Source organism: Silene latifolia, chromosome 11 (genome assembly GCF_048544455.1).
Source record: "Silene latifolia isolate original U9 population chromosome 11, ASM4854445v1, whole genome shotgun sequence".
Lineage (NCBI taxonomy): Eukaryota > Viridiplantae > Streptophyta > Magnoliopsida > Caryophyllales > Caryophyllaceae > Silene > Silene latifolia.
Genome location: NC_133536.1, coordinates 188,451,661 through 188,523,749, shown reverse-complemented (window position 1 = coordinate 188,523,749; position 72,089 = coordinate 188,451,661). Strand labels below are relative to the sequence as shown.

Sequence of the window (72,089 nt, the reverse complement as noted above, 5' to 3'; positions counted from 1 at the left end):
TAATTTTCAACTAATAATGTCACTATTTATGCCATTTTTCTTCAAAAATTCACAAATCATGCTAAAAGACTTCTTTATAGCCAATTATTTTACACACATCTTGTAAAATTGCATGTGACAACATATTAATTTTCTATGACCAGATTCGAAATTTAACTCATATTAACCTATTTTTCTCTTAAATCCGAATTTAATAAAGAAAAATTCATTTTTCGAGCATAACAAGTCCAAAAATTATGAAAATTTACAGGTTATCTCAAAATAATATATGTGACAACATATCCAAAAACCAAGTGAAAATTCGAAGTATAGCTAATTTTCGACCAAAAATGACATTTTTACTCATAAAATCACATTTAAATGCCATTATTGTAAATTATGAACAATAAAAATCCGAAAAATTAACCAAAAATCCTAAAACACTTTAGGACCAGAAATATTAACATGCATGTAATTATTTCGTGATATATCATAATAACACAAATTTTTACAAGTTTTATTTGTTATTCATATAACTCGGAAAAACTTTTAACCAATTTGCATGCAAACAACCGTGGCTCTAGATACCGATTGAAGGAAATGTAGATTCATATACATATTTTAACATACTCATATATGTCTAATTAATTTGTCATAAAATTAAAACGGATTTTATGCATGCAAACATTAATAAAAGAGGAGAGAAATAATGTCCTTACATTGTAGTATTTCGGCTATTAGGGCACAAGAGAGATCACCTTTCTCTTCTTGTTCTTGAGCTTTTCCAATGGAAGAATAAAGATCTAAGTGTAAGATCTCTCCCTATGTATTATACCCAAGGCTCCTCTTAATTAAATCAATATTACAAATACTAGTTATAATATCAATTCTTAGTAGAAAATTGAACCAAAATAATCTTGAACACTTGAATTATTTCGGTTTATGTAAGAGAGAAAGAGAGGATATTTCTTCTTACTAGAACTTGTATTTTGGATGAGTGAATGGAAAATGAGAAAATAATACACTAGCTTTAGTATATTATTTGGTAAAATTATAGGAAAAACAATGACAAATTGCCTTCCCCAAAACCGTGTAAGAGGGGCTTTATGGGTGAGCCAATGCATGGAGAAATTGTTCTTCACAAGGAACAATAGGTATGCAAGGCTAGGGTTGCCTTTAATCATTGTGTTTTCCCACTAATTATAAACAACATATAATTAGCTTAAGACCCTTCTAATTTTCGGCCTATTCAATAATATGGATTCCATATTATTTTGTCAATTTGTCTATATGTTACATGTTACATGTCACATATATTTGTTATGTATTTTTAACATATTAAAAATCAACGTATTAATAAAAATACGTCACATACAAAAATCGACTTAGTAATTTCATAATTACTTGTGCCAAAATATTTTACCATTTATAAATTTCAACTGATCGAATTTATAATAATTCATTCATTTTAATTGTTACATTAAACAATTTATTTCATCCGAGTAATTATACAATTTAATTACTCAGACCGTATCTCATTTAATCACATTTCAATATGATACGTAAATTTTACTTCCAAAATCGTCCGTCAATTTTCAAGTAATTTAATTAACTCGTAACATTATACGATTAATTAAATAATCAATTAAGAGTGTCGCCCTTTAGGTATGACCTAGGGGTCAATCGATCACCACCGTCACACGACGGTAATGTCAAACTCTAGTCAGCCAATCATTACCGATATATGTTGACCAGTTGACAGTAACAAAATTACTTCCCAATTGTATTCTTTAAAATGAGATTTAATAATGATATTTAAATCATGTGATCGCACTATTGTTGAGGACACATTTCCCAACAAAAGCATTCGAGGACTCCGTGGGGATTGTGGTGAAAAAAGGCTTCAACATTACGGAATATGGAGCTTGGTAATAATGGGTTTGCTTAACAGATAAAAATCTGGAGCAAGAATTTTGTGGTGTTTAGGCCGAAGGGTAACGGCTTGAAATGTGGTGCGGAATGAGGTCTCCGGCTTGATGTGGCCTGAGCACGAAATGGTTGGTAAATAACATGGGATCAGATTTCCATGTCTGGACCTTAAAGGTTAAGGTGTGATATTACGAGCTTGAGGGGGAATCCTCAGAAGCCTAGGTAGGTCTCCCTACAACAGTCTCTAGAAGGAATTAAGGGTTAAGCGATGGTGGTTATGATCTTGAGGGAAATCCCCAGGATCCTAGATAGGTCTCCCTGTAACAGTTTGTAGAAGGACTTAGGGGTGAAGGAGTTTTGGTTGAGGTTTTAGTGTTTGGTCTTTCGGACTTGTCGGTCCGGGGCTTTGGACTTGTTGGTCCTGGAATTGGTATTTTGGGCTCAATTGTCAAGGATTTTGTGTGTTGGATGCTTTCTTTGGATTTTGGCCTTTTTGGGGAAAGGGTTTCAATTTTGTTTTGTTTTGATTTTGGCTTGGGTCTTGGCCTTGATGTTGGGTGAGTAGCCCTTGGCTTTGGTTTTTTTTTTGCTTTGAGCGAATTGATTTCGGCTTTGGTTTTTGCTTTCGCCTTGAACCTTGGCTTTGGGTGAATGGGTATTGTTCTGGGCCTTTGACTTTGGCCTTTCGCTTTGACTTTGGGTGGATGGCCATTGGCTTGGGCTTTTGGGCTTGGGCCTTTTATTTTGGCCTTGAGCTTTGGCTTTGGGGAATGGCTATTGGCTTGGGCCTTTGATTTTGGCCTTTCGCTTTGGCTTCAGATGAATGGCTATTGGCTTGGGCCTTTGATTTTGGCCTTTCGCTTTGGCTTTGGGTGAATGGTTATTGGCCTGGGCCTTTGATTTTGGCCTTGGCTTTGGTTTTGCTTTGGATATTGGTTTTAGGCTCGGGCCTTTGACTTTGGCCTTGAGCTTTGGCTTTGGGTATTGGTCTATTGGTTCTTTGCCGTCATTCGTTCGAGGCAGGTAAAGGTGCGGATGGGGATTTACCCGTTGGAGAGAGGTTGATTCTTGGTGATGGAATGTTTTTGTGGGGAATGGGCTTGCCTTCCTCCATTGACCATGAACAAGGAGATGTTCTTGTTTGTTATCTAGGTTCGTCGTAGAATCCCTTTGATAGAAGCTCGTTCTAAATAGGGTGCTAATGAAAGGTTTCTATTGCCAGACATGGAATAGGTAAAGAAAATGGACACGGAGTTTCGAGTCCTCTGCTTACTCGGTACGGAACGTCACTCGAGTGCACTCACATTGAATTGGAACATGTTGTTTGTTTTAAATCAATTCTCAAATCAATTCTCGTTGTCAATGGGAAATGGTAAAGGGGAGAATATATGATAGTAGGAAATTGTGCTTTTATTTAGATAAATAAGAGGTTAGCACAGACTCGATGAATACATGTGACTCATGGGGACAGCCCCAAGTTGTCACTTAGGAATAAAAGGACAGACGCTAGGATAGATATGAGAAAGCCTAAGACTCGGACTCGGACTCGGACTCAATCGTAAATACGGACTCCTAATCATCATGTTCCTTCTCGAAGGTCTCTCTTGCAGCATCCAGCGGCTTGAATGTCTGGTCTTGAGCATTGACCCACTTAAGCACTTCACTCTCGTTGTTGGGAATGATATGAGGACAAAAGTCGATGAGGCTTTTATCTCCTTGTAGAAAGAGATGTCCATTAGGGTTGTTTTCATCACTTGGTTGGCATAGTGATGAAGTTATCAGTTCATGATTGTCGATCATATCTTGAATAACATGTTTTAGTTTTAAGCATGTTTCAGTGTCGTGACCATTCCCTCGATGATATTCGCAATAGGCACTGCCGTCCCAGAAACGGGTTTTCCTGCTTTCAGATGGGTCCGGAGTGGGCCCGATAGGTTGTAGCTTCCCTTCAGTCATTTGCTTTTGAAGAGCTGTGGCATAGGTTGTGTTGAGCCTACTGAATGTCCTTTGAGAACGTTCAACCTTGCTGTTTGACTTGAGACATTCAGGAGGATTGTCCTGACTGAGAGGTGCAATTATAATTTTGCCAGCTTCAATCATATCTTGAATGGCATGCTTGAGTTTGAAGCAGGTTTCGGTGTCATGGCCCTTGCCTTGATGGTATTGGCAATAGGCATTAGGGTTCCAGAAACGGGATTTCTTAGCCTCAGATGGATCCGGAGTTGGTCCAATCGGTTGCAGTAATCCTTCTGAAGTAAGTATCCCCAGAGCAGTGCCATATGTTATTCCCAGATCTGTGAATACCCATTGATGTTTTCCCACGGTTCCCACATTGGTGTTTTTGGGGATGTTTTTGTGAGTTTTGTTTTTGTTTTTGTTTTTGTCAATCCTGGGCGGAATCAAGATTGGGTTGTTGTCAGTGGGAAGTTTTTGGGATGTTGCTTGGCATTTTGAAGGGTATTTTAGTGGGGTGATTTCATGTTCTTTGTTTGTGGGTTCATGGATGTGGGAACCATTGGATGACTCCTCATTTTCAACAGATGTTGGTTGGTGAAGGGAGGGTTGGTTTTCTCCATGGTGGTCAGGTTCATTTTCTGTACTACCAAACCTCTTCTCCAAATTAGCTACACGAGTGTTCAAATCATCGATAGCCACTTGCAGCTTTGAAAATATGTTGTTGATGGAGACAGAGAGCATCATTATACCGCTTTGTATGCCATCCTCATCAATTGCATGAATTTCCTCATCGTCAGGAGAGATGAGGGGAGAGCAGTCCAGGGAAGATTCCTCACTGTGTCCAATAGGGTTTTCTAGAGGGTTGATTTTGTTGTTTGTTGAGGGCGGTTGTGGTAATTCGCCATTTTCAATCATATCAAGGATGGCGCCTTTTAGGGGGAGACACATTTCAATGTCATGTCCGCGGCCTTGGTGATATTGACAGAACAGTTTTCCGTCCCATCTTCGTCCTCGCTTGTTTGGAAGAGGGTCTGGAGTTGGACCAATTAGTTTAAGCTTTCCTTGGGAGATTAGCCTTTCCAAGGCCGTGGCATAAGGGATACCCAAATAAGGGAAGAACCTATGAGGTCGTCTGGTTTTAGTTTTGTCGTTGCCAAGTAGTCGGCTTTCAAGAAGCTTAACCCTTTGCTCAATATCAGAAGAGGTAAAATTCCCGGTTATCATTTTGTCCTCAACTTGGGAGAGACGAGTGCTCAAGTTTTCCACGGTAGCTAGGAGTCGAAGGAACATGTTGTTGGTTTCGGCAGAAGTCATGGCGGATGAAGGTTGATCAGCTTCTGGAGCTTCTGGTTGGCGATTGATGGCACCCAAGGGATCCCTAATTGACATAACGATGGGCGTTATAACTTGTCTTGGCAGAAGATTGCACACACGAAGGCAAGTGCGACACATATGTAAGAAAGGCAGTTATGTCGTGAAGACGCGACGGTGTGACTGGGTTATGAGTTCATAAAGATCGTGAATGACCTCTTGTGTTTGAACTCTTGGTGCATGACATTGAACTTAGACTCGAGTGTCGACTTTGGAATAGTGATGCCTAGACGGACGACTTCTGACTCAGTTTGGATGTGCGTTACTGGCGTGACACCGTTGGACAAGATATATACACAAACTTGACCTTTGACCCGTAATTTAGGAGAAAGATAGGTTTAATACCCGAGAGGTTTTGACTCTGCTAACGCCATTGAAGATGTCTCGACAATTAGGCGACACGACCTAGACCAGAAGGTAGGTACTAACTTCGGGAGAGACTCGACGTTATCTAGACGACTCGACTTGAAATCAACTCGAGGCTGAATCTGAAAGGCGGACTGAAATTTTCGAAAATAGAAATTTTCAAAAGGATTCATTTGTCATTTTATGGACAGCTTTCGAAGAGTAGAGATCTCCGAAAGTCGATCAGGTGAAAAGTTGTCTTAAGTTTGTTTTCAAAAGACAGTTTTAAGTTGAGATTACGGCGGCTCTGAAAACAATGTGCTGTTTCCAAAGACAGTTTTTGAAATTCCGAATCACGGATTAGAAAATCGAGAAACGAATAATTTGGAATCGTCATCACAATGGCCATGAAAATGGTTAAATTTGTTTCCAAAGGATTTAAAATGGGGATGAAAATTTGAAAACGGTTAAATCTGTTTTCAAAGATTTGATTTTAATTTGAAATTTGAAAACGGTTAAACTTGTTTTCAAAGATTTGACTTCGGATTGAAATTTGAAAACGGTTAAATTTGTTTTCGAAGATTTGATTTGAAATTTGAAAACGGTTAAATTTGTTTTCAAAGGGTTTGAAGTTGGATCTGAAATTTGAAAGCGGTTAAATTGGCCTTCAAATGATTTTATTTGATTGGAATTTAAAAACGGTTAAATTTGTTTTCAAATGATTTGATTTTTGAATGGAATTTGAAAACGGTTAAATTTGTTTTCAAATGATTTGATTTTTGATTGGAATTTGAAAGCGGTTAAATTGGCTTTCAAATGACTTGATTTTGAATTGGAATTTGAAAACGGTTAAATTCGTTTTCAAATGACTTGATTTTGAATGGAATTTGAAAACGGTTAAATTTGTTTTCAAAGATTTGATTTTGAATTTGAAAATTGGAAACGGTTAAATTTATTTTCAAAGATTTGAAATTGAATTGAAATCTGAAAACGGTTAAATTGGCTTTCGAAGATTTGAAATTGAATTGAAATTTGAAAACGGTTAAATTTGTTTTCAAAGGTTTGATTTTGAATTGAAATTTGAAAATGGTTAAATTTGCTTTCAAACGATTGATTTTGAATTGAAATTTGAAAACGGTTAAATTTGTTTTCAAATGATTTGAAATTGGATTTGAAATTTGAAAACGTTTAAATTGGCTTTCAAATGATTTTATTTTGAATTTGAAATTTGAAAACGGTTAAATTCGTTTACAAATATTTGGATTTGAAATTGGAAATTATGAGGATTGAATTCATTATTACGACGGGTTAGAAAACCGTTTTAACCTTTGAAAGACGGTACGCAAATCGAAAAGTGAGAATTGAAATCGTCATTACGACGGCTTAGAAAAGCCAAATTTGATTTCGAAAACGAGATTTGAAATTTGGAAAGTTGCGCGGGTTGAAATTGTCATTACGACGGTTTGAAAAATTGATTTCGAATTTGAAAATTCGAGGGTAGAATTCGTTATTTTGACGGCGTAAAAAGGCGCTTTGAGAATGCAACGGTCGGCAAGGGACCGAGGTTTGAAACGGCCATTATAACGACGTAAAAGGGTATTTAGAAATGGTTTGTGAAAACCAAGGTTTGAAATCGTCATTACAACGGTATGAAAAGGTGCATTTGAAATTTGTTATAAAAACCGGGTTTTGAAATGGCCATTATAACGGCATAAAAAGGTGCTTCGAAATGGTTATAAAAACCGGGTTCGAAATGGCCATTATAACGGCATAAAAAGGTGCTTTGAAATGGTTATAAAAACCGGGTTTGAAAATCGTCATTACGACGGCCTAGAAAGGCGTGTAACGGTCGGCGAAAGACCGAGGTTTGAAATGGCCATTATAACGGCGCGAAAAGGTGTTTTTGAAACGGTTGTAGAAACCGGTTTTGAAAGTCGTCATTAGGACGACATAAAAAGGGTTTGCAACGGTCGGCGAAAAACCGAGGTTTGAAACGGCCATTATAACGGCGCAAAAAGGTGTTTTTGAAAGTTTGAAAATGACACGGAAGGACTTATGATCAAGTAGCACATAAGCACTCACAGTTCATTATATTATGCATTATGCAGACACGGGTTTTGGCATAAAAGGGTGGGTTACACACCAAGCAATCAAACCCCGATTTGCGAGAGGGATACCAATCCAAACAAAATGTGTAAGGAGGGTGCCCTAGCCTCGTGCTCGACAGTGATGAAAGCTCTTTGACAAAACAGAAATGTGTAACGTCAATGGTATGCTTGACTCAATCGGGATTCAAAACGCGGGGATGAGAAAACTCACGCCGACGAGACGAGCCAATTGGTCGAAAAGGTTAGGTTGTGGGCCCGGACAAGGAACCCGACTTATGACCGTAATATCAATTAATGCACTTTAACCACGACCTCGTTCGAGTTTCACCTCTAAGGATCACAAAGACACAAGTGTCCTAGTTTTCCCCAGCGGAGTCGCCAAAATGTGGACATGGGCCACGTCTCGGTCTGCGGATTTGGGCCGCCTACCGGTCCGCGGTCGCGGGCCACCTGCACGCGAGGCCAAACTGTGGACATGCAGAGGTCTCTTTGAAAGCCACGCTCGGCGGCATAAAAATGCTTTCGGCCGGATCGCTTTAGATCGGTCGGTATCGTCTCGGCAAGGGCCGCCAAACGATGTAGAGATGTTCGGAGTCGCCACCAAGCATTTGTGGGATGCCTGGAACCCGTTCGAAATCCACTTTATACCTCGGTCAAACGAAGCACAAAGCAGTGTTTGACATAGGTACTAAAGATAAGGACTCGTCCCCCTTTTAGCATTCTATGCCTAAAATGACTCTCGTATGCCCTGGATAAGGCCATCCACTATCCAAAGGTTCTGAGTAAGGGGTGAGGGTACGTATTGGGAAGCCCTTTAATCGGACACCCAATCCCGCCCGCGTTAGCGGCCTCTACTGATCGATCGTGGTTGTTTAAGTGCAAAAGTTGATAGAACGGTTAAAATGCATGAATGCGCATCCAAGAGTTTAACCTAACATGTGAGCTTTCTAAGTCGGTTTGTTTATCCAAGTATCAAGTATAAGATGTCAAAGTTGGATTTAGATTGATTTGCATGTGAAAACGGAAATTAAACATCCATTTACCAAATTTGGGTTATGATGCTTAACACGATCCATTTATTGAAAAAGGGTGTCAAATGACAAAGTGTAAAAAACATATGCTTGTCAATCTGATCCGTTATGTATTCGGATTGACCGTAATCGGGATCGTCCTGGACAAGTGCTAAAAACGAGGCAGAACAGTGCCAGGCAGCCCCTTTGGGGCGCGAGCCTATTGGCGATAGAAGGGGCTATGCCCTGGTTTTGAAAGATAGAAATAGGCAGACTCTTGAGGCGCGAGCCATGGGGCGAGCCAAGAGGTGCCTCCTGGTTGTTAAAATGGTTGTTTAAAACGGTTTTTTGTAATGAATGATTTGCAAGTGTTGTTTGCATGACTCGGAATAATTACTATTATGTTAGTAATATTCGTTGTCGGACTTGCATGTTTGAAAAGCATAGTTTACAAATAGAAATGTAAAATGTTTGATTTGAACTGAATATGTTAAGTTCGATTATTTGTAATTAGTCAAGTTTGTCATCGTACTCGGATTAAACCGACATGGTATAAAGAACCAAGGATGATTATGAATTATGACTAATATATTTACAAATGTAAATAAATGAGAAAAATGGTAAATAAAGAAAAGGGTGTTAAAATACCCATTAAAATTTGATTAACCAACAATATCATCGGGTCACGGAATAAACCGTCATGGTATAAAGAACCAAGGATGATTTTTATAAAGAACCAAGGATGATTTTTTTGATTGATTTTTTTTTTTTTTTTTTTTTTATAACGTTAATGAACAAGTAAGAAATCATATGCTAATGAAATAACAAATAGAGAAAAAGCGATGAGATAGAGCGAGATTGTGCGAGTTGTGCAATAAACCCTAAACCTTAAAAATCACAAAAATCAATCAAAAATCCAAAAAAATGTCAATCGATTGTTCGAATGTTGAACAATTCCCTCCTCTAGTCTCTAGTATACCAAATAATCAAACAAAATCTACTACTAATAATTCTGTACCTCCTATTGTTGGTCCTTCTAATGTTGTAGGAGGTCCTGGTAGTGGTGACGTGCAGAAAACAAAGAGTGTGAATGAAGTGGTTGGAATTCAGCCGTATGACCTGGATTCGGTTGGTCAGGAGGACCAGAATTGGGTTGTGCAGCGTAAGCGTAAAGGAAAGCAGTCTTTGGCAGTTATTGAGGAAGAACCTACTGAGTTATTACGTTTTACCGAGGATGATGTGAAGGATGAACTGGAGTACTGGAAAAACTCTGTTTATTGCTTCATTCTTGGGGCCAATCCTCCCGTTGAAGTGGTGGATGGGTTCATAAGGCGTATTTGGGCTCATCTCCCGATTGATAAGGTTTCCTTCCTTCCAAATGGTGTTTTTCTGGTTCGATTCACCAATTGTGCGGCTAAAGATCGAGTCTTGCAGCAAGGCCACTTCCTTTTTGACAATAAGCCTCTTATTGTTCGACCATGGAGTGCTGATGTTGAGTTGGTGAAAGCAGATGTGAAGGAAGTGCCAGTTTGGGTCAGGTTGTTGCACCTACCACTAAAATTTTGGGGTAAGTGCTTACCTAAGCTTGCTAGTTTATTAGGAAAATATGTTCAGTGTGATACTGCGACAAAAGATAAAACGAGACTAGGTTTTGCGCGTCATGGTGGATGTGCCGTTTGGTAAAGCTATTCCTGAGAGTATTAAATTTTTGGATGAGGATGGTGTTGTGGTTACGGTTAAGGTGGAGTTTGAATGGAAACCAATTCTTTGCAAAGTCTGTAAGGGTATTGGCCATGAATCTGCTAAGTGTAGGAAATCTCCTCCCACTCAGACTCACAAAGGGCCTCAACCAAAAGACCAGAAGCAATGGAGACCTAAAGTCCAGCAACGACAACCTCAGATTCCAGCTCCTGTAGTGGATGCTGGAGTGTCCACCCCTGCACCTGCAGTCTATGTTACCCCAATGGAGAAGCCTAATAAGTTTCAAGTGACGTGGGCTAGGAATGGTAAATATCATGCTGTTCATACCCCTGCCAAGAAGATCATTAGGCTTAGTAGACAGGAGCTATTGGACCATGGTCGAGTTCACTAAGTTTGGTAATGCAACTTTCGGAGTCTCGAATAATTCTCCTCCTATCGTAGGCATTGGTATAATTGGTAGTGTATTACCTCCCTCTGGGGGTAATGCATAATTTTGGATTCTGGAACATTAGGGGACTGAATAGCCAATCTAAGCAAAATAGTGTGAAGTGGTTCTTGCATCATCATCAAATTGGTCTGTTTGGTCTCCTTGAGACAAAGGTAAAACCTTTGTCTCTAAATAGTATTAGAAATAACCTATGTGCTAGTTGGTGTGTATCCACTAATACTTCTTATCATAAAGGGGGTAGAATTTGGGTGATTTGGAATCCTTCTATGTATAGTATTCGTTTCCTTGATTATAGTCCTCAGGCTATTCATATGGAGGTAACAGATAATGGCTCTGGGTATGTTTTTATGGTTACAATGGTGTATGCTTTTAATGATGTTAAGGAAAGGAAGTTGTTATGGGCTGATCTGTGTGCCTATAATAAATCTATTCATGGTCCCTGGGTCATTTGTGGTGACTTTAATACAGTTTTAGTGCCTTCTGAAAGATTGGGAGGTAATTCTACTCATGAGGAGATGGATGATTTTAAGCAGTGTATTACTGAGTGTGGTGTTTCTGATTGTCCTGCTATTGGGTCCTTGTATACCTGGACTAATAAGCAGGAACCTGCCACTAGAGTATTCAGTAGATTGGATAGAATGCTGGTGAATGATGATTGGTTAAAGGATAATGGGTCTCTGTATGCTTACTTTTACACTGAAGGTACTTTTGACCATACTCTCTGTGTGGTTCAGGAACAAACTATTGTGGGAAAATCAAGAAGGAGCTTTAAGTATTATAATATGTGGAGTAAGGCTGAGGATTTCAAAGACTGTGTGGGGAATGTTTGGTCCAAAAATTGGTCTGGTACTCTAATGTTTCAGCTTGTTAAGAAGTTGAAAGACCTCAAATGGCCTCTGAAACAGCTCAACAAAGATAATTTTGATGATATTGTGAATAATACAGCTAGAGCTCGTATGAATCTGGAATACCTTCAAGTTAGGATTAGGGCTGACCCCTTTAATCCTTTGCTTCTCCAGCAGGAGTCAGAGGCTTCTAGCTGTGTTAGGTTCCTGGAACAAGCTTGTAATGAGTTCTTATTACAAAAATCTAAAGCTACATGGGTGGACAAGGGTAATGATAATACTAAGTACTTCCATAGTGTTATCAGAGGAAGGCAAGTCAGGAACAAAGTGATTAGTATTGAAGATTCTAATGGTGTAAGGAGAGAGGATCCTAGTCATATTCAGGCAGCTTTCTTGGAGTTTTATCAGGCCTTATTGGGTACTACAGAGAGTGTCTTGAATATTAGTCACTCAGTGGTTGGTCTGGGGAAGCTTTGTAATTCTGATCATCATAGTGTTTTGCTTGCCCCAGTGACCAATGATGAAATTAAGAAGGTCATGTTTTCTATTCCTAATCATAAGGCTGCTGGTCCAGATGGTTTTTCTAGTGCCTTCTTTAAGGATGCGTGGGATATTATGGGAGGGTCTGTTTGTGATGCTATTAAGGATTTTTTCCAGTCTGGGAAAATTCTTAAACAATTGAACCATACCCTTATAACTTTGATCCCTAAGTGTGCTATGCCTCAGAATGTGTCTCAATTCAGACCAATTTCGTGTTGCAATGTCATTTACAAGTGTATTGCAAAGCTTTTGTGTAATAGATTGTCTGAGGTGTTGCCTGAAGTTATTAGTTCAAATCAAGGGGGGTTTATCAGAGGCAGGAACATTGTGGAGAACATTCTTATTTGCCAGGATATTGTTCGACTGTATAACAGGAAATCAGTGTCTCCTAGATTTCTTCTTAAGGTTGACTTGAAGAAGGCTTATGATTCAGTCAGCTGGGAATTCTTGGAGCAGATGCTGATTGCTTTACATTTCCCTGGAAAGTTCATTGCCTTGTTGATGGAGTGTGTTACTACTGCGAGTTATTCCTTGGTCCTGAATGGTGAGAGCTTTGGTTTTTTCCAAGGGAAAAAGGGGCTTAGACAAGGGGACCCTTTGTCCCCTTTACTTTTCACTATTGCCATGGAGTATTTAAGCAGGGTATTGGCTTATGTTACTGAAAATATGGACTTTAGATATCATCCTATGTGTGGTCCATTGAAGCTTTCTCATTTAATGTTCGCTGATGATTTACTATTGTTCAGTAAAGGGGATGTGAAGTCCATTATGGTGTTGCTGAGGGGCTTTGCTACTTTCTCTAAAGCTTCTGGTCTTCAAATGAGTCCTGCAAAAACCAGTGCTTACTTCAATGGAGTTCCTGGTTGGATTAAGGCTGATATTCTGGAAGTTGCAAGGTTTACAGAAGGGGAGTTACCATTTCGTTATTTGGGCATTCCAATCACTGCTGGGAGGCTCTCCAAGGCTCAGTGTCAAATATTGGTTGAGAAAATTACATCCAAAATTGCTAGTTTTGGGACTAGGCATTTGTCTTATTCTGGGAGGCTCGTCCTAGTTAATGCAGTACTTACCTCCTTGTATACTTATTGGATGAATGTCTTTGTTATCCCAAAGAATGTGGTGAGTAGATTGAATGCAATTTGTAGGAATTACCTATGGGATGGTACAGTTGATTACATGAGGGTTCCTAATGTTAGCTGGGATAAGAGCTGCTCACCCAAGGCAGAAGGAGGATTAGGGATAAAGGATAGCTATGCTTTGAATAGTGTTGTTGTTGGGAAGTTAGTTTGGTGGATCTATTGTTGCCCTGATAAGCTATGGGTGAAATGGGTCAACCAAATCTACTTAAAAGGCAAGAACCTGGATGATTACACACCTACAGGGGATATGAGCTGGGGGTGGAAGAATGTTTGTAGAGTCAAGGAGAAGTTGAGTTCAGGTTACTGTCATGGTCAATGGTTGTTGGATCTTAGAGGTTATTCTGTTAGTAGTGGGTATGAGCTACTAAGGAAGAAGTATACACCTGATCAGTGGCATAAGTATATTTGGCATTCGTGGTCTGTACCTAAGCACAGATTCATTGGCTGGTTGATTACCAGGGAGGCTTTGCAGGTGAAGGAGAAACTGTATGCTTTGGGGATCAGTCCTGATGATCTCTGTTTACTGTGTGGGAGAGAAGCTGAATCTCATCATCATCTTTTCCATCAGTGTGTTTACAGTAGAGGTATCCTAGAAGGGATGGCTAGATTATGTGCTGTTAACATTCCAACTGATGACATCCTGCAGTGGATATGGCATCAGCATTGGTCTAAAATCAAGAAAGGTATTCTGTGCTGTGCGTTTTTAGCCTGCTTTTACCACATATGGATGCAACGGAATCAAGCTCGTCATGACAGTTGCCTTCTGAGGCCTGCTGTAGTGCTGGAGCAGATTAGAAAGATAGTTAAATTGCGGATTAGTACTCATTGTAACCAAATTCTTGGAAATGATAAAATATGGTTAGGGAGTATTGACTTATGTAAATAGAGTTTTGACTCTATGTGAAATAGGTTGTATGGAAAAGGATAGGTTGTAATAACCTTGTTTGTGCTTAATGGAATCTTACATTTCACCAAAAAAAAAAGGATGATTTTTATAATGGTCAAAATATGTTTTTATCATAAAAATGAATTAAAACATTTGAAATGGTAAAAACCGATTACAAATAAGAAAGAAATAAAGAGGAAAGACGAGAACAAACACGGATGAGCCTGACCCGAGACCGACAAGTGGCGCGAGCCACCTTGCATAGCAAGGAGCTCCTGTCTCAGGCCAAAACTCGGTTTTGGCTCGTCTAACCTATATTTGAATCGTGTTATGCATTATTCATGCATGTAAACTCATGAAAACAGTAAGGACATGAAATAAAGTGAGTTGTTTACACCCTAAAACTTACGTGTATTGATATTTGCGACGTAGACGACTTTAGAGACGGTTTTCTCGTTGCGACTATTCACGATCAAAGAAGTTTAAAAAGGTGCCTTAAAAAAGGATTTTGTTTTGCAAATGAGTTGAAAATATGTTAATTAAAACATGTCGATTGATGAATTGAGTTGGTCAAATGGGCCAGTCGAATGCACGGCGACGGTACCAAACAATATGTGTAAGGCTTGTGTTTACGATTGGTAGGTCGTAAACACGTGTCGATTTTGTGACTTAGGAAGTCGAGTATAGAAGTTTAAGGGAGATGTGAGGGGGCGGACGCTCGCGTGAAGATTGTGTTGTGTGAAGGGTGGTATTTATAGAGAAATGTGGGATGGTAGGTCGGTTGAGTTTGCGTAGAAACTAAGCAGGCAGCCTAAAGAGGCGCGAGCTACCCTGTGACTCAATAGGGTGTGTTGTCCCTTTCGCAAATTTGGATTTTGCATTTGTTCTAACCAATGTTTTGTTGGTTGTGATTTGTGGTCTTTGAGGTTTGCTTAGCCGTGTAAGCTTCCTCTTAGGTGATATTTGGGGTAGGTATTTTGTGTCTTTGACTCGGGTTTGACCCGTGTGAGTCGGGATTTGAATTTCGAGTCGGTTTTTGGCTCGGTGTCAGTTTTGACTCTAATTAGGGTCATTTTAATGGAAATGACATGATGAAGACATTCATGGCATTATTTTTGACATTCGAGATTTGGGTTGACTCGAGTTGACTCAGGTTGACTCGAGTTGCGGGTTTCCGGGTCGGTTTTGGGTCCGAAGACGGTTTTAACTCTAAATAGTGTTATTTTAATGCAAATGAAGTTAGAAAACTTTTGAAATCATTCTTCATATCCGAGTAGTGCATTAAACCGTCTCATATATAGCCAATCCACGCACGCATATCAAGAACACGTTACAGTCCGATCATCATCGGGTGGTTTTTGGAAGGTGCAGATACTGGGTATCTACAATTTTTATTAGTTTTTCCATTTTACAAATGTATAATAGGAATAGCTTTGTATTTTTATTATTATTTGTAATTATGGAGTATCTTCAAAGACAGTGCCATTCGGAAAGGTGATCCGACGAAGACGGTGTCTTGGGAGGCGTGTCACTTGAAGATTCAAGGGACCAAAGGAATTGGTTTCCGAATATGTAATAGATTATTAGATTTTCTATTTAGGAAGGCCATACTAGGAAATTTTATTATTGCTTTGCATTTCTTTAATATGTTACACGCATTGCCAAATCGCCATAACAACAACATGCATTTCATATCGAGTCATCGACTGTGTCAATTATAATTATCGTAGTTGTAACACCCCCTCATACCAAGGTGCCTTACCAGGACCACCTTACCATGAAAGTGTGTTACCATCTCGGTTGCCCGAGGTTAGTACATATCAAAAGCGTCTGAACTGAGCACATTTATTAAAGTACTGCAAAGCATAAAGTTTACAACATCCCAAATCCAAATACTGGTTTAACAAAATACAATCTCCAAAGTTTAACAATAAAATAAATTCAATCTAAGACTCAGACGGTGATGCTATGACTGGTGATGGCGATACTCCCAAGACAGTTCCCAAGCTCACACTAGCAATACCTGTCAAGCCTGCTCACCATCCCCGAATGGATCACCGCAGATTCCACAAACAACACGGGGTCAGTATTACTCAAACATTAAGACAAACAAACGGAGAAATCCACTGATCATCGCCAATGGAGTAATCCACTGATCATCGACAATTCCCAATACTCCATTTTCACACAGTAACCGACTACACACTGAAGTGTGTAGCCCTACCAGATAACCCATCGCAACAGGTAATCCTCGCCGCCAGTGGGTGACCGCAGCCGATCCCACCTAGTCCAGCTCCTCAACGAGCGACAACAATCCCTGTCCCTTAATGTGAACATCCCTTCCCGTGGCGGGTTCCACGGAGGGCGAACTAGGGTGTAAAGCCACTCCCGCAAGTAACTCCACCACAATCACAAACACAGATATCACAGCCATCTCAACACCCTTACACCAACATCGTCACAACAATCTCCATACCCCGATGATCAACAGATAACAATAATCACAACAACATGTCTTACAATAACAGTAAACTGAGTAGGAAACCCTACCTTAGAAATCAACAGTGGGAATGAACTTGCACACTCAGAAAGGCTCCTCTACGAAGTCTTCTCCTATACCATAATCATATCACACAATTACACATTGCACAACCCCCATATTCCCAATTTCGTAATTATACAGTAACCCCAACGAATACAAACAACATAAAATAAAACTTACCAACAGTAGGGTGAGGAATTGTACGTAAGGACTCCGAAGGTTTCTCAAACAACAAAGCAATGGGATGATTAGGGAGTGATTAGGGAGAGATTAGGGTTAACGTAAAATGATGAAGTAGAAATGATGTTTTGAAAACTGACGCGGGATATAAAATAAATCTTCAACGCTCCCTAATCAAACCGTCAAAATAATACTCGCCAGACCGAATACTCGGTCGAGTAAAGTTATACTCGGCCGAGTATCCTCTACTCGGTCGAGTATTCACTATACTCGGCCGAGTATTCATCGGCAGAACCAAAATAACTCATAACAACAGCATTACTCGGCCGAGTAGGCTCTACTCGGTCGAGTAGTCACCAAAGAAAATTCGTAGTGTTACAATCTTCCCCCCTTAAAAAGAACTTCGTCCCGATGTTCATACTCTACTATAAGACAAAGCACAACATTACAGCACAAGACTATACTAACCACATATAACAACACCAAGGAACTATACAAAAGTCATTACCCCGACTCAAAGCAAACAACAAAACACGACCGCGACCATCTCCTACCCCCTAAAAAGACAACGGTTACGTCCCCGTAACCAAACATACCTGATCAAAAAGGTTAGGAAAACGTTCTTGCATAGCTTCCTCGGGTTCCCATGTGGATTCCTCCACATTGTGATTAGACCAAAGGACTTTGAGTAAGACCGTCTCACCATTCCGGGTCTTACGAACCTTGCGATCAAGAATCTCCTTAGGAATCTCGGCGTAGGACAAGGATTCATCAAGCTCGATGTTATCCATCTCAAGGATATGCGACGGATCGCTCACATATTTTCGAAGTTGAGATACATGAAAAACATTGTGTACTCTATCCAAAGCTGGTGGTAACGCTAACCTGTAGGCCACCTCGCCAACACAGTCCAAAATCTTATAAGGACCTATAAACTTTTGGCTTAGCTTACCCTTTTTCCCGAACCTCATAACACCTCGCATAGGTGACACTTTTATAAGAACCTTGTTACCTACCATAAACTCAATGTCCTTGCGGTGCAAGTCAGCGTAGCTCTTCTGACAATCTTGAGCTGCTCTCATCTTTTGCCGAATTAATTGGATCTGCTCAACCATATCTTGAACCAACTGTGGCCCTAAAACCACCGTCTCAGAACTATCATCCCAACAAACTGGACTTCAGCATTTCCGGCCATACAAAGCTTCAAAAGGTGCCAACCCAATGCTTGTATGATAACTGTTATTGTATGAAAACTCGATCAAATCAAGCATGTCTTCCCAACTGCCCCCAAAGTCCATAACACATGCCCTCAGCATGTCCTCTAAGGTCTTGATGGTCCATTCTGTCTGACCATCGGTTGCCGGGTGAAAGGTTGTACTCATCTTTAAAGTTGTACCCATCACCTCTTGCAGCTCTTGCCAAAACTTCGATATGAACCTCGCATCACGATCAGAAACGATATCTTTAGGTATACCATGTAACCGAACCACATGCCTCCTGTAACCCAATGCCAGCTGCATCTTAGACCAAGTATCTTTCATGGGAACGAAATGAGCTGACTTGGTTAACCGATCAACAATCACCCAAATCATGTTGTTACCTTGTTGTGACCTAGGTAACCCCACAATGAAGTCTATGGAGATCGACTCCCACTTCCACTCGGGTACTGTCAAAGACTGAATCTTACCTTGTGGTCTCCTTTGTTCACCTTTGACCTTTTGACAGGTCAAACATCTGGCCACAAACTCATCTACATCTCTCTTTATGTTTGGCCACCAAAAAGTCTTCTTAAGGTCTCTATAAAGCTTGTCACCACCTGGGTGAACTGAATAGGGAGTGCAATGAGCCTCCGTCAAGATCACTCTCCGCAACTCCGCATCCTCAAGAACACACCATCTCCAATCAAAACGAACACTCCCATCTGGATGGATAGAAAACCTGGAAGCCGTTCCACTCTCTACCTTTGACTTCCACTCCTGAATCTTCGGATCAAGCTCTTGCTTACTTTTGATGTTCTCATACAACTCTGGCTCGATCGTCAAATCCCCGATGGTATCCCCCTCTCGAATCATAAAGATCCCCAAACTAGACATCTCATCCCTCAACTTCAGCAAGGACATAGCTGTACATAGCGAATGAACGCTCTTCCTACTCAATGCATCTGCAACAACATTAGCCTTACCCTCGTGATAGATGATCTCCATATCATAATCTCCAATCAGCTCCATCCACCGTCTCTGTCGCATGTTCAGCTCCTTCTGAGTGTAGATATACTTTAGACTCTTATGATCAGAGAACACCTTGAAAGTTGCTCCATAAAGGTACTGTCTCCAAATCTTAAGGGCGAACACAATCGCACCCTGACTCCGGATCATGAGTAGGGTAGTTCTCCTCATATTGCTTCAAATTGTCTCGAAGCATAGGCTATGACTTTCCCTCCCTGCATCAAAACACAACCAAGACCATTCTTTGAAGCGTCGGTATATACCTCAAAGTTCTCACAACCCTCTGGCAAGGCTAGGATAGGAGCTGTGGTCAAGCGTTCCTTTAGAGTCTGAAACGTTGTCTCAAAACTCTCATCCCAAACAAATCTGACTTCCTTCCTCATCAAGGATGTCATAGGCCGCGCTATGGTAGAGAAATCTTTCACAAATCTCCTGTAGTAGCCGGCAAGGCCTAAGAAACTCCGTATCTCAGCAACATTCTTCGGCGATTCCCACTTGGTAACGGCCTCAATCTTACTAGGATCCACGGATACCCCCTTCTTAGATATTACATGGCCCAGAAAAGCCACTTCCTCTAACCAGAACTCACACTTGGATAGCTTGGCATAAAGCTGATTATCTCTCAAAGTTTGTAGAACTATCCTCAAGTGCTCCTCATGCTCTTCCTTAGTCTTAGAATAGACTAAGATATCGTCGATGAAAACAACCACAAACCTATCCAAAAACGGTGTAAAGATCCGATTCATCAAATCCATAAAAGCTGCTGGCGCATTGGTCAACCCAAAAGGCATCACCACGTACTCGTAGTGACCATATCGAGATCGGAACGCTGTTTTAGGAATATCCTCATCTGCTATCCTCAGCTGGTGATACCCCGACCTCAGATCAATATTGGAAAACACACCTGCTCCACTTAGCTGATCAAACAAGTCATCAATCCTCGGCAACGGATACTTGTTCTTCACTGTGACCCGATTGAGCTCTCTGTAATCAATGCACAGCCTCATACTCCCATCTTTCTTCTTTACAAAAAGAACTGGAGCTCCCCACGGTGACACACTAGGCCTGATGTAACCCTTGCCTAGCAACTCATGTATCTGCTTTTTCAACTCTGCTAACTCCTTAGGTGTCATACGGTATGGTTCTTTAGATATAGGACCCGTTCCCGGCTTAAGCTCCACGCTGAAATCGATATCCCTCTTGGGAGGCAAACTCGGTATCTCCTCAGGAAAAACAACTTCGAACTCTCTCACCACAGATATCTCAGAAGCTATCGGTGGCTCTACTCGGTGATCTCTCACATGACAAAGAATCAAGGGACACTTCTTCCTCAAACATGACTTTAAAGTCATCACAGCTATGAACCTACACTTCGGCTTTACCACAAACCCTCTATAGGACACCCTAACACCCTTGGTACCCTTTAAGGACACCCTCTTTTGCCAAGAATCTATCCTGGCATCATACTTACCCAGCCAATCCATCCCGACAATCACCTCGAACCCATCCATAGGAAACTCTAACAGGTCTACTGGTAAATCTACCCCTCCAACTACCATGGATACTCCCTTATACAGCTTGAGACACGACACAGCTCCCCTGAAGGTATGAATACATCATCTTTTACAACCTCAAACTTTCCCAAACCCATAGACACAGCATGACTCTTAGACACAAACGAATGTGTAGCCCCGGAATCAAACAAAACAAAGGACGGTACATTATGAACAAGAAAGGTACCGGTAACTACATGAGCATCATTATGTGCTTCCTGCTTGTCCATCATGAAGAGCTTTCCACTGTTTTTCTATCCTCCACCCTGAACTGAAGCATTGGAGGTACTTGGCTTGGCTGCCGAATCCTGAGTGATGCTATTGTTCTGGCGCTGATAAGATCCACCACCACCGTGGTTGTAACCACCCTGGTTGCCCTGTCCACCTCTGTTGCCCCATGAACCACCCGGTCGGTTACTAGCAAAACTCTGAGTCGGCCCCTGAGAAATATTCCTTGACCGTGCTCCTAAACCAGTGTCGGGCTTGTAGCTCGTGCATTCCCGTCTTTTGTGGCCTATCCCACCACAGTTGAAGCAAGTAAGGTTGGTGTTGTCACTCACAGCTCGACCCGCATTCTTCCCCCAGCCACGAGATTCTCCCGAGAAACCAGCTCCACCAGAAAAAGCCTTAGCATGGTTGAAGTTCCCTTTCTTGTTGGTCGGCTGACTGTTGTTTCCACCATCAGCCTTCCTCTTTTTTACAGCAGTCCTCTCATCGATCTCTCTTGAGAGATCTACCATTGTCTCAGCTTGACCCGCTCTCAGGTACACTTCCTTGAGGTCGCAGCAACTCCGGTGGCCGGCATACGACTCACTATCTTAGCAAATAAACCCCTCTCAAAACGGAGAGCCAAACCTCTCTGTCCTAGCTGCATGTCTTCCACATAACGAGATAACTCCAAAAACCGATGATAGTAGTCAGTGACCGTCATCTCCTCAGACATGGTGAAGGAATCAAAGTCGGATCTCATCTTGTGTCGGATATGCTCCGGCACAAACTGCTCTCTCATAGCACTCTTCAACCCATACCAAGGAATAGCTCCTTCCGCCTGGTAGTAAGCTCTAGCATCTTCCTTGACATTTTGCCACCAAACTGCAGCCTCACCTCTTAGGTAGTACACTACCTGTTCAACAATCATGTCCTCGGGGCACTTAACCATTTCCATGAGAGCTTCAATCTCACGGTGCCACTTCTCGAGTAGCTTTGGTTCACCTACCCCGTCATATGTGGGAGGGTTGAAGCGAGCAATGATGATGCTGAGCTGAGTTGCATCTATCGACTTCTCGTTCCCCTTTCCCACATTTTTAAGAGCTTCAAGGAGAGCCTCTTGTTGCTCAATCATACGAGCAACCTCATCAAGAGTCATATCCGAAGCTTGGATTTGCGCGGGAGTTCTTTTGGGCGGCATACTGAGCTGACAAGAAAGACGGAAACGTAAACACAAAAGTTTACGACTCAAAACGTAATAATCTTCCGCCAAAAGAACACTCGGCCGAGTATAAAACACACTCGGTCGAGTAACAACTACTCGGTCGAGTATCTTAGATACTCGGTCGAGTATTCGACTCCAGAAGCGAACGTCAAAAACTCAAAAACATCACTTGGTCGAGTAAAACAATACTCGGTCGAGTAGACACTACTCGGTCGAGTACACTTTCTTACTCGGTCGAGTTATCACATACAGTAGCTACTGCTACTCACTGCAAATCAATACTCGGTCGAGTTCTTGGTTACTCGGTCGAGTGCTCCCTACTCTGGCCGAGCACCGCCCGCTCGGCCGAGTCACAGAATAGACGGGTATACAGTATAAGGTTCCCCTATCTTGCTCACTATTCCCCGCAGCAAACACATAATATTAAGAACTTAAATGCCATGTTGTAATCACATCAGCCTACAATTCTTATATCAAGAACTTTAATGCCACATTATAATCATATCAGCATACAATTCATGCACATGCTAAATCCAACATGACCAACATTCACAACCCGTCACATCCACCATTCCTCCCATCACAACATTTACGAACTTCAAAACACATACATTCAACTATCAACTTTTACCAACATGCATCTTCACATACATGTACATACAAAACCTAACTCTCATCACACTTCCCCATGTTACTGGCTCGAGTTAGTGAGGGCCAATTTGCGACTCCGGGACATCTCCCGAGTCTTTGTGGTAGCTCCAAACAACTCTCCCCGGGTTCATTTTATTTAGACTCCCTAGGTTCATTATATTCATTTGTTTAGGTGCCGGAATCTTCGGCTCTGATACCACTTTATAACACCCCCTCATACCAAGGTGCCTTACCAGGACCACCTTACCATGAAAGTGTGTTACCATCTCGGTTGCCCGAGGTTAGTACATATCAAAAGCGTCTGAACTGAGCACATTTATTAAAGTACTGCAAAGCATAAAGTTTACAACATCCCAAATCCAAATACTGGTTTAACAAAATACAATCTCCAAAGTTTAACAATAAAAGAAATTCAATCTAAGACTCAGACGGTGATGCTATGACTGGTGATGGCGATACTCCCAAGACAGTTCCCAAGCTCACACTAGCAATACCTGTCAAGCCTGCTCACCATCCCCGAATGGATCACCGCAGATTCCACAAACAACACGGGGTCAGTATTACTCAAACATTAAGACAAACAAACGGAGAAATCCACTGATCATCGCCAATGGAGTAATCCACTGATCATCGACAATTCCCAATATTCCATTCTCACACAGTAACCGACTACACACTGAAGTGTGTAGCCCTGCCAGATAACCCATCGCAACAGGTAATCCTCGCCACCAGTGGGTGACCGCAGCCGATCCCACCTAGTCCAGCTCCTCAACGAGCGACAACAATCCCTGTCCCTTAATGTGAACATCCCCTCCCGTGGCGGGTTCCACGGAGGGCGAACTAGGGTGTGAAGCCACTCCCGCAAGTGACTCCACCACAATCACAAACACAGATATCACAGCCATCTCAACACCCTTACACCAACATCGTCACAACAATCTCCATACCCCGATGATCAACAGATAACAATAATCACAACAACATGTCTTACAATAACAAAGAACCGAGCAGAAACCCTACCTTAGAAATCAACAAAGTGGGAATGAACTTGCACACTCGTAAAGGCTCCTCTACGAAGTCTTCTCCTATACCATAATCATATCACACAATTACACATTGCACAACCCCCATATTCCCAATTCCGTAATTATACAGTAACCCCAACGAATACAAACAACATAGAATAAAACTTACCAACAGTAGGGTGAGGAATTGTACGTAAGGATTCCGAAGGTTTCGCAAACAACAAAGCAATGGGATGATTAGGGAGTGATTAGGGAGAGATTAGGGTTAACGTAAAATGATGAAGTAGAAATGATGTTTTGAAAACTGACGCGGGATATAAAATAAATCTTAAACGCTCCCTAATCAAACCGTCAAAATAATACTCGCCAGACCGAATACTCGGTCGAGTAAAGTTATACTCGGCCGAGTATCCTCTACTCGGTCGAGTATTCACTATACTCGGCCGAGTATTCATCGGCAGAACCAAAACAACTCATAACAACAGCACTACTCGGCCGAGTAGGCTCTACTCGGTCGAGTAGTCACCAAAGAAAATCCGTAGTGTTACAGTAGTTCACCGCTTTAGTTCACTTAAAACGTGATAGATAATAAATTGACAAGACTTCTCACATATAATAATTGAGAAATAGCCTTACCAAATAGTAGAAACCATGAATCCCAATTTCATAAGGGAGTTAAGTCGGCTTCACCGTAATACAAACCTTGTTACGTTGGGTAAGTGGGTAATAAAATGTTAGTACATCGAAATTTGGATTGAGCTCAATGGAAGTATTCGTGACCGTAGTCGCATGTGTTCCGGGCTAAAGATGAAAATTAGAGTAATTTTTATCAACCGAGAGTTCTAAAAGTAGAATCGATTAAGAAGTTAATCCACCGAGTTACATTAATAAGGGATGACTCGGCTCACCGTATTAATATGAATTTGGATCTCGGAATCATTTATGTTAGTTGGGTGGAGGTCACTACATAGATACTTAAATACTTGTATTTAAAATATACGAGTGCTATAAAACGATAGATGTTAATTAATTCCTTCATTTCCTATTTTGTAGTCAAATTTGTTTTATCAACCGCAATGGCAACTCCAATCACGTCCGCATCCACTAGTTCCACCACACTTACCAATGTGTCATGGCTCTGATCCTTCATGGATCGTTGTAAGTTAGAAAAGAATGGGTCCAATTTCGCCGATTGGGACGCACAATTTCGCTTGGCCGCGGAGGGTGACGACAAGCTTCGTTACCTTACTGAGGCATCTCCCACCAAACCTAATGCTAGGTCCACCGCCGCCGCTAGGCAAACCTATGAGGTTTACCAAAATGAGTCGGCCGCGATCAATAATGTGTTGATCTTTGCTATGGAGGCCGAACTCCAAAGGAGTGCTATAAAGATTAGCACCGCTCATGAGATCTACATGAAGCTTGTGAACATGTTTTCACGAGCTCCTAGGGTCAAACAATATGAAGCAGCTTCCGCATTCTTTGATCTCAACATTAAGGAGGGCCAAAAAGTTAGCCCTCATGTGCTCAAGTTGATGGAGCATGTTGAGACCTTGAAAATGCATAAAGTGGAAATTCCCGATGAACTCGTAATTGATCGAATTCTTCATTCCCTCAACAAAATCAAGGCATATGTTCAATTCCGGGTAAATTTTAATATGCAAAACAAGAAAGTTTCTCTTGATGAGTTGCACAAAATGCTTGTGCAAGCCGAAAGGGATATGGGGCTAAGTGTTAGCTCCGCCAAAGATGTGCTCAATGTCAATCATAAGAGCAAGGGAACCTTCAAGAAGAGCGGGAAAAAGGGGAAGAAGCGAACTCCCAACAGGAATATAGCTAAAGCTTATGAAGCTAATACCTCCATGCCCAAGTACAGTGCCTCCACCGGGGACAAGTGCCACTATTGTTGTGGTGTTGGGCATTGGAAGAGAAACTGTTCCAAATACCTTGGCGACATCAAAGCTCGAAAGGTTATTCCAGTAGGTATATGACTATCCCTATCTTTTATGTTTCAATCTCAACCTTGGTATGATGATACAAGTTGTGATGATTACCCTTTTTATTGTAAATAGGGGCTCCTAGCAAGGACAAAGGCAAGGAGAAGCAAGCCTAGAGGATCATGTGGGAAGCTAGAGTAGCCAACCGTGGTGATGGATCAATGGAAGCTTGGCTTTAATTTGCTTTGTCTTTAATTTTATGATGTATTTGAAGTTTTTAGAACTATTTTGATTTCCTTGTGTGACTTGGAAATTGGTTTGTAATCCTTTAAACAATTGTTGTGCTTTGGATATTTGTGGTTTGGTTTTCAACCCAAATCACTTGTTTTATTACTTGTTCTAAAATCATCATCATAAATTACTTGCATAGTGAAACATTAGATAGACAACTTAAATTGATAAAATAGACGATTATGATGATTAGATCATTATATGTCCATAAGCTATGAATTTGATTCTCCTTATGTCATTGTTACTAAATGTAACAACTTACTTATGTAAGTTCAATTATAAAGTTGTGATGGGCTATTGAACTCATTAAGTAGGGAATTTATGATACCATGCGGACACATTATTCTAAACGGATGGTCAACCATGAGATACCTAGAATAGAGTCTATTAAACAGATAACATGGATAAGACTCGTATATTACATGAATCAAACTGCCATGTTAGGGATGGCCTTTTGATAGCTAATACATAGTCTAGATAGACTCCTTATATTCCACCATATATATGTTTGTAACTCACAAAGTTATCTCTCAAGAAGATAGATGTATTTCTGAGAGATAGAGTGGGAGTAGATTGGATCGTAACAAACATGTTTTATAATGTTACTTTATGAAAGTAATAGAATTATAGAGTGGGAGTGTAGTTGAACTATAGTCTATGAAGATAGAATGGGAGCATAGTTCAGTGGGAGTTTATCACACATGCCTTATTGGTTAAAATATTACTTTGTGAAAGTGATAGTATCATGACCTTGTTACATACGAGCCATAGCATTACAATCCGAAAATGGTTGCTCATGAGTAGATTTACTTTAAAGTGAGGGTCTCTTTAAAGGTAAATAGAGCTTCAGAGTACACAAATGCATAAGATTTACATGAAGATGTTGATCAAGATAAATTGTATTAGGAATTGCCGCATTTCATTCTAATGAAGAATGGCAAATAAAATTCACTTTTCTAAAATGGTAATTTAGAGAAGGAAGTGTTTGAAACACAAAACCTTAGATAAAGATTTAAGTGTCCTAACATCTTATGCGTAGCTTTCTTAAGTGAACCTAGAATGGTCTTAAGCAAGCATTAAAGGATTATACTTTTCATGTGATAATAGTGAATGGTTTCATTCACATGATTGAAGAATCATGATTATACATGAAGTTAAGTGGGAGCCAGAATCATGTTTCCATGTCTTATATATTGAAGAATATTACTTATTGAGAATAATGTACCAATGCTCTCTTCTGGAAAGAGTGATTGGGAGACTTGGAATGGGATGCAAAGTATTCTAGATTTTTGAATCTATGTGAGAGAATATTGGCATAGAGTAGAGAGTCTTATGACGATAAGATCTTTCATACCTGCTGTACATCAACAAGGTCAAGTAGGCTATTCATGTTGATAGAAGTGGAAATACTATGATGGAGTCATAGTCATTCACTAAACCTATTAAGTTGTTGATTACATGAAATCGATTTCTAATGTTTCCGCCATTAGAATGATCATGTATGCCAACAGACGCACATGCCATGATGTGATATATGCTAAGAACATGATAAGTCAATAACAAGATAATTCCCATGATATGGCTTGTGAAAGCCTTAAAGAACATCCTTGAGATTCTTGAGAAGAATTAAGGATTCGTTCATATGTTTGGATGATAGAATAAGTTATGTGTTGAAGGGTTGCATAAACTTTAGTTTCCAAACCAAAAGGGATTTGTTGAAATCCTAGGATATCTTATTGACTAAGGAGTCAGAGACTAGAAAAGTGTTTTAGTTTCGCACATTACAAATTCTACAAAAGGAATCTAAGTAAATTGTGATAAAATCGTCAATGTAGGGATTAAGGGTGAATCCCTCTACAAATGATTTTGTCACAAGTTATGCGATAATAGTGGGAGCATCTTTTAAATTAAAGAGCCCAAGTCTAGTAAGAAGTCTAGACATATACTTAGATAAATTCATGTCATTGGAGATGACATTGAATGGAAGGAAAAGCAATTGAAAAGTTGGAATATATGGATATAGGGTATATTCACTTTCCAAGCGTTTATTGCATCTAAACTAGTGTTAATAATACACTAAAGATTATAAGATATGAAGTAGTAATAGTGTATTGACTGTTCATATGTGATAATTGCATTTATCGTTTGAGTTTCATTAAACTCACCCGCTACCTTGTCGTATCCGAATGGGTTGTAGAGACAAATTGAACCCCATTAAAGTGAACTGGATTGACATGGTATTCGCCCCTAGTTACTTATTTGAGGTGACGACTCGAAGTGACTAGAGTGTGATGCGATTGATGGCAAGTTCAAGTGCCATAGAGTCATATGGGATGACTATTCGATCGCATAGGCAGACTGTATAGGACACTCTGTCGGGCAGTGACCGCTTATAGAGTTCTGGTAATTCATAAAGCCTGGTCGTGGCAAGAGCTACTATAGTATTCTTGTGAGTCAATTCTTTTTGTAATACCCGCCCTTTTTAGAGACCAGTTGACCAGCGTTGACCGACCTTGGGAGCGGTAATAGTCCTTAGAAGTGCGTGCCAAAGTTATCCTGTGTTTTGAGTTAGGGGTGGTACTCGATAGAGTAGAGGCTACTCGATCGAGTAGCTTAGATACTTGATCGAGTAGGGGCCACTCGATCGAGTAGGTGGGCCACTCGATCGAGTATCGTCTTTTCAGCGAGGGTTTATAATTGTGTTTTGTTAAAACCGCAAATCATTTCCGCCTCTTTCTCCTAAACCTAGATGTCGCCCTTTCCTCTTCCCTTCACCATATGTCCTCCATGGAATTCCTTGAAGGTCTTTATGCCTTAGGAGCGCGTAGCTTAAGTCGGGTAGCAATCCTTTGCGAAGTTTTCCTCATGTAGGTATGTCGTCATCATCATTTGTGTCTTGTGTTTTCAGTTAGGATTAGGATGGTAGTAATAGATGATTGTGTTGTGTGTATAGGTGTTGCTTGATTGCGGGATATTGCGTGTGTTGGCATGGAATGGTTGCAGTTTCTTAAAGGTAGGTTCGCCTACTCAGTTTCTGTGGATGGTCTAGTGAGTCGGTTGTTGTGTCATGGTTGTTGTGTTGTAGTTGTGTTTGTGTGGCAGCGTATATGCGGTAATCGGTTGGTGTATACAGTTCGTTGGTTGTTGTTGTATTGCAGCTGTCTGTGATTGTTTTTCTCTGGTTCTCGAGGTGCGTCCTCGGCTGAGTGGAGTCACTTCCGGGAGTGGCTTCACACCCTAGTTTCGCCCTCCGTGGAACCCACCACGGGAGGGGATGTGCACATTAATGAGACAGGGTTATCGCTCGGTATGATGAGCGGGGATTAGGTGGGAACGGCTGCGGTCCCCCACTGGCAGGGCTGGTCCAGTGGACAGTCGGTGACGGAGATTGATTGGAGGGGGTGTGATTGTGTGTAACTGGTTGTGCTGTTTTGTATTGATAATTGTGATTGGTTTATGTTGAGTCTTGCCTCAGTTACTGACCTTGTGTGGTTGTCTTGTTTGTTTATGTGTCTGCCGTGATCCCTTATGGTGAGCAGTAAGTCTTAGCAGGTGTTGATGTCGAGGATAGCTGGAGTCCTGGCGGGGATGAGTCCTCACGAGTTCGGATAGTGATAGCGTGTAGCTGACGAGTTGTATCTTTATTTTGTTAGTTGGTAGTAACACTTGTAAATATAACTATAATTGTTCTGTTATTGACCTTTGATGATTACTTTACTCGGGCAACCAAGATGGTAATGCCTTTATATGCTAAGGAAGGTCTAGTTAAGGTTCCTCGGTATATGGGATGTTACACTTTTGACTAGAGACTATTCGCCCAAGTTGGCACAAATTTCTGATTAGCTTTGATTTATACTCTACGACTTCGTAAATGAGGTCAAACTGGGTATATTTTGGGTTATGATGAACTGTGGCTGAACAAAAGGAATAGTGCGATAGGAATTGTCCACCCCTTGTCAGGGTTGTTTGAAATCTCAAGGCCACTCGAGGAGTAGTTAACTGGAAATGCGTGGCCACGCTCGGAAGGTATCTATAGTAGATAATTCCGCTCAGACAGTTACTCTCCTGATCGAGGAAACCACTCAAGATATGATCAAATATAAGTACGACCTGCAAGACACCTTGCATTGAGTGGGAGATTGTAATAGGACAAGAGAATTGGTGACGCACACTTGTCTCGGACAAGTGGCAGATTGTTGGAAAATGTCTCCTCAACAATAATGCGATCATATGATTTAATATCATAATTAAATCTCATATTAAGAATACGTGAGGGATGATTTATTATATAATCAACTGATCGTCATTAATCGGTAATGATTGGCTGACTAGAGTTTGACATTACTGTGGTGTGACGGTGGTGGTCAGTTGATCCCTTAAGGTCACACCTAAAGGACAATTCCCTTAATGGATAAATTGATTAATTGTATGACGATACAAGGTAATCAATTCCTTAAAATTGAACAATTTACTTGTGATAGAGAATATTCGTATCTTATTGTCATGGGATTAAATAAGATTTATTTTGGTAATAAAAATGCTTTATTACTAAAATTACTTATTGTTTGAGAAACAATAGAGATAATAATGGATGGTTAATTATAATTGCAAGATGTTCTGAATTATAATTTTATGACCCATTTTAATTATATGATCAAGTATCACTAGTCAATTTGTTATATGTAATTTAATTAATTTGTAAGATGATATTTATGTGATAAATATGCATTAAATTAATTAATAGCATGTAAAATACTACATGTGACATGTTGTGTGACAAATGACAAATTGATAAAATAAAATGGTAGTCCATTTTATAGTACATGGACCGAATGGAGGGAGTAGTGTGGTGTGAGGATGAATTATTTAATGAGAAATAATAATAGGCTTTGCTTTTGTAGCCTTACACCTATCCTACTTTGTCTTACACACCTACACATTGTGAAGACAAAAAGAGAAAGGCAAAGATGCTTCCTTGGCCCCTTCCCACCGGTTGCATGCATCTTATATGAGAACATTTTGTTCTCATTTTGGTGGTTAATTCATTCATGCTCTTCTACATGCAAACTTTCACATATTCTCATTATCTCTCTAAATTAAGATTTTGAGATTCACAAGCATTTGTTCATCCATTCTAATATCACAATAACATTACTAGAGTAGTAATAGATATAATATTAGAATCATTTTAAGGGCACTAGTATAATAATCTAGTTAATTAGTATACTAGTTTAAGGGTAAGTCTTGGGTGCAATATAAGGAGGATTTCTATACTTGGGATCTTGGAGGATCATCCATCACATTAAGCTCAAAAACAAGTGAAGGAAGGTGACCTTACTTGTGCCCTATATTTCGAACCATATAGCAATGTAAGGGACATTGTTTTTCCTTATAAATCTTTTATTTTGTTATGCATGCACTAGATCTAAAGAACATATAATTAAGAAGTTAATTAGTTCATCATTAGAGGAGTCTAATAATAGGTATATAAACCAAACAAGCACCTCTCCTACATGTGACACCGCCACTAACCCGAATGTATGCAGGCAAAAAGCAAATGAATTTCATATTTATGCAATTTGATGTTACATGCTATGTAAGGAGTATACTACTAGCAATCCTACATGAAACTGGTCATGGATGACACCAGTTTATAAGGCTCTAAAACTTAGAATTTATAAGTAGGTTGCCAAAATATCAGGTCAAGTCTATTCGTTCAGCTAAATTTAAACATAAACTCGTAGATTATGCAAATGACTATGCTAAGAGATGTCAAAATTGCAAGGCTTAGGCAAATTGACTAAATGTAGTGCAATTTCATCATTGAAATACACCATTCCGACTCAACCTATATGCAAAAATAAACGTGGAATTTTTTATTTTCGAATTTTTATTTTTTTTTCATGTGATTTGTGAATTTTTTTAATTTAAAATAAACAATGCATGCAAAAATTAAACGTGCAAACTGAAATTCAAAAAAAATAATATGCAGACACGGATATGGATGCATATACCTTCCTCAAACCAAACCGTACAATGCCCTCATTGTACACAACAGCTAACAGCAGCAGAAAAAGGGGAAAGGGAAAAATGCAAACTAAAGGAAATGAAGGAGATAAAGAGCTAAGAAAGTCACAAAATAGCGTGACATAGACGGACCTCCCCAAACCAGCCAGCAACATGGGAGGTCATAGTCATCGGATCAACACTAAATGCGCAAACAAAAGGTAGGATTGTACCTGCAGATACGCAAATAGCGACCACAAATGCTACCAAAACCAAGTCTAAAATGTTTCACAGTCTATCGTCAAGAAAATTAATTATTAAGCACACAAAACTAAATAAAAGAATGTCTAATAAATCCAAACAAAACATGAAAATCCGGGTTGCCTCCCGGTCAACGCTAGTTTCCGATAGGTCCCGGCTAGACCTTCTTTTCTTCATCCACCCACGCAAATCAATGGCCCACAACAAGGCTTCTGACTAAATGCGGTCCCTTCAGCATCCATGATTTTCACTTTTGGTCGCCACAGCACAGCATCGGAAGAACAACGACTCTTTACAGCATCAACTACGCCACGTCTTCTCCTGGCCTTATCCCACGCCCACTTCTTATGTGGGATAGAATCTTCAAATCTTCCTCTCGGGTCTTCTAACCTATCAAGACTTGTATAAGAAGAAACAAGACGATATTCCTCCAACTTGCTCCCAAACTGGGGCGGAGGCGTCAAATCAACAGCAATATATGATTTAACAGAAGGATTAGAAGGAACCCCATAGGGATCAATAAAAGGAATAGTGTTACCTCCAATTGGATAGGATTGGTCTTCAATTACCTTCTTACCGTCATCCGGGATAGGTATAAATGACGAATCAACGCTGTCCATAGCTAATAAATTCGATCGAGAAGGAACAATACTCGATCGAGATGTTTCCTCGCCAAAACTACTCGATCGAACGCTTACAACTGTTCGATCGAAGTCTTCTTCATACAAACAGTTCGATCGAACAGAAGAATATGTTCGATCGATGTCCTCCTGCTGAACGGTGTTCGATCGACTAACAATGGGCTCTCGATCGAACTGTTCCTCATATAAAGCATTCGATCGAACATTGTAAGTTGTTCGATCGAATTTCTCATGTCGAACAGTATTGAAGTCTTCGAGAGATGCTTTATTTTCAACATGATCTTCTATTTTTGAGTCGTACATATCTAAATCTTACTCGGTAGCTACTTGAGCCAATTGAGACTCAAGTCTCTTGATAGAAGCATCTCTAACTTGCACAGCTTCTTGCACTTGTAGAGCAAGTGCCTTCACTAAATACTTCAACTCAACCATCTCTTCATTGTTTATGGTTGAAGGAGGAACTTGTTGTTGCGGCGGAAAGGAATATGAAGGCATTTGAAAGCCTTGCTGTTGAAATGGATGTGGCGGCATATAATGACTCTGCGGCGGAGGTGGGGTAAAGTTTGGGTAACCCCCACTTTGATAACCATAACCATAGTAACCTTGTCTATATTGCTGATAGACATAGACTTGGTCATACTCCGCTAAACAAGTAACAGCATTGTGCCCCGCAGCACCACATATCTCACAAAATACCACATGTTGCACCATAGAATGGAACATAGGTGGACTCCCCCAAGACTGTCTACTCTCCAGCTTGTCAAATCTGGCATTAAGAGCTTCCAATTGTGCTAGCATGGGGATGTCAGACATCTTGGCAGAAAAATCAAAGGTACTCAAGCCTTCCCTTTGATGATCTTTCTCCTAGAATCCCGTCTAGGTAGGACCTGTAGGCCCTATCAAAACAACATTAAAGGAAAAAGATAACAACTGCCTCAAGGAATAAATTTCTTGAGGTTAAGACAAACTAAAGTAAAGCAAATAAAAAGTATTGCCTCCCCGGCAACGGCGCCAAAATTTGATGAGGGTGTCGCAACCCTATCAAAGATAAACCTGAGGGGTCTCTAACTAATGCACCTAGGGAAGTCGGGGTCGAATCCACAGGGAGGCTATGTTGCTGTCTACTTGCTAATCTAAGTCTGTCGGTGTCACAAATGGGGGATTAGATATGATAACTAAACTAAATAGCGAAAACTAAAAGAGTCTAACAGATAAGAGAAAGAGACTAGGATGTCGGTTCATCAATGAATGTCAGATAATTGCAGCTAAGGTCACAGATCAATCACATGCATCAGACTAAGGGGCAGTGAAAAGGTCCTTCTAGCCCGTTATTCACCCTAAAATACTACTAACTTAGCTTCCGCCCTCATTAGAGTATCCCAAAGAATTGTAGCAGGTCTCACTCCTTCCAATCTTCCGATCTAGGTCAGAGTTTGCCAAAAACAACTAGAACAATTATGCGCATTAACCGTCTAATCATCGTTAAATTCTACTTATAACAACAAAGACATGATAACAACAACAGATCTGCAAACCTATTTGGCAACTATCATCAATTCATTGATTCCCCTAAATCCTAGCGAGGGAATTAGCTACTCATAATAATTATAATGAAATTAACAATAATTGAAACGATAACTAAACTAAACATAATGATTAAATTGAAATAACAATTAAACTAATTAAGATAAGAGAGTAAGGAGAGAAAGGAGAAAAAGGAGAAAAAGGAGAAAAAAAAATTACAAGTATAGATCCAGAAATAAGAAGAACAAAGCAATGTAATAGAGGTTCAAGCAGTGAAAAGTTCCGAACACTTAACCTGATGAATGTTTTTCTCTTATATAGTAAGAGATTTTATTATCTAATAAAATAATATAGCTAAATATAATAAGTCTCGACACAATTCATGCGCGTCAGACTTGGTTTTACTCGATCGAGCAACATAAAGTTAGTCGATCGAGAGAGATCTTCCCCAAAAGCTCTCGATCGAACACTAAAGCACTCGATCGAATATAGTAAGAGTCAAGTTAGTCGATCGAGAGATTTAAAGTACTCGATCGAACACATAAAGTACTCGATCGAACACTAAAGTACTCGATCGAGTGGTTTCAGCGCGTAATTCCTACTTCGCGCACTGAACTTCAAACGGCCGCCATTTCTTCGTTACTTGTCCGAATCAAGCGATTTTCGTGGCGTTGGAAAGCTAAGAGGATAAGCTTTCATCTACTGGAATCACCTGATTATCATTTGTATAACTCGAGATATGGCCCTTCAAAATAGGTACTGGTTATATGAAGCTCTTCCTTTGCTCGCCTAGCTACCTTACTTCTATGCGCATCACAAATTAGTAGTTACCAAGCTCCGGCTCAACTCATCTCCAAAATGTATGCATAGGGACATGTTCTAAGCTTGATTCCGCTTCTCTTTGGTTCATTCCTGCAAATAGGACAAGAGAAAACAAAGTAGACAATTCGGGGGACATTTGTAGCTTAATACTACGAAATATGCATAGAAATGCGTGCAAATACGATACAAAAAGTCTATATAAAATGCACGCATCAATATCTGGATCATAGCTGGGTGCTTGGAGGGACGAGTCTACCACGAGTCATGGCCGAGATAGTTTCACATAGTTGATAGATGTCACGAGTTGTATCTTTTAGTTTGGTTAATCACTTGTAATTTAATATAATTGTTCTTTTATCGACATTTGATTATTACTGTTCCTCGGGCAACCGAGATGGTAACGCCTTTATCTACTAGGGAAGGTCTGGTTAAGGCTCCTTGGTAGATGGGTGTTACAGAGTGCCCCCAAGTCAGTTGCCTGACCAAACACTCAACGGACGCACTCGGTCGAGTGCAGCTTACTCGACCAAGTACTCTACGATAAAAAATGAGTAGTATTACAAGATCTAAATTGATCCATATCCAATCCATTCAATAATCCAAAATACAAAATTCTAACTACAATTCATATGATCTAGATTTGGGGAATATGAATCCATCGGCATTCGTATCTAGTTACTTCTAGCATTTTCATTTATCAAATTTAATTAATCTCTCATTTACTCGCCATATATAATCGATATAAAAATCGTTTACATTTCAATCAATACAAATCATTACTTTGTGCACCCTAAATTTTTCTAAAACTTATTTGCCAGAAAAGAGTGATCATCCTAAATAACCCTGTTGCTGGGGCACCAGTGGTGGAGCTAGCGGGGGGAGGGGGGCCTAGCAGGGGCGGTCGCCCCCCTGTCGGATGAAATTTTCGAAGTTTTAGTTAAATTTTTTGAAATTTTTTCGAGGGTAGCTTATGAAATTAGTCGTTCGCCCCCCTAAAATTTTTCGCCTCCTGAGTTCAAATCCTGGCTCCGCCACTGTGGGGCACTATTAAAAATTCTTAACAGGACGTCAAGGCAAAAATGGGGAAACAAGGGAGAAGATACATGAGCAGAAATGGCAGAGAGGTGGGGATGGAGAGTGTCATAAGGACGTATAGCAATTAATAGCACACTAAAATCCAAATCATTATATGGCAGTCCAACTATATACCACAGACTTTACGTCCTAGTAAAAGGGTAAAGCGTAGGATAATTTAACAGTGTACTATTGGCACTTGTTTTTCATTCAAAAGCTGGAAGTCTTTGCTATCTTAATGTAAAGGCCGTGTAATTTAACGCGTTGAGCCAAACTGAAACTCTCACACTTGTATCAAATTCCATGTTTTATCTCCTAAGGACTTTATAAATTGCAAAATCGACATACGATAAGTGTTAGATCTCAGTATTAAAGAATATTGGTAAGATATTTTAGAGCATATTATGATAGTATCTACTACTCCTATAATATATACTCTTATCTAATATAATTATTCTCCTAACATAACAATACTAGTATATTGCCCATGCGTTGCACGAATTTTAAAATTGGCTAAATGTTTAAACAAAAGACAAAGATGGTGAAAGTCCAAGTTTCCACATCTGTAAAGACGTTTTAGCCTTTGTCGTATAAAGCCTTAAAGGGGGTTGTAGGACAATACTAATGCTAACATAGTTTGATTAACAATCCTTATAGCTTGAACATGTTATTTTATTAGCTAAGCTAATTGACACTTGGATGACGCAAACATTTTTTTTTCCCTTTAGATAGTAGTTTTGCGAAGTTTAATTGGTAAAACAATACAAAAATGACAATCCATTTATATTTTAATTAACTTAACACTAGTTTAGACTCCGTGCAATACATGCACGGCATATATAGTTTTCTATTTTTATAAAATTATTTATATAAAATTGGTATGTCATTATTTGTTCACATTTCTAGTTATTGTATTTTATTTTCATAAAAAAAGTTGGAAATGGAAATTAATAATCAAAAAAATTGAGTACTAAGCTGAAACGTATTTAATGAAAATATTTTATAGGAGTACCACAAAGCTAATGATTTCAATTTATGAATTCTTCTGAAAAAGTTTTATGTCACGAACTAATAACAATTTACGGTTTTGTTTTTAAACAGAGTATGGGCATGTCATTATCTAACAATAGCCTCAATACAAGATTTAGAAATTTATAATTTATATTTATTTTATTTTATTTTAATTAAAATATTTAAATTTAGAGTTTAGTAAAAATCATGTTATGTGATGAAGATTAATTTTAATGAAATAATAATTTAATGAAATCAATTGTAATTATTGTTTTCCTTATTTAGTGAATGAAGTTAATTGTTATTAGTTTCCATATTTAAAATCATGCATTTTGGAGGGAAAATGTTTCAGTTCACCTATTCTTTTAGTAAATAGAGGATTACATTTCATTCCATACAATATGTACACGCGTTTTCTCTCTTTTTATCTTTTTATCTAGAGTATGATAAATAACTAATATAGATGCGGTAACCCTTAAACCACTTAGATCCCTTTTTTTGGACCACTTCTCCCCACCTCAACCACATGATTGATGTCCTCTATTATTGTCTATGACTCTTGGAACGTTTCCGACAATGAGTTTAATTTATGTTTTTTTTTCCCATCATCAAAATTAAACATTCTGATTCCTCACTTTCCTTTTAACCTCATTCTACGTAACCCTTTAATTTGACCTCTGGCCTAAATTCTTTCAAAACCTCAATCACTCCAACTTGTCTTGATTTACTCTGATCTTTTCTCCTTAATCATTGGGGGGCTTTGGTCAACTAAGTATTTGACCCCTTTTGACATGTAAGGGCTTTCTTGTACTCATTTTCATGGCTCTTCTTGATCTCTTGTAAACACTATCGAAGCCCGCTCTAAAAAACCTGTCAACCCAATCTATTGGGCCCCTCTTGATTCCCTTTGACACAAAATCAGTGTATCCGCCTCCTTTTGCGCTACTTCTCTTTTGGTGGGTATTGGTTGGTTAGTTGTCGTGATCCTTTAGGGTAGAGGTTAGAAAGATGAACTTTCAAGTGTATCACTTTTACTCGTTTAGAACGAACTACTTGTCATTCAGGTTGGCTTTTAGAGCGAACTACTTGTCATTTAGGTTGATTTTCTTTCTAGTGCAATCACATGGGTTATTTCGGTATCAGCTCAGTATGTCTTTTAGTCGTCAATTTGTCTACTGATAACTTGTGCCCTCAAATGTTGAGTAACTCGACTACCTTTTTTTTTTCCTTTAGGAAACTATTAAGATATACTAATACCATCACGAACACTCTTATTAGGTACTATAAGAAAGACCATACCGTTGCTAATGGTATACTTTGCTGGGATATTGCTCCTACTTTTGTATCTCATTTATGTATTATTGACTGAGCCCTTATGCCGAACTATCACTCGACTTTTCGCTTTTCTATTTAAAGTGTCATTTTAACCAAAAAAAAAAGATGTGGTACGAAGTATTACAATTTAATAAAGAAACGTTGAGACGACAGGCTAATAGGTTTATTAGTTTGAGCAATTCCAGTTTGGGTATCTCAAATCTTAGACGTAAATTTGGTTTTGGTATGTAAATTTGGTTAGTTATATTTAGAGTGCCTAAGGTTCTTAAGGTTTCAATATGATATCATTTTGGATACCTTCAATGAAAAATCATTTTCACAATGGATATAAACTTTACCATATGGAGTAACTCTTTCAGGCTAAATTAGATTTCATACCTCCCCTCTCCTTAAGAGCTTCCGTAACGGTAGCCAAATAAGTTACTCCGTAATAAACCTACATATTATATGTTATGTGGAAGCGTCGATAATATCTTTCTTGTTGGACCTCTGCTATATCTGTGTCGACGGTCCATAATAGTACAATATTGTCCACTTTAGGCTAAGCCACCGACGTGGGACATGGGCTTAGACCCTAACAATCCTCCCCTCATACTAAGGACACCATCATCTTATTAACTCGGACCTTAACTTAATTGATGTTTCCATTGAGAACTCCTGAAATGTTGCAGCCCCAATTTCTAGACCCACGTTAGCATCACTACCAAGTCTTGATAACTTCTCCTTAACTGACACACCATGCTACTGAGCTATGTCTACACCACATGTCGCAAACTGGTTAAGTGAGTGCTCTCATATGCTCCGGGTCCTGCATGTTTATATGTCCCACTAGGGATTGTGCTACACTTGCATATCGAACTTCCTCTACATCCAATATACCCACAATCTTTCAGAAGTATTAGAACACAACGGTCTCTCGCACCTAACCTAGAACACAACGGTCTCTCGCACCTAACCTGGAAAGGATCCACTAGACCTATGACACCCAACCTGGCCGGCCTGTTGGACCCGATCAACCGTTCTAACACAGACGTCTTTAGCGTCCCACAAGATTAATGCCGCCTTTCATCCATTTCGCCCTAGATCAGGCTTGCTGAAGGCTCGACAACGAGCTAGGAGTTCCATGTCTTACAATGTACGTCACCTTTAAGTCTTGACTCAATATTTCACCAACGTACCACCCATGGACGACTAATTAAGATTTGCAAACAATCTGCTAGATCGGGCCCACACGTTCGTAACTCGCGAAAGCTATCTGCTCCTCTCTCCAAGCTCCGCCATTTTTACGTTTTAGGGCCTAGACTCATGCTGAACCTTGGACTCTGATACCACTTGTTATGCGTAAGCGTCGAAACCTCTCTTTCTTGTTGAGCCGAATTTACTTTTAAAATCTTTCCCAAAAAACCTTATACTATTATATTTGATGGACACTTATAATAATATTCTTTCATCTTGAAACCTCCAATATAGGACATGAGTATCCCCACTAATATTATACGTAAAGCTTCTTAAGTCTTAAATAATGCTCTCATATCATTACGTCGTAGACAAAACATATAACCTGAGTGAAAGAGTGAATCCAATGGAAGATAAAATAAAAAATTGGCCGGATGCAAGAAATGTGAGTGTTATGATTTGGTGTTTGCGTGGTTCTCTATTTGAGGAAACGTTACCCTACATTGGACCCATAACTTTTTATAGGTCCCACACCCTCCCTTCCCTCTCCCTTATAAGTTTTGCATTTTTTTGTGATTGGCAAATTATGGTAACCACCCTTTCATATCTTTTTCATTCTTCCTTGTTTTCTTTCCACTTCCATTTTCTACTTAATTCCCTTACCTACATTTGGTTATTAAAAAGCCAATTGTTAACTTATTTCCAAATTGAACCCCTTCCCTTCTACCAACCTTCTTAAATCTTAATAATGCATCAAAATCTTGCCTTATTAGTCTAATCATTTGTGATTGACCGCATTTGTTCAAAAACCGGTATTAATACCCACCTGTAACAACCTCAAATTTCGACATTCGACATTTTACTAGTTTAATAATAATAATAAAAAAAAAAAACTAAAATGTCATTGATTGACATTACCCGGTCTACCAATTCGGAATCGGAGAGTTCTTCCAACAACAATAATAAATCCTACCACACTCCGTCACCTACATCGGCCGAGTCAGTTCAAACAAACTCGGCCGAGAAGGAAACAAAACCCAAACCCAAAAGGGCCCGAGATACGAGTAGGCACCCGGTCTACCGAGGTGTCCGGATGCGGGCATGGGGAAAATGGGTGTCGGAAATCCGCGAGCCAAGAAAAAAATCACGTATTTGGCTCGGGACATTTCCGAACCCAGAGATGGCAGCACGTGCCCACGACGTGGCCGCTTTAAGTATTAAGGGTGAAACTGCCATCCTTAATTTCCCGCACCTAGCGGAACATTTCCCTAGACCAATCTCCTTAAGTCCACGTGATGTCCAAGCTGCTGCCACCAAGGCTGCAGCCATGGACCACCTTGACGACGTCGTTTCACCCTCCGGGTGCTCCACGTCATCGTCGCCATTATCATCTTCTTGCTCAATGTCATCAATTCTGTCCATTGATACTAATAATATGGAGCTCTGTAACTCTGACGAGTTGAGTGAAATTGTTGAGTTACCGAGCCTTGGACCGCCCATGACCGAGTTGAGCGTGAACGACTTCGTTTATGACTTCGCTTGCGACGGTGGTGACGGGTGGTTTTCAACGGCGGAGATGGTGCTGCCGGATTATGTTATATCGTCTGGGTTTGAAGGTTTGTTGTGGGATTATATGTAACTATGGAAAGTGTTAATTATTGTTAATTAATTAATCATGCTTTAGTGTGTGCTTAATTTAGTGTGTGAGTGTGAGTGTGCAAAGAAACTTTTTTTTGTGCATATTGTTTTTGCATTAACAAGTCCTTTTTCATTTTTGTTTGAAGAGGGCTAATAGAGATTTAATTTGCTTTTTTATAATTTAATTGTTGAGTGATTTAATCCTTCTTAATTGATTTTTGTCTTTAATAATGTAAATTATTCAAGCTAGTTATTGCAGTTTCTCTCATTTAATAAGGAACATATATTTGGTACAGGTCGAGTAAATGGTTATTAATAAGGATAATATTAATGTAAATGATTGTTTTAAAACTATTAAGTAAATCTCTCTCTTAAGACCGTTGTAAACCGAAAATGATCCTCTTCATTTCTCTTTTTTGTCTATTTCCTCTCACAAGGATTATTACTCCCTCCATTCAACTTCACTTTACAAATATTCTATTTCCGTCCATTCAACTCCACTTTACAGGTTTCCTTATTTGGACATGTAAAAGACCTTTCTATCCTTATTGAAAATCTATATTTACAAAAAATGTCATTCATACCCCACACAAATCCACCATAAAACTCACCTTTATATTTTTTTAATATCTTTAACCCCACCATTCCCTTTTCCTATGTACTTTTAATAGTTTTTTTAATCCGTTTCTTAATATCCGCGCAAAAAGCAATGTTGCAAAGTGGAGTTGAATGGAGGGAGTATATTACATATCCCAATTTTCCTAATTAATCTTTTCATTTTCAAGTAAATTTACAACTATCCGTTCATGCTTAAAGTTAAATCACAAATTCTTGTTTGTGACGGCACATATTCGTCACTCTTGAGTGACGGATACCATTTTACCTCACAAAGTACCCACTTTTTCTCTCTCTGCAACACTATTCATGTGGTCCCCTTTCTCCACTAACCCATTTTGTTACCATTTTAACTCACAAAATATCCGCCACAAATGGTAACCCGTCACAAGGGAGACCAATTGAAGTTAAATCCGGACAAAGAAATGGAGCGAATCTTTACGCGTTGTAAACATGAAACGGATTCAAAAAATATTTTTAGCCGTAATTAATGCGTGGTACAAACGAAACTGTTTCACACTTAAAACCATCTTAAATAAGAGTTTTTAATCGCGAAATGAATGGCTACTATTGTCATTTAAGCTGACATGCTGACATCTAATGATAATGGAGTACAACATGTTGCAAAGTGGAAGTTATTGAAAGTTGCTCATTTTTGTTATTGTCTCCTACTGAGTGAGCGTATTATTCTACTAAAATAAGCGTATTTTTTTTTTGATGACGAGGGGTTGAATTTCCCCGGGTCCATGCATTCCCGCACCACCACATGGACCATGTAAGCCACTCCTTTGGGGGCTGCAGTGGCCAAGTGATCACTAAAATAAACGTATTAAGCAGTAGTACTTGAAATTAAAAAAGAAAAGGTTTGTTTTATGTCTTTGTTTCAACTAGATAACTAGTACTCCTTATCAATTAGTTTTAATCATTTATTTAGTTTAATATAAAAATGTAGTGTTGTAGACTCACATGAAATTATAGTATAAAATCATTTTAATTTCCTCGAATTTAATGGTAATTTCTATAATCTTGTTTCGTTAATAAAATCATCTTCCTACATTTTGTTGAAATTGCCATAGTATCTCTTACTTTACAGACTTAAATTTTTATAATTCATGAGAATTTCCGATATCAATATTTTCTAAGATCACCACCACACAACCAGTAAATGTCTATGGAATTAGAGGATCTGAGGATGGCTACTGGCCTTCTCGTTTCCACTTTCGAGTAACCATGCATACTTTATGAAGTACTCCAACAAATTTAACCTATGATATTTAAATCGCTTTCTTCTGTGCAGGGGCGGAGTCAAATTTAACGTCAGTGGGGCAAAAATTTTCAGCGAGGACGAAGGGGTAATATTATAGGGCGACCTTGAAAAAATTTAAAAATATTAACCAAAAATTCCGAGATTTTTAAATGCCAGCGGGGATGAACACCGCGGCTAAGTGCTAACCCCTCGCTTCACCACTGTTTTGAGGGTCTCAACAAGAGAGTGTGCATAGTTACGTGTAGTGTTGTCGCCCAATCTTAGCACTGTCTGTCTTAATCAACTAGTTTTGATTAGCATTTTCAAGATAATTAACCAATAATATGCACAAAAAAATATAGTTAATTATCCATCATGATGTCCCTTTTGTCGACCGGTGTTACCATCAAATACAGTGATAAATTTTCATGGAGCGTGGTTACTAAAATTTTACTCCATTATCTGTAGTTTGCTTAATTCAACACGAGTAATATATAATCTCTACTTTAATACTGTATCTAATACGAAGTACACAATTGAAAAATTGGAGTTAATATACTCATACTTTTTTTTTTCCTTTTTTCGCCCATGAACAAGTAATATTTATTCACGAGTTGCAAAACATTATAGAAAAACCCAAGAAAATATATTATAAAAGTAAGTATTTCGATATATTTTAATGAAAACATTTTCAAAACCTAATGATATAAGTTAGCAGAATTAATCAAGAAAAAGGAGACATCATAACATGTTTTACGAAGTAGTCTTTCGTTCAGATTTGACAAAATTTTACAATCGAGAAACAACAATTCAAATCTAATGATATACGGAGTAGGATTTATAATTCTTCTTAAAGTACTTATTATAAAATCAATAGTCAAATAATTACCTTACAACTTATTATAATACAAAATACGAGGAGTATAGTTTGTATTGAGTTTAAATTGCTTTCATTTTATTGTCACGTTCAATGATTCTCAATTCTCATTGTGTATCCAAAAATTTACTATTTTGGATATATATTTTTTCGGGGGAAAATTTTTGTTTCAGACGCTCAATTTCGTCTGAAGCAAATAAGATGGAGTTTTGTAATCATTTTATGGTTAAATGAAACCACAATAGTCCAGCTAGTTTTACAGTTTATGGTAACTTATTTTTCAAAAATGATGCCTTTAACTGTAAAATGGTCTTTAAATCCCGTCTTATTATTTTAGATGAAAACGACCCATCTTAAAAAGACCAGTTTTTTTTGTGTGTGTGTAGATAGAGGATTTATCTTTTGTATACACATAAAATAGTCCAAATTTATAGTTGCATCATTGCATGATACTCCCTCGTCACTATATTGTTCCCATTTGATATGGGCACAATACTTAAGGAAAAGTATTAAAATAGGAGTAAAATAGTTGTGTGGGGTTGGTGATATGAGAGAGGGATGAATTATTAGTAGTTAAATAAAGAATTATGTGGCCAAAACATAAAGAAAAGTAATAAAATAGGAGTAAAAAAGTTGTGTGGGTTTGGTGATAGGAGAGAGGAATGAATAAAATAAGAGTAAAAGTTTCTAAAAATAGAAATGGGAACATTAGTTGAATAATCCGTTTCGGGAAAGAGTGAACATTATAGTGACTGGGATGAAGTACAAGCTAAAAAAAATTCATATTGGTTGGCCCACAAATCATAATACTAGCTGACGAATAAAAAAGATAAATGAGCCATACTTTTAGTTATTGACACAAGAAATCCAGGAGTTTACAAAAAAGCCTAATTGACAGTGATTTGTCCTGATTCGTATATCTTTTCTATTAAAACCTTGATTTTAGAGCATTATTATTATTATCATTGATGATTGATTGCAATATCTTCACCTCCATATATCGACATTAGACTTGTGGGGAACTTAACAAAAGGCAAAAAACAAAACTTTAAGCATTATGATTTATAAATAATTTTACGATTTTATGCTAAAATTATCGGATTAATTTGTTTGATATGTTTTCCTCAAAAAAGTGGCTTATGTATTGATTGGATTATAGTAGGATTTACGAATAGTTTTTATATCGAGGAGTATTGTTAGTTATGAACATACTATTTATGCTCTGTTTTACAGAGCGTTGCAGGTAGCTTATTTGACCAAAGTAGCTTATTTGACAAACATTTCAGTCACCTTATTGTTTTGTACGTGTTTGACAAGTAGCTTATTTAACTAAATAAGCTACCTGAAATGAAATGCTACATGGGGTATCATTTTAGAAATCAGGTACCTGAACTGATTTTATTTTCCATGTTTACCCCTTCAATTTATAATAATAGATCACTAGTGTAGATCCCCGTGCTATCGCACGGTATTTTTTAGTTTTGTTTTATAAAGAGACATTCTCGTTAAATTAATTGCATAAATTAACTGTACCTTTAATGTTATAATGTACTAATATAATCTTAGTAAGAGCTAGAAAATGAAAGTTTATTACCATCAAAAGACACTTTAAGTTAAGTTATTTTTGTCTTAAACCATTATTACTTTACTATAAAAATTAACTCTGTAATGATATATCATTGCATGAAACTAATTTATGACATTAAATTACAATTAAGCGATGTAAAAATGTAAAATCTAAGTAAAACGCATATAACCTTATAACAAAAACAGGTAAAAACAGTATACTACGCACTTGAAAAGACGATCGACGAATAATTAGACTAATATTTTTCTTATTTTTAATAAAAAAAAATACATAAAAATTGTTACGTCCTTTAAAATATACACCATATTTAGGGTATAACTGATGAAGGATAATATAAGAAACAGATTTATGTAATTTTAGGGTGTAAGTGATGACAATAATTATGTTAAAGACGGCATAAGAAGCAGATTTGCGTAATTTTAGAGTGTAACTGATGAAAAACAATATTTATGGAAATGAAAATGATTGCATAATAAATTATAGATTTTAATGAAAAAGTCATAAATATGAATTTTAATTAAAAGATTAGAGTTTAATTATAAGAATATATTGATTGAAAAGATAATAATGTAATGAATTTTTTTTTACTTGTTACCTTATTTAGCTAGATACCTTTTGGAGGGAAAACTAAGAGAATTTTTATTCTTTTAGGCTCTGTTTGGCAAAACTACCTGAAAAGGTAGCTGAAACCTGAAAAAAAGGTATTTAAAACCGAAAAAGCTAATCGAAACCTAAAAGGTAATCGATAAGGTAAATTTGAAAATTAGAGTGATAAGTAATCGATTATATAAAAATGTGTTTGGCAAACTAGCTGAAATGGTAGATGATTTTGGTAAAAGGACGTAAGAGGATATGAAAATTATTTAATATTATAGAATAAAGGGGTAAAAAATGGAAAATAAGTCCTTTCAGGTACCTGATTTCTTAAATGCTACCTGAGGTAGCATTTCATTTCAGGTACCTTATTTGACCAAATAAGCTACTTACCAAACACTTGCAAAAAAATCAGGTTGCTGAAATTTTGGTCAAATAAGCTACTTTGGTCAAATAAGCTACCTGAAGTGTCGTGCCAAATGGAGCCTAAGTAGTAGGGGGATTCCTAAACCTTTTTACGTTTATTTCACCAAAAATCAGCTACCTTTTCAGCTAGTTTGCCAAACATTTTTTATATAATCAGTTACCTTATCAGCTTCTAATTTTCAGCTACCTTATCAATTACCTTTTCAGTCTGTTTGGCAAAACATTTCAGGTAACTTATTTGACCAAAGTAGCTTATTTGACCAAAATTTCAGCTTGCCTTATTTTTCTTGCAAGCATTTGGCAATTAGCTTATTTAACGAAATAAGATACCTGAAATGAAATGCTCCATAAAATAGCATTTTAGAAATAAGATACCTGAAATAATGCTTTTGTCTCCCATTTTTAACCTTTCAAGTTATAATATCAAATAATTCTTATATCCTTTTAAGTTATTTCACCAAAAATCAGCTATCTTTTCTACTAATTTGCCAAACAGTTTTTAAATAATCAGTTACCTTATCAGTTACTTTTCAGGTTTCAGTTATCTTTTCAATTTCGATTACTTTCTTCAAGTTCCAGCTACCGTTTCAACTAGCTCAATAAATTCTACATTTGCTTCTATGTACAACAGAACTCTTTTCTAAAATTGGTAACCTTTTTCAAATGTTATTTAACTCATTCACAAAGTTATTGAGTTAGTTTTAAAGTTATCTCAATTATTTTGTAAATAAGCTCAATTACCACAAAGTTATAAAGCTCGGATATTTTGTTTTGTGTAAAGGGAATCACGAAGGCGGTTTTAATGCTAACGTCATTTGAACAAAATCACGAGCATCACTTCTCATGACTTTACTAACTAAACTAGTTAACATCTGCATCGAGCTAAGATATAGAGCTAGTTCATTAACTTTGTAAATGAGCTCATTAATTTTATAACTAGTAGGATTTTTTTTTCCAATCAGTATCCTTACTAATTAATTAACCTAACCGGGATCCACAAGTTTTCTATAATAAGAATTTGTAATAATTTCTAATATTTAGTGTTCTCCTTGATTTTGTATATTATTTATTTCATTGATTGGCAAAGGTTTTAATTTATTTATCTTTTATTTTTTTACGGTTGAAAAAAGGAAGTTCCTACATAATAAAAGTACGACTTTCTAAACCATGCTCCTTTGGTTGTCATTTTAAAAATGGGTGAATTGGAAAATTTTATGAATTGAGAAAATGAGAGTTGTTTGTTTACTCAAAGCACAAAATCTCATTACAGACGGCACATATCCATCTATAACTAAAGACGGGTCAAATACAATACCACATTCCTAATAGGACAAACAACAAGTGGGGTGGTGGGGGCAAAATATGTCACCACTTTCAAGCTATTTGACCCGTCTTTAGTTATAGACGGATATATCCTTCTATAGCAAGACTATCTGTACTCAAAATCACGTGAATTCTATTTTCCTAGGCATTCCCAACTCCCTCATAATGGAGGAGTTCAATTAGCTAGTCCCCCTAGGTAATTGTAAACTCCCGTGGCTATTCAACTCACTCATGCCAACCAAACGTGTTTTGGGTAATTCAAATGAATTGTCCAATTCATGTGTTTTGTAAAAACACTAGTATAGATCCCGCGCAATAAATGCGCGGTATTTATAGAGTTTTTACTTTTCAGTTTATTACTTATTTAATGCAAATTTATACCTTAATATTTTCATATTTCACCGAATTGTATTTTGATACGAGAAAAAAAAAAAATTAAACTGCAAAAATAATAAAAAAATTGAGTATTTCATGAAATCTTTTTTTATCACAAAGTTAATGATTTTATTTTATAACTTTTCTTAAATTATCTTAAAGAACTTTTTTCATAAAGCCAATAATATTAGTTTATTTTCTTGTTTTATAAAGTGTAAGTATGCATCAAGTCAGTTTCTAAGATAACTTAGCGATTTTGTATTTTATAATTTTATACCTCTTTTATTTTGATTAAAACATTATAATTATAATTTAGAATTTAATGAAAAAAATCATGGTTTAAGAAAAAAGATAATAGCTTAATGGGAAAATTTTATTTCTTTCCTTATATAAGTAGATGGAGTTTGGAGGGAAAATTTTTTAGAATTTTTATTCTCTTAGTAGTAAGGCAGATGGGAAATTAACTCTTGTACGACAACCAAACGAACACGTTAAGCCTAGGATGTTGTTATACTTGCGTTTTGCCTCAAGCAAATAAATTATGCTTTTTATATATAAAACTCCTGAGTTAAAATTTGAGTGTGTTTTAGGGACAAAAAAATGTGATCTTTCCCCAATTAGATATGCTGGCCACCTTGGTTTAGAATCTATTAAAGTTCGACTTAATTGAAGCTGAATTCAACAGAGTTCGACTAAACTGTTACAAAATACAAATAATATTTTAATTAAAACTGCCGACTTAAGTTAAAGGCAAATTATTAAATTAATTAAATCAAACACAAACCTGTATTAACCTTAAAGAGTGAATAGCCATACATAATGCTAAGTGTCCTTGCTAACAAGAATAATTGTAGTTAGGGACCCTCATCTTGTAGTAATATCATATCGATCAATAGTTGCGATATTAATTTTTTTTTATGATCAGTTAATCTTGTGTAAGAATGTTATATAGTATAACATATTATTTTTTCAATGGTACAACATAATTGTTAATGCTATTATATTAATGAACAACTAGGTTAGATCCCGTGTAATACATGTGCAGTTTATATAATTTTTTTTTTAGTGTATTAGACTTTAAATTGATGCTCCATTATTTTTCATATTCACCTTATTGTATTTTGATTTGTGGAAAAAAAAATTGATTTGCAAAACTAAACAAAAAGATTGAGTAATGTCATGTAGCTAACAATAACAATTTATAGTTAATGATTTCATTTTAAATTTTTCTTAATTCTTTTTTAATGATATTTTTTTGCCACGAAGCTAATAATAATAGTTTATAGTTTATTTCATACGGAATTAGTATGCGTTAAATCATTCTCTAATAATACTATAATAGCACCAATAAATTATTTAACAAGTTTTAGTTTATAGTTCTAACCAATTTTATTTTATTATAATTAATGATTATAATTTAGAGTTTATTGAAAAAATTATAATTTGATGTAAAGATTTATTTTGATGAGATGAATTGTTAAATGAATAAAATCTCCTTTGTTTCCATTTTTGGTTGGTGCACTTTGGAGGAAAAATTTTTTATGTTTCCTATTCTCTTACTAGGCTCTGTTTGGCAATACCATTCAGATACCTTATTTAACTGAAATAGCTTTTTTCACAAAAATTTCAGGTAACTTATTTTTTTACAGGTGTTTGAAAAGTAGCTTATTTGCCAAAATAAGCTACCTGAAATAAAATGTTACCTAGGCTAATATTTGAGATTTCAGGTACCTGATTTATTTTATATCCCTTTTTTTCCCCTTCAACCTATAATATGTTAAAATAATTATTATACTCCCTCCCATCCACTATTTTCTTCCTTATTTCCTAAAACGGATTATTCAGGTTTTCTTCCCCTTTCCTTTTTGGGAAAGTTTTTATTAATATTATACTCATACCTCTTTCCAATCACCAAACCCCACCGTATCCTTTATTGATATTTAATTCTAATTATTCATACCTCTCTCCAAACATCAAACCTCACCCGTATCTTTATCAATATAATACTCCCTCCCTAAATCCTTGTGCCCACTCCAAAGGGGAAGAAAAGAGTAGATGGGAGAGAGTATCATTTTAGGTCATTTCAGCAAAATAAGCTACCTTTTTAGTTAGTTTACCAAATATTTTTTTTATATAATAATCAGTCATCATATCAGCTCCTAATTTTCTGCTACCTTATCAGCTATTAGCTTTTCTATTTTCAGGTACCTTTTCAGATTTCAGTTAACTTTTCATCTCGTTTTACCAAACATAGCCTTAATGAGGATACACTATCTTTTTGAGGACTGAGAATTTCGTTACAATATCACAGGTTGTTCAATACAATATCAGAGGTTATTCGAAACAATATCACAAGAAAAAAACAGCTGCGCAAAAAAAAAAAAAATCAATTTTTTTTGGACGAGTCAGATTTTTCGTGATATTGTATTGAAGAACCCGTGATATTGTTTTGCCATCCTCAATCCTCAATATATTTAAGAGTTCTCACCGGATCCCAACTATATATATATATACACTTGGGACATGATCCGGTGAGAACCACTAACATAATGAGAACCGTGAGAACCCTTACTAAATTATCATCAAATCTTGTTCCGAAAGTTTTGATGGATCATTTACCCTTAGTTTAGTTTATTCAAACACATTGTTAGTATAGTTAAACCAAATTTATTGATTTTATTAATAAAATATATAAACTTAATGTACAAAAATACAATTAGGTATACTAAAATGACTATAGATGCACGAAACGTATACTAGGTGCATCAAAATTGTTACATGCATGCAAATGATTACTAGGTGCATGAAAATATCAGGCTATAGGTGCACGAAAACGAGTTCTATGTGCATGAAAATTGTTAGATACATAAAAATGAGTAGTAGGTGCATGAAAAATTAATAAAATGTTTCTCGTCTGGATTTCTCTCAATAATTTATACTTTTTGGACTAAGAAATATGTTATCTAGTCATAAAATTTTATGCCGAATCCAAATATGTCGTTATTTTTTAGAAAAAAATTAATAAGGTGAAGTTCTCATGGTTCTCACTATGTAGGTGGTTCTCACCGGATCGCAAATATACATATACATATATATATATATATATATACATATATATATATATATACATATATATATATATATATACATATATATAATCGATAAAACCTGGTATATGAATATTATACATTATACAACGATCTTATTTCAATATTTTTTCCCTAATTAGTCTAACACCAATTCTCATTGAAGACGGACATTTTTCGTCACAAGCTGAAGACGGGCCAAATGTTGCCATTTTAACGACAAAATGTGACCATTTTAATGACAAATTATTATAGCTTAGGAAAATCTTCTGCCAACTTTTTAGATAAAATGGGTACATTTTCCTCTTAAATGGGTTACATTTTACCTCGTTTTCAGCTTGTGACGAAATGTATCCGTCATAAGCAAGACGCTTTGTTAATCTAATATGGTGTGTTCGTCATATAATACAAAACAAAAGCCACTTTGTTTTTGAGAGTTCTCTTTTAATTAAGTTGAAGGACCCCATATGCATGATGTGTTAATCGACTTTTGACAATTCCCAACAAGTTAACAATTTTCTTTATATAAAAACAAAGTTTAATCAGTTGATCATAGACTAAAAAATGAGATCATGATTAGGATTTTATTCTAATAATAATAATAAAATAAATCACCAAGAACTATATGTGGTGCATTAGATCAAAGTGCCCACTTTTCAGTGGATGTTAACATTTCCTTTTCTCAGCATTCATGTAATTTTGGGCTGTTGAAAAATGGGGTACAAACCAAAATTAAAGTAGCAGACAGAACATTGCTTTACAAGGGCCCTCCACTCAATTGCAGTCAACATATCTCTATGAATATGAATGTTGACATTTTTCCTTCTAATTTATTCCATATGAACAATGATTTACTACACAAAGTAAAATAGTGACTTTCAAAGTCTTATAATAAAAGCGATAAAAGATAAAAGGAAAATGTAGAGAAAGCAACATAGAAATTTACGTGGTTCATTTATATAGTTTGCTAGCTAAGTTTATAGGGCATTATTCAAGTCACAAATCAGATACTGTTTAGGTTTCGTTCGAAACGGCGACTAACGTATTCAAGTTACAAATCCAACAAATCTCCACCTTGACTTGAATCGTCTCACAATCATACAGATGTACCAGATGCAACCCCATAAATTCCAGATGTACCAAAAACTCTTCTCTTCCCGCCCACCACACAGGGCAATTAGCTGCTTTGAATATTTAGCAAGTTCAAATAAAGTTGGAACTTGCTATGCAGAACCGTCTTGGTAAACATATTAGTTGGCTTATAAATAGTAGCCAATTTGTTCACCCTAATCCTTAGCTAAACATATTGCACTTGATGTAGACCCAAATCATTGATCAACCCCTTTAACCAGATTCCCTTTTTGGCTGCTACTATCAACGTCACTACTTAACTTCTGTACTAGAAAACGTTACTGTATGATACAAAGTAGCGTTCCAAGTGACAATCGAACCACCAAGAGTGAAAACATAATGGGTTATAGATCTTTTACTGTCCACATCTCCAACATAATCAGAGTCTGAAGAGTCACAGACGAGGGCACCTAAGAGGGGAGGGGGGGGGGGGGGTGAATTAGGTGTCTATTTAAAATTTAAGCTTAATGAAAGCTTCTTTAAAAACTCTTAAACACTTTAAACAATGCTTAGATGAAAGGAGAAGTCGATACTTAGAACTAGAGAGTTAGAAGTATTCAACAACGATTCAAAGAAGCGAAGTTCTGATGTACTCAACGATTGATTACGTAGATAAAAACGTGAGTAGATTGTGCAGCGGAAATAAAACGAAATAGACACGACTAACGATGTTTTTAAAAACTTGTTCGGTCACTACTCCGCGACCTACGTCCAACGCTATTTTATTAAACGTCTCAAAAGTAAACTCATACAAACTACGACCACCCCGAATAATAAAACAACTCCCCAACCTACTCCGGTTGCTAATGCTTAAAAGCTACTCCGCTTCCAAGACTTTTGCTTTGGGCTACTCCGCTGAAAGACTCCTTGCTTAAAGCTACTCCGCAATAAGACTTTTGCTTTGGGCTACTCCGCCGAAAGACTTCATGCTCAAAAGCAAATCCGCTTCGAAGACTTCATGCTTAAGGATAACTCTATCCTAAGACTTTTTGGTTCTACCCGTTTGTTACAAGACCACTTATCTCAATGTTGTTCACTCAATTGAACGGAGGAGATAAAGTTTAAGTACAAAACACGGGATCCTTGAACACGACTAAAACGACTAGGTGCAACAACAAACTCAAGTAAAAGACTCAAAAGATAAATAAACAAACTTGCAAAAGATTCAAAGATTTTGAAATGATAAACGGTTTTGCAAAGTTAATTTACTCGATTGAAAGCTTAAGTCTTTTTCAGTTTAAAACTCGTTTGTTGCACACTTGTAAAAATGAATTAAGCAAGCTATTTATAATGTTCAAGTAGTATACTTCACATTAAAATATCTTACACTCATAAGCACAAGTGATTAAAATAATGTAAGTAGTTTGCTTGGGCAACATGCACAAGCCATCCGAATTCTTCACCAAGCAACCGAGTATTCTTCCTCAAGAAATCGGTGCCTAAGATTGCAAGAAATCAGATTGTGCACACACACAAAAATAGGCTGGGTTTTTCAACAAGAAACAAGCATAAATGGTTGTGTTTATGGGAACCATAAACATTTCCATAAATGTAAAAGCAAACAACCCATTTATAGTAAGTGTCTTATTGTGCAAGCAAACTCCTTAGCAAGTCATTGAAAGCTCAATTTTCTTTAAAAGACTTCAAAATATTTCCAGAAAACATTTGTGAACATTGAAAGCATTTTAACAAAGATTCAAATATTTTCGAAATATTTCTTTCAAAAACGAGCCTTAATTAACTGTTGACTCAACTGTTGTTTTTGCACCTAAACGTAAATTCGTGTTAAACGATCACCTTACAACACATGACATTAGCACTAATGACCATCTTCATCTTTGATCTTCATGATGACATTCTTGATAACCTTGAATTGACAATTGGAGCTTCATGCTACATGGTTAAACTTAAGAGGCACACAATTAAATAACAATGAGATTAATTTGTCTTAAGGCATCATTAACACTAGCTTAATCAAATTGGGTTTCTTCAGAGTCAGAATATCATAATACTAAACTCTCTCTATCACCTCTATAAATGAGGCCAACAATCATATGTACCCTTAATGTACCGGAAAATCCTCTTCATAGCTTGTCAGTGTTCTTTGCAGCGGCGTCTTAAAACAAATGGAGGCCCGGTGCATCGAGAAAAAAAGAGGCCCCAAATATGAATGCACAAGAGCACTATACTTCGATTTTTGTATTGAATTTAATCAATAAGGCCTATAAGTTCGGTGTCCAAAACCGGAGGCCCGGTTCCTCCGCCCGTGGTTGCACGGGGTGTTAGACGCCCTTGGTTCTTTGCCTGGATCATCCAATAAGCCGACTCACCACACTGACAGACTGTGTTAGATAAGGTCTAGTAAAGACCATAGCATACATCAAACTTCCCACTACATTTACATAAGGAACCCGAGACATGTACGCCTTCTCTTCAGCTGATTTAGGTGCAAACGCAACAGATATATATGGGAATTTGGTGCATTAAAAGTATATATAGCGGTAGACATGTCAAACCTTGACAATATGTTCTGAATATAGTCTTTTTGTGAAATAAAAGTTTCTTCTTACTTCTATCCCTGTAGATCTCCATTTCCAGAATTTCTTTCGCTGCACCAAAATCTTTTATTTCGAACTCATTACTGAGTACTGAGAAGACCCTTCAACTTTTGTACTTCAGACTTTCTCTCTGTAGCTATTAACATATCATCGACATATAGGACCAGATAGATGAATGAATCATTCACAGACTCACTGTGATACACACAACCATCACATGAACACCTATTATAGCCAACTTCATCATATAGCAATCAAACCGTTTATATCATATCCCAGGAGAATGTTTAGACTTATGCCCTTGTAAGGACTTTTTAGCTTGCAAACGTAGTCTTAGTAGTCTTATTTTTCGGGGACTTGAAAATATTTTGGTTGAGTCATGTATATCTCTTCTTCTAACTCTCCATGTAAGAAAGCTATTTTAACATGTACTCCCTCTGACCCGATCAATAGTTATCTATTCATTTTGGCACAAAGACCAAAGAAAGGAATGACAGTGACTTTGGACCGCATAAAAGCATAATATCCCACTTGCCTAGGAGACGACCTACAATAAATTACTAAAACAGGAAATAGATAACTATTGATTGATACACCCAAAAAAAAAGATAATTATTGATTGGGACGGAGGGAGTAGTTGTTCAAGCTCCAGGTCCTGATGTGCAACTATCGCTAGTAACAGCGTGATAAAAGTGTGTCTGACTAATGGCGAGAAAATCTCATTGTAGTCTACTCCCTCTCTTTACTTGAACCCCCTAGCTACAAATCAACCTCTGTTGTAACACCCCCTTCTTACCCGACCAAGGTAATCGGGAGTTGTTACCATCTCGGTTTTCCGAGGCAGTGAATCGGAACTACAATTAAGTAACACTTTATATAAATAACATGTTTAGTGAATTACATAATGAATAAATGAATAGTACGAGTGAACTCTATACATAAACACTACTACATCTACGCCAACTACAAAATGACTAAGCAACTCGACTCCAACTCCGTGTCTCGGCCCGTGATCCCGCGCGCTACCAAATCCGAACCTGTACTCAAACTTCTCTCCATATGATCGAAAATATCATATGGATCAAGACAGGTCACCTCGAAAATAGACAACAATTTACACCTAACCAACACACATCAGTTTCAATAATATAAATACTTAAAACACGACAGAAGTGTATAAATATGCAATATGTCAATGGAATGCACAAGACACGACTCTCCATCCATGACAACTCCGTAACCACTTCACCGGTACTAGGGACACACCCATGCTATCAACAACCGGTGACGACACTGCAGCACCGCCCAACAAACAGCCGGACCGTAGTCCGTAAAACAGGTACTCATGACATACCCGTGGTACCGAGCCCGCGCGCTGACCGGACCTCTACCAGGCATTTTGACACAACACGAGCTCCTTCATAACTCAAGCCATTAACGTGCACGCCTCTCTTGGAGGGGGAAGCTCCATGAGGCAACCTAAGCATAAGACGGCCTCCCAACCGCCTTACACCTCCTCAACAACCAAGTATCACAATCACAACTCCATCATATCCTCCAACATCCACAATGATCACATATATCACAATATGCAATACCATATGCCAACAAAATGCCATGAACACAGATACCGACAATCATTCCTATGATTTAAGACACTATATCACACTATCATGTTATAATATAACTCGATCAACAATATGAGACCAATAAAAATCACCTATTATCATGTGAGGATGCAATCCCAACAATACTTAGAAACCAATGTTAATTACCTAATTAATATGAGACTATCACAATTATGAGACATGTACTATCCATATATTAAAACTGAGTAGGAAAATCCTACCTTTAAGCATACTCCATAAGCTACTCGAAACAAGTAAGATCCCATATCATAAAACCGTCTCATCCTACACAAATCATATAACAACTATCACAATACATCCTATCACCTATATAATACAAAACCTCTTATTAATACCCTTTAATTACCCATATTACTACTAATAATTACTAATTAACATCACCCATGAAAACTCCCAAATTTTAGGGTTTGGGTCAACATAAAAATGAAGGAGAAAGAATGAGTATCAACTTATTAGTGGAAAGGAATGATATTGTATCAAACTTGGCGAATAATCCCTCCAAATCTAGGCTTGGTCCTCTTGCTAGTGTTTATAGGAAGCTTCTAGAGGGTTGTGGCTGTCTAAGAGAGAGTAAAGAATGTTTGAGGTTTGTTAGAATGAAGAAGAAACTGAAAAAGGAGTATATATAGTGAGACCCAATAACACGAAGCCCATCACGCGAAATCAAGGTCTGGACCCGTACACTCGACCCACTCGGTCGAGTGCACCCCCAGTCGGTCGAGTGCACCACACACTCGGTCGAGTGACGCCTAAACAGAACATGGGTTAAACCCAGAAGACACTCGATCACTCTACTCGGTCGAGTGTAGTGCCAATCGGTCGAGTACTCTGCTGTACTCGGCCGAGTGCACGACTATAAACTACGGGGTATTACAGTCTTACCCCCCTTAAAACAAACTTCGTCCCTAAAGTTCACACCCGACCCTCACAAGACACTTTCGACCTTACTCTTATCTCACAAAGCCATGGTCATACTAACCCAAAAAAGGTCTCGACAACTCGTAGCACCAACTCAACGGACAAGGTCAATTTCACACCACTGCAACACCCTTAGTACTACGTAGAACATTTAATCGCCAAGTTAACATAGTTAATCGCCAAGTTAACATAGTTACGGTGAACGCAAGCCTAAGAGTCATTTAATCACCACCTGCAATTTTAAACAACTTCCCCCTCTTGACATCATCAAGTAGGAAGAACACAAGTCTAAATAAGGATTAGAGTTATACAAAACAAATTGTTCAACAACTAACAACATAACCAATATTAGTAAAATAAATCACAAACACAAAGCCAAGGTAAAAAGGGATTAGAAAGGCTTTTGTTTTGATTAGGCATTAGGCATGGTTATGGCAAAAGGCTTGGTACGACATACGGTATAGGCTAGGTACGGCATAGAGCAAGAGATCAATCATCGGCTTCTTCGGTTTCATCTTCTCCAACCAACCCGTGAACCATTTCAACAAGTTCGACCGTAGTATAGAATTGAACAATCTCCACTAAATAAACTCGGTTATAGAGATTAAGAAGGTTCTCCCACTTTTGTGCATGAATTGCATCTTTAAAGAATTTAAAAGTGGGTGACGAATCATACCATTCGAGTTCATAGCGACGGCCCGATTTAAAGTTCCCTTGGATGACATGCTAGCAACAATCAAAGATTTCCTTTGGAAAACGATACCCATGAAGAATCTCGAGTGCCTTGGACTTATTCTCATCAAGAGGTTGCTCAATAGCAATCATATCACTATTCGATTCATCATCAACTTCCTTTGCCATTTCCTCCACTTTTCTTTTTCTTGAGATAACCTGAGTGGACACTCTCTTTGCTTTGCCTTTCGGTTTGGGAACGGCTTCCTCCTTGAACAACTCGTCATCATTGAAGACGACATTCAATTTCTCCGTGTCAATTTCCGTTTCCACAACCGTTGCCTCACTCACGGTTTTGCCTTTCCTTTTTAGCCTTTTATTACCAACCATATCCTTCAACTTCTCATCACTACCAACACTTTCTTTCGATTTCGATTTTGATTTTGATTTTGATTTCCCATTGCTCTTCTCAACCGATTCCTCCACAACTTTCTCAACACTCTTTTCGTTTTCCTCACTTTTCTCAATTGATTTTTCCACACTCTTTTCTTTTTCTTTTTCAATGTTTTCCTCATTCTCCTCTTCACTTTTAACATCTTTCTTTTCCTCACTGTTTTTCTCTCCTTCCTTCTCGGCATCCTCATCAACAATCTCCTCATCTTTTTCACTTTCCTTACCAACACCAACATCAACTTCCTCAACTTCTTGAATGATTGGATTTCCATCATCATCAACTTCACCAATAACCCGTGAGCTTCCTTCTTCACCCTCGGTTTCGGTTGCATGCAGCATATTCAAATCGAATTTTTGATTGAAAACCCGACTTGAGAATCTCCTTGCTTCGGCCGCTGTTTTAGGACGATTAGCAACTGATTTCTTTCTTGTCATTGGGATGTTAGACACAAAAACTCTAGGTTTCTTTGGTGGTTTTTGATTTTGGGCAGTTTTTGATCCAAGACTTTCGATTTGTGCTTTAACCGATGCAGTTTTCGGCTTGTAGGAGTCTCAGATTTCTTTCAAGGTTTTTGGTTTGGTTGATTTTGGAGGCATGATTTTTATAGTGAAAGTAAAAGTGACAGTTGGTAGAGGGATGTGTAGGACGGTTTTAGAGAATATTTGGGGAAGATGTAATTTTTTGAAATATTTGAAAGTGAGTAAGGAGGTCATCATTTAAGAGTTGAAAATTCATATAGGTAGTAAATGAGGTGGGTGAATAGTGTTTGGCTTTTTTATTTGATTGGCTGAGAGGAAGGTGGGTGTAGCCGGTTTGGCGTGGGTTTAGGCGGCTAAGGACATGGGTAATGTGGAAAGTGAGATTTGATGGTTAGATGATGGTTGAGTGGCTCCATGTGAACAATATCTTTACCCATTGGATTTACATGCAAATTAGTCATTTAATTCTTTGAGTAACACTAACACATAATCACTTATAAAAACAAATGTAACATATACTCTAGTCAATCATCGAGGGCAAGTCGTCATAAAATTTTACGCGGAATCCAACAAACCAATTTCCAACCGAAGTTTTACGAATTGTTCTCTTTCAAGCGGTTTTGTAAAAATGTCGGCTATTTGATTTTCCATTCTACAAAATTTAAGACGAATTTGACCTTTTTCCACATGATTACGTAAAAAATGATGTCTTATGTCAATATGCTTAGTCCTTCAGTGTTGTATTGGGTTCTTTGAAATGTTAATGACACTAGTATTATCACAAAAGATAGGAGTTGAATCAAAGATAATACCATAGTCCCTTAGTTGTTGTCGAACCCAAAGAACTTGCGCGCAACACAATGCGGCACTTACGTACTCGCTTTCAGCGGTGGAAAGAGCAACGGTGTTTTGTTTCTTTGACGCCCATGAGATCAAACACGGACCTAAGAAAGTAGCCATCCCGGATGTACTCTTTCGATCAACAACGCTTCCGGCATAATCTGCATCCGAGTATCCTAAAAGCTCAAAAGGACAATGTGAGGGATACCAAAGATACAAATTAGACATTCCAACTAAATACCTAAGAATCCATTTTACGGCAATGAAATGCGATTCTTTAGGACTAGCTTGGAAACGAGCACATAGACATACACTATATAAAATATCCGGTCGACTAGCGGTCAAATAAAGTAATGAACCGATCATACCTCGATACATCGTTTCATCAACTTTCTTACCATTCTCATCTTTGTCAAGCTTTGTGGACGAAACCATAGGTGTCGAGAAGGGTTTAGAATTAGTCATACCGAACTTACATAACATCTCCTTTATGTACTTTTGTTGATGAATCATCACACCATCTTGAGTTTGCTTGATTTGAAGCCAAAGGAAGAAACATAGTTCTCCCATCATACTCATCTCAAACTTAGATTTCATTAGTTCCGAAAAGTACAAATAAAGGAGTTCATTCGTTGCACCAAATATTATGTCATCGACATAAATCTGTACAATCAACAGTTCACCACACTGTGACTTTATGAACAATGTCTTATCAACCGATCCACGCACAAAACCATTTTCCAAAAGAAATTTTGACAAGCGATCATACCAAGCTCTTGGAGCCTGTTTTAAACCATAAAGCGCCTTGTCCAATTTAAAAACATGGTTTGGAAATTCATTGTTCATAAAACCCGGTGGTTGCTCCACAAAGACCTCTTCTTCTAAATAACCATTTAGAAAAGCCGTTTTGACATCCATTTGAAACAGTTTGATGCCTTTGTGAGCTGCAAAAGCTATGAGCATACGTATGGCTTCAAGCCTAGCTCTTTGGTGCGAAGGTTTCATTATAATCAATGCCTTCTTGTTGTTTAAATCCTTGCACCACTAGTCTAGCTTTATTCCTTACGATATTGCCCGAATCATCTAGCTTATTGCGAAAGACCCATTTGGTACCGATCACAGTACAACCAGTAGGTCTAGGGACAAGATGCCATACCTCATTCCTTTTGAATTGATTGAGTTCCTCTTGCATTTCCATCACCCAACTTGGATCTTCAAGTGCCATGATGATGTTCGTCGGTTCAATTTGTGAGAGGAACACATGAGATGCAAAGAAATCATTGAGGGATGATCTTGTTTTCCTTCCCGAATTCAAGTCACTGGTCAAGTTAGAAATGGGGTGAGATTTTTGGTGTTTCCACTTCTTTGGTACGATTAAGGATGGTGAGGCTTCTTGGGGTTCTGACTCAACAGTTCGCTCAACTGTTGGTTCTGGTTCATTTTGTGTTTGAGGGTTTATTTCTGTTTGTTTATTTTGTTCAAATGTACCCTCATTCCCCCTGGATGTCGTAGCCTCATTTTGTGGTTCAAGTGGTTCTATTCCCCCTGTCTCTTGGCCAGTTCCTTCAATCAACAGTTGATCCAGCGCTATTTTATTAAACGTCTCAGAAGTAAACTCATACAAACTAAGACCACCCCGAATAATAAAACAACTCCCCAACCTACTCTGGTTGCTAATGCTTAAAAGCTACTCCGCTTCCAAGACTTTTGCTTTGGGCTACTCCGCCGAAAGACTCCTTGCTTAAAGCTACTCCGCAATAAGACTTTTGCTTTGGGCTACTCCGCCGAAAGACTACATGATCAAAAGCTACTCCGCTTCGAAGACTTCATGCTTAAGGATAACTCTATCCTAAGACTTTTTGGTTTTACCCGTTTGTTACAAGACCACTTATCTCAATGTTGTTCACTCAATTGAACGGAGGAGATAAAGTTTAAGTACAAAACACGGGATCCTTGAACACGACTAAAACGACTAGGTGCAACAACAAACTCAAGTAAAAGACTCAAAAGATAAATAAACAAACTTGCAAAAGATTCAAAGATTTTGAAATGATAAACGGTTTTGCAAAGTTAATTTACTCGATTGAAAGCTTAAGTCTTTTTCAGTTTAAAACTCGTTTGTTGCACACTTGTAAAAATGAAATAAGCAAGCTATTTATAATGTTCAAGTAGTATACTTCACATTAAAATATCTTACACTCATAAGCACAAGTGATTAAAATAATGTAAGTAGTTTGCTTGGGCAACATGCACAAGCCATCCGAATTCTTCACCAAGCAACCGAGTATTCTTCCTCAAGAAATCGGTGCCTAAGATTGCAAGAAATCAGATTGTGCACACACACAAAAATAGGCTGGGTTTTTCAACAAGAAACAAGCATAAATGGTTGTGTTTATGGGAACCATAAACATTTCCATAAATGTAAAAGCAAACAACCCATTTATAGTAAGTGTCTTATTGTGCAAGCAAACTCCTTAGCAAGTCATTGAAAGCCCAATTTTCTTTAAAAGACTTCAAAATATTTCCAGAAAACATTTGTGAACATTGAAAGCATTTTAACAAAGATTCAAATATTTTCGAAATATTTCTTTCAAAGACGAGCCTTAATTAACTGTTGACTGAACTGTTGTTTTTGCACCTAAACGTAAATTCGTGTTAAATGATCACCTTACAACACATGACATTAGCACTAATGACAATCTTCATCTTTGATCTTCATGATGACATTCTTGATAACCTTGAATTTACAATTAAAGCTTCATGCTACATGGTTAAACTTAAGAGGCACACAATTAAATAACAATGAGATTAATTTGTCTTAAGGCATCATCAACACTAGCTTAATCAAATTGGGTTTCTTCAGAGTCAGAATATCATAATACTAAACTCTCTCTATCACCTCCATAAATGAGGCTAACAATCATATGTACCCTTAATGTACCGGAAAATCCTCTTCATAGCTTGTCAGTGTTCTTTGCCTGGATCATCCAATAAGCCGACTCACCACACTGACAGACTGTGCTAGATAAGGTCTAGTAAAGACCATAGCATACATCAAACTTCCCACTACATTACATATGGAACCCGAGACATGTACGCCTTCTCTTCAGCTGATTTAGGTGCAAACGCAACAGATATATATGGGAATTTGGTGCATTAAAAGTATATATAGCGGTAGACATGTCAAACCTTGACAATACGTTCTGAATATAGTCTTTTTGTGAAATAAAAGTTTCTTCTTACTTCTATCCCTGTAGATCTCCATTTCCAGAATTTCTTTCGCTGCACCAAAATCTTTTATTTCGAACTCATTACTGAGTACTGAGAAGACCCTTCAACTTTTGTACTTCGGACTTTCTCTCTGTAGCTATTAACATATCATCGACATATAGGACCAGATAGATGAATGAATCATTCACAGACTCACTGTGATACACACAACCATTACATGAACACCTATTATAGCCAACTTCATCATATAGCAATCATACCGTTTATATCATATCCTAGGAGAATGTTTAGACTTATGCCCATGTAAGGACTTTTTAGCTTGCAAACGTAGTCTTAGTAGTCTTATTTTTCGGGGACTTGAAAATATTTTGGTTGAGTCATGTATATCTCTTCTTCTAACTCTCCATCTAAGAAAGCTATTTTAACATGTACTCCCTCTGACCCGATCAATAGTTATCTATTCATTTTGGCACAAAGACCAAAGAAAGGAATGACAGTGACTTTGGACCGCATAAAAGCATAATATCCCACTTGCCTAGGAGACGACCTACAATAACTTACTAAAACAGGAAATAGATAACTATTGATTGATACACCCTAAAAAAAAAAAGATAATTATTGATTGGGACGGAGGGAGTAGTTGTTCAAGCTTCAGGTCCTGATGTGCAACTATCGCTAGTAACAGCGTGATAAAAGTGTGTCTGACTAATGGCGAGAAAATCTCATTGTAGTCTACTCCCTCTCTTTACTTGAACCCCCTAGCTACAAATCAACCTCTGTTGTAACACCCCCTTCTTACCCGACCAAGGTAATCAGGAGATGTCACCATCTCGGTTTCCCGAGGCAGTGAATCGGAACTACAATTAAGTAACACTTTATATAAATAACATGTTTAGTGAATTACATAATGAATAAATGAATAGTACGAGTGAACTCTATACATAAACACTACTACATCTACGCCAACTACAAAATGACTAAGCAACTCGACTCCAACTCCGTGTCTCGGCCTGTGATCCCGCGCGCTACCAAATCCGAACCTGTACTCAAACTTCTCTCCATATGATCGAAAATATCATATGGATCAAGACAGGCCACCTCGAAAATAGACAACAATTTACACCTAACCAACACACATCAGTTTCAATAATATAAATACTTAAAACACGACAGAAGTGTATAAATATGCAATATGTCAATGGAATGCACAAGACACGACTCTCCATCCATGACAACTCCGTAACCACTTCACCGGTACTAGGGACACACCCATGGTATCAACAACCGGTGATGACACTGCAGCACCGCCCAACAAACAGCCGGACCGTAGTCCGTAAAACAGGTACTCAGGACATACCCGTGGTACCGAGCCCGCGCACTAACCGGACCCCTACCAAGCATTGTGACACAACACGAGCTCCTTCATAACTCAAGCCATTAACGTGCACGCCTCTCTTGGAGGGGGAAGCTCCAAGAGGCGACCTAAGCATAAGACGGCCTCCCAACCGCCTTACATCTCCTCAACAACCAAGTATCACAATCAGAACTCCATCATATCCTCCAACATCCACAATGATCACATATATCACAATATGCAATACCATATGCCAACAAAATCCCATGAACACAGATACCGACAATCATTCCTATGATTTAAGACACCATATCACACTATCATGTTATAATATAACTCTATCAACAATATGAGACCAATAAAAATCACCTATTATCATGTGAGGATGCAATCCCAACAATACTTAGAGACCAATGTTAATTACCTAATTAATATGAGACTATCACAATTATGAGACATGTACTATCCATATATTAAAACTGAGTAGGAAAATCCTACCTTTAAGCATACTCCATAAGCTACTCGAAACAAGTAAGATCCCATCTCATAAAACCGTCTCATCTTACAAAAATCATATAACAACTATCACAATACATCCTATCACCTATATAATACAAAACCCCTTATTAATACCCTTTACTTACCCATATTACTACTAATAATTACTAATTAACACCACCCATGAAAACTCCCAAATTTTTGGGGTTTGGGTCAACATAAAAATGAAGGAGAAAGAATGAGTATCAACTTATTAGTGGAAAGGAATGATATTGCATCAAACTTGGCGAATAATCCCTCCAAATCTAGGCTTGGTCCTCTTGCTAGTGTTTATGGGAAGCTTCTAGAGGGTTGTGGCTGTCTAAGAGAGAGTAAAGAATGTTTGAGATTTGTTACAATGAAGAAGAAACTGAAAAAGGAGTATATATAGTGAGACCCAATAACACGAAGCCCATCACGCGAAATCAAGGTCTGGACCCGTACACTCGACCCACTCGGTCGAGTGCACCACCACTCGGTCGAGTGCACCACACACTCGGCCGAGTGACGCCTAAACAGAACATGGGTTAAACCCAGAAGACACTCGATCACTCTACTCGGTCGAGTGTAGTGCCACTCGGTCGAGTACTCTGCTGTACTCGGCCGAGTGCACGACTATAAACTACGGGGTATTATAGTCTTACCCCCCTTAAAACAAACTTCGTCCCTGAAGTTCTCACCCGACCCTCACAAGACACTTGCGACCTTACTCTCATCTCACAAAGCCATGGTCATACTAACCCAAAAAAGGTCCCGATAACTCGTAGCACCAACTCAACGGACAAGGTCAATTTCACAACACTGCAACACCCTTAGTACTACGTATCAAGCTCCATGACACCAACACTACAAATTTACTAATCCAACACTGACTCCCAAGCATTATACCACCATTATGCACTCCTCAATACTAACACCACACTCTTGCTAACACCCCAATACTAATGACATTCACCAAGCAAGGTCATCTACCAAAATGAAATGTTACATTCTCCCCTTCATAAAAACGAACTTCGTCCCCGAAATTCACTCACGCACGACACCATCAAGGCTCGATCACACTCAACACCCTTGATACTATCACGCTTATACACGGCTGTAACTTTACTTTATGATTTCTTTCCCTCCCGACAAATAATACCACAAGTACTCCAATTAAGTTATACCGCAAGTGTCACTAATACTATTAACGATATCAACACTTAATTATATCCTCGGTTCTCCAACTAAATTCCATTGTATACCATGCCTAGTAATACCTCAATAGCACAATTGACAAACGACATGTACTACAAAATGTCCACTCCGTACTATATCCTTAGCAACTACCGTTCATTAACACTATTCCGCCCCACCGTTTAACGGTTTATCGTTTACTATAAAGACCAATAGCTACTCCCACATGGAATATTCTCTATAACAATGGTCATAACTCTAACCATTCCTCTCACCACCTAAGGTTTACGGCAAAATCCTCTTCATAATCCACTCAATTAATTTTGCAACATTACTACTCAATGACATCCCCCGCGCTTCACGCACCTAGCCCGATTACATAACACAAGATCCAATATTCTTGTACGCAAAAGAGATCCTCCAAGGTTCCATTTTATCACTACCGAACTCGCCCGTACACCAACATGACACATTCTCAACATTCTACTCCTAGTATCCGACAAAAGCTATGGACCACATGTAACTTCTAGCACAAAACAACATATATTCCAATAACTACTTGTCACTACAAGTCTATGAAGGATTCACCCAAGTCAAGCTCGTAAGCACTTCGACAACTATGCCTTATTAACAAACATCTATGAATATATTAATTCAACGACCATAGTTAAAACTTTCCACTTCATCACATATATACTCTACTCTTATATCCATAACCAGGAAATCACAGAGACACACAACGGTACTGAAAACATAATACCAATTCATATGACAATGATATAATAAACATGACATTTCAAAATTTGTTTCACAATTATCCCGTCTCCCCCGCCACAACAGGTGACGCTATCATAATACCGTCACCAACAACCGCACTGCAGTGCCAAACACAACAGCCAGATTGGCCACCATCACACTCTATCAAGTCTCGTGAACAGGGTCTGAACACAACATTATTCATAAGAAATAACAACAATATCACAACTCAATCAAGCAATTGACAACTAGAGCACGTTGCATAACATGGATACTTCACAGAGTAATTAAAAGACAAATTTACAAACAACATCCATACTATCACTCATAAGGTCGGAGTCTCACACTACTACTTTCACGCGTGGTAAATACGTACTTAAAATTAGACGTTCGCACTATATAACACAGTTACACAGGTGATCAAACACCTCAATAACATAATTGGACTCATATGCATTATATATCACATTCTCAATCTCATAACCGCGAAAACCAACTTAGTAGTACTAAATCCATAACTTCATATCCTAACTATTAAAACTAAAACTCATCCATCTTTGTCACGGCCGACAACACAATCTCCTTACAAGAGCTCATCCCAAACTTGTAACAAATTCCTTTAGAATTCTAATCCTCAATTATATAATCACTTTCGATTGACCAATCTCGTTTCTTCATCTTACAAAATAATGCTCCCCTAAAACCCAATGTCGGTACAACAATACGACCACCGCTTACCATATCACACGTATATATTCACTCTCAAGTAGCCCCACCACTAGACATTACTAGGACTTCCTAGGTACCTTCTACAGTTTATTACTTAAATACATTGCTACTCCATGTGATTGGTCACCTCAAACTCCACTATTTCGTTCCCAAATATTTCCTTATTAGATATCGTGCCTCGATTTTTAAATAACCTCTAACTCACACCCCGTTCCAGTACTCTCTTATCTTCCTTCCACACAACCTCTCATGTTGTCACTCTCACTCAACTCTTTGACACCTCAACTATTTTCATATTATTCCACAATCCCAAGTCCAACCATTTGCCAACAAAAAATCTCCAAATCATACTCAATAATAACCACTCTCACATGCCCTCAAAACCTCATTTACTATCCACCACTCTAAACGATCGATAAGTATCCAACCTTGATTATATGCCACTCATCATCCATAAGTTGTCTCGTACAAGGGACTCACTCAACTCAAAACTTAGTATAAGCTAGATCTCTTCCTAGTGCCTCCAATTCCCAAACTTGACGACTATATACAATTCCACACACCTTGTGGGGACCATAGGTCTAAAGTTGCTCTAAAAGTTTTCTTTTGGAGCTCACACTCAAACTTGATGCCTGGGTACCTTGGAGCTTCAATCACGGAAAGTGCTACTGGTTCTTGGCGAGGTCGCCTTCCACGGTTGCTTCGGGAGTTTCTTGATGGCCTTGACATGCCACAAAGCCGATTCACACATCAAGGTTCCAGATAGTGATGAGAATTTAAGACGACTTTGAGATGAGTTTTGGAAGTTTTTCAACATGCTTAGTTTACTAACAACAATTTGACTAGAAAATTTGACATAGTTTTCTTTAAATTCAATCAAATCAAAAGCTTTTTCAAGACACATATTTCTGGAAAAATTGAAATATTTATTAAATTACACAATATTTCAACCCAATTCAAGCAATATATAACACTTTTAACACTTATCGAATTTTTGACACAATTAAACCAACAATGAAACATAAAGATCAAAACTTTGTTATATATACTACGTTTCTCGATATTTTGTAAGGATCTTGGGACAAAATTTCCAACTTAAAACAATACAATGCATTACTAACCAAAATTGAAGTCTTGTGACACAATTAGAACAAGAATTAAATATGAAAATCAAAACTTTGGTATGTACACTGCCCATTTCGAAAATTTTGGGGAAGTTTTATGACGCTTTCCCAATTTTAAGACCATACATGATATCACTAGCAAGGATTGGGTCATGATGAAGCAATTAAACAATGTTCTAGATGCGAAAATCAAAATTGGTCATGCATACTAATAGACTTTCGAAAATTTTGAGCAACATAATTAGACGGAATTTTTTGATTTAAGACAATATATAGCATCATTCACAAAGATGGTAGTCTTATGGGGCAACTAAACCAAATTTTAAACATGAGAAACCAAAATTTGGGCATAAACACTAGATATTTTGAAAATTTGGAACAAAATTTTAAGACAAAATTTCAAATGTGGGACAAGATCTAGCATTACTAACAAGTATTAGACCCTTTTACAACAATTAAACTAACACAAAGTCCAATTATTTTGTCTCAAGAAACCTAATTTTTGAAATATGCCAATTTGGGGAAAATTTTAACACAAAATTTCATATTTGACATCATTAATGATGTTGTGACACCCCCACATACCAAGGTGCCTTACCAGGACCACCCTAGCATGAGAGACCGTCACCATCTCGGTTGCCCGAGGTTAGTTTATCAAAGTTACCAATCCAAAACACAATTATTAAAGTATAACTGATTAATGTTTACATGTTCCAAAATCCAAAATCCAAAGTAAATGTTACTAATGTTCAACAACTAAAAACTGAGTGATAAATCTCTTGACAGCGGAAGCTAGACTCGAGTGATGACTCCCCATGACGGCCCCATAGCTAGTAAACATCATCACCTGTCACAATCTGCTCACCATCCTCGAATGGATCACCACAGATTTTATAAAACAACAACGGGGTCAGTTACTGTATAATCACAAGTACGAAAAGACAAACAACTGATCATCATCCACCTCGAACTCCCATTCACAACATGTAACCGACTACACACTAAAGTATGTAGCCCTGCCAGTGGGGGACCGCAGCCATACCCACCTAAGCCCCCGCTCATCAACGAGCGATAACCCTGTCCATTAATGTGCACATCCCCTCCTGTGGCGGGTTCCACAGAGGGGGAAACTAGGGCGTGAAGCCACTCCCGCAAGTGACTCCACTCAGTCGAGGACGCACCTCGCGAACATCTCCATCAACCGTCATAACTCCAACACCCAACTCCAAATCAACAATCAGCAGATAATCATAACATCAAATCGTACAACAATCACAATAAAATCTTATAATAATTAAATAGTAAACCGAGTAGGGAAACCCTACCTTAGCACAACTGCAATGAGATACACAAGCAAGCTAGAATGGCTCCTCTACGAAGTCCTCACCTAACAATAATCACATAATTCTCATTACCATATGCAAAACCCTTTTCCCCCAAATCATAAATTAGAGCAAAACCTTAAAAGGTAAATCAATAGACTTAATGGAATCAAAAGCTTACTGACACCAACAATGCAATGAACGATGAAGAAGACTCGCTAACGATCCACGCACTTGAGAGAGATATTTGGAGAGGATTAGAGTTACGTTGTATTGTTTAGGTTTTGTAAAAGCGATTAGAAATTGTTAAACGCGTCTTAAATTACTCTAATCCTTTCTAAATCAAACCGCGGAATTAATACCCGTCAGACCGGTTACTCGGTCGAGTATAGAGTATACTCGGCGGAGTATCCACTACTCGGTCGAGTATTCCCATACTCGGCCGAGTATTCCTGGGCAGTAAACTGTACAGAAACACACGACACCCTTACTCGGCCGAGTAAGCCATATTCGGCCGAGTAACAGACTTAGAAAACCATGGTATTACAGTCTTCCCTCCTTAAAAAGAACTTCGTCCCCGAAGTTCACACTATACACATAAAATAAGACTAACCAGGGCAAAACAACTCCCACTACGTAAAACAAAACACCCAACACAACTGACCAGATGACACAAACATAGCTAAACCAACTCAAAAAAACATAACTAAACCAACTTAAACTAACTCAAAAACGAGCATGCGACCACTGAAAAACGAGCATGCGACCATCTCCTACCCCCTCTAAAAAGACAACGGCTACGTCCCCGTAACCAAACATACCTGATCAAAAAGGTTGGGAATACGCTCTCTTATAGCCTCCTATGGTTCCCATGTGGCCTCTTCCACATTATGATTAGACCAAAGCACCTTAAGTAAGACGGTCTCACCATTCCTTGTCTTGCGTACTTTGCGGTCTAAGATCTCTTTAGGAACCTCAGCATAAGATAAATACTCATCAAGCTCTATGTTCTCAACCTCGAGCACATGTGATGGATCACTCACGTACTTCCGGAGCTGTGAAACATGAAACACGTTGTGGACTCGATCCAAAGTTGGTGGTAAAGCTAACCTGTAGGCCACCTCACATACACGATCAAAGATCTCATACAGACTGATAAACTTATGACTTAGCTTACCTTTCTTTCTAAACCTCATCACCCCTCGCACCGGTGACACTTTCAAAAGGACTTTGTCACCCACTGCGAACTCGATGTCCCTACGGTGCAAATCTGCATAACTCTTTTGGCGATTCTGAGCTGCTTTCATCTTCTAATGAACCAGTCGAACTTGCTCTATCATATCCTACACCATCTGTGGTCCTAAAACCACTGCCTCTGCGCTGTCATCCCTACAAATTGGACTTCGGCACTTCCTGCCATATAAAGCCTCGAACGGTGCCATTCCAAT

The 72,089-nt window shown here is 38.0% G+C and overlaps 1 protein-coding gene across 1 annotated transcript; it reads left to right on the top strand.

The window, feature by feature from the left end:
* Nucleotides 1-40,527: 40,527 nt before the first annotated feature.
* LOC141612175 (dehydration-responsive element-binding protein 3-like) lies at nt 40,528-41,854 on the top strand. Its single transcript, XM_074430894.1, has one exon. It carries the CDS (start codon nt 40,842-40,844, stop codon nt 41,580-41,582), a length of 741 nt encoding a protein of 246 aa, XP_074286995.1. The 5' UTR covers nt 40,528-40,841; the 3' UTR covers nt 41,583-41,854.
* Nucleotides 41,855-72,089: the final 30,235 nt, after the last annotated feature.

Bases quoted from the DNA above. Each gene is read 5' to 3' on its own strand.
- LOC141612175 (XM_074430894.1), top strand. From the start codon at position 40,842: ATGTCATTGATTGACATTACCCGGTCTACCAATTCGGAATCGGAGAGT.